Source organism: Oncorhynchus gorbuscha, linkage group LG11 (genome assembly GCF_021184085.1).
Source record: "Oncorhynchus gorbuscha isolate QuinsamMale2020 ecotype Even-year linkage group LG11, OgorEven_v1.0, whole genome shotgun sequence".
NCBI classification, from domain to species: Eukaryota; Metazoa; Chordata; class Actinopteri; order Salmoniformes; family Salmonidae; genus Oncorhynchus; species Oncorhynchus gorbuscha.
The window spans coordinates 45,724,153-45,795,675 of record NC_060183.1 but is presented as its reverse complement, the minus strand read 5'-3'; the positions used below and the strand labels follow the sequence as shown (position 1 = coordinate 45,795,675).

The window sequence follows — 71,523 nt, the reverse complement described above, 5'->3', positions numbered from 1 at the left end:
CCGCAGGGGACCCACCGATCCTATTACATACAACTGTAGCTCCAAAAATAATGCTCAGTATATGGGGAGTATTCAGCCCGATACAGAATCAATAGAGCATCTCTTTTGGTACTGTCCACCGGTGGCTTGTTTTTGGAGTCAGGTCCAGGAATGGTTGTTATGCCATAATATCAGGGTGCGGTTGGACCTCCAAACTGTATTGCTGGGGGATTTGAAGGACCACAGTCAGTCAATAGGTAATATCGTCGTGCTCTTGGGTTAAATGTGTATTTATGGGGCAATTTCGGCAGAAATGTTGCAAAAGGGGAGGTTCAAGTCACTAGTGAGAGCCCTTGGGAAAGATGGATTGATCTGTGGCTGTCTGAAGGGTGGAATTGAGGATTTTTGGAACAATTATATACGCAAATGTACAGTATAAATGTTTGAGTTCCTGCAATCAGGGGTGATGTTTTGTAGTTTGGTTTCATGCTATGAGCGGCTGATCCTGGTAGTTATGGGTGCGCTTGCTTCCATGCTCGCCCGGGTGTCGGGGCGAGGCTTGATTCTTCACGCCCATGGAAAATCCCTTGGGGCTGGGGCCTTGCCGGCGTCTCAGGACAGGTGCGGGCGAGCACACCCTCTGACCAGAGCACCCACTTTGGTAGTGCTAATTTGTATTGTTATAAAGAAAAATGGTGAGGTTCCATTCATATTGCTCTCACATTTCTAGTCCTTTTCAGGTGACAAAGGAAATTAGTTTAGGAAAAGAAACTATAGAGTGGTGAGGAGGAGGAGCTTCGGGTCCGACCCTTTGTGTCCGGAAACAATTTAGCCATTCATTGTAGTCATTGCACTCTTTAGAGTTGCTATTTTCTCATGTCAGTTAACTTGTGACATTCCTAAATTATGCATTACTCAACAAATACAATAGTCAAGGTTAGCTGAACATTTCCGACTGGTCTTGGAACTGTGACAATGGACATCCTGGCCCCGCTTGGTTCGATGAGATATCTACTGATTTCCCAACACAGCCATATATATACACAATATTGTACCTTTAAAAATGTTTTAAACCCTACGCCAATTACGCCGGTGGATCTGAAAACTGAACTTGGATCTGAGTTAAGTTGCAATGATATCCTTCGCCACAGTTGTCTTAAGACAGATGCCTCGAACCAGTCATGACTATTCAACAAAACAATATTTAATTTTCAAGTTTCTTTCCAGCTAATTTCTTTGTTACAGGATGGATAACTAACAACAGAGTTTTGAAGTTAAGGGTGCAGTATTTATGAAGTTTGGCAATGAGGTACCCCATGGACCGGCTCGAACATAAAGCCTCCTCCATTCAGACTGCAAGGGCATAATTTCCCCCGTTAACTAGCTTTAATGACGAGACATTTGTAGTATATATTTTTTTTTAAACCTTAGCCTACTTAACTAGCTAATGCAGCTAGCTAGTTTAGCTTACTCAAACACCTGACACAGAGAGGGCTGCTATGTTAGCTAGCTGGTTATGGCTATCCAACACTGGAAATCTTCCAAGTCCAGGTAAGTTTTTGGTTTTATTAATTTATTGTCACCGGGCAACTGCATACTTCTGACTGTATACTACACTGCATGAATTTAATTGGTTTACTAATAACACATTAGTTCTAGGTTGCTTCGTAAATTCACTCTGGCTATCTACTCTGATTTTAGAGCACTCTTGCCTGAGTGTGCCAGAGCGCAGGTTAATTGATGAATTCACAAACGTGCAACACCCCTTGAATGTGACCGGAGTTAGAAGAAAAATATTTATAATTAAATTGTTGCCAGCAGCAAGGTTGCAGTCTAAACATCGTGAAAACAGCATAGCCACCTCTGCTAGAGCAAGTAAAATGGTCAGAGTGAGGTGTTCTCTCATTTGTATCTGGAAGTAGCTAGCCAGTTAGCTTGGGTGCTTGTCTGCTGTTGTGAGGTCAGAACGCTCTGGATTTATGAACAGACAATCTGACAACGCTTTGAATTTACTAACAGATAACGTGACAACGCTCTGAATGTACAAACGCCCAGAGCTCACTCTGGCACTCATGAGTGAATTTATGAACACACCCCTAGCAGCTATGATGTTAATATGGGGACAATGATGTAAGCTGTGTGTAGCAGTTATGATATGAAGGTTTGGCTTGGAAAGGTTTTTCGCCTGGTCACAAAAAGCTGATGTGCACTAATGTCCACAAGCGAAGAGAAAATATGTGAGGAGAGAGCGTAAATGTGAGAAGGAATACAACAATCAAAGGGATAATGTTTTTTATGTGGCTGCTATGAAAGTGAACTGTGTTTTCAGGGGTGTATTCATTCTGCCGATTTCTGTTGAAAAACGCTTCTTAAATGGGACAAAACATACCAGAATTTGTCCAATAGACACTCTTGTTTGCAACTGCTGGACTAATGATTACACCCTAGATCAGCTGGACGCAGGCAAGAGTGTGCATGGCAGTATTAAATGTGTCAATGTCTGTCAGCTTGATTACTGAAATTTCTCCTGACCTGTGAACCTACATTGTAAACTTGAATTCATAGGCTAGGTTGTAGCAACTTTTTATGATAGGTATAGGGAAAATGTGAGTCATGTAGTAGCCTAGAACTGTCAATGTTACATTGAGCTGGGTGAATGGAATATGAATGACAGTCATCCAATATGCTGTAATATAAGTAAGGTCATGCTCATAAAAAAAACTAATTGTCCTCCCTCATCTTAAAAGGCACTGACTGCCACTGAAGTTAATATACCCTTTTATGTAAGAAAATCATGACCATCATGCTTTTAGGGAAAGAGGATCATTTTCTTCATGTATTAAACTGTGTGTTTGACCAATTCCATTCCCCTTGCTTAGGGGATCCGGGGCCTCCCTGGGATCATTTTTATGGAGGACTGAGAAGCTCAGTTCTGGTGACTTTTTAAAAGGATTTTTTTCTACGCCAACATTTATGAAAATAAAATCATGCTGGACACAATCTAAAATCTAATTTCCACTTTCAGAAATGGGCTCAATAACATATGTAAAAATGATTTTAACATATTGGACCATGCATATGCATGGTCTATATTATCAAATGTGCTATTAGTGTGATCCAACTGATGAAGCATAGTGAGTATAAAATGTACATAGGCTCATAGTCTCTGGAAGTAGGGGTGCTGCAGCACCCTCTGAAAAATCTGAATAAAATAAATAAATAGACATCTTCACAAAAGTGAACTGGGCCTTTACTAATCCTGTATTAGCGGACCAATATAGCCATTTGTAGCACAGGTAAAAAAAAAAATATTTGCTTTCAAAATACATTTTCCAAAACTGCTTTCAAGTGTTTTCCCGCAATTGCATCAAGAATTGTTGTGCATTGACTGCTTCTCAGAATAAGTTCCCCTTCTATGGCTCTCGCAACATGAATGTGCCTCGAGAGTAATATTTATCTCGAATAGAGCATACAACAAGCCGACTAGGTAAATAGGTCAACTATGAGGTTGTCTAATTTTGTTTTAATAACAACATTACATGGCAAAAATAGAAGCATTGGAAAGTTACATCCTGAGTGATAAAGTATAGGCTTACCACCATTTTGGGTTTTTCTGACAATTTAGGATGTTGCACACCCTTGGCTGAATGCATGTGCACCATCCTAAGGTGTCTAAAAATGAGTGATGTTACATTTGCTTATTCAAACCGTGTGTTGCAAACTGCTTTCAAACACCAACCTCAACTGTATCGGTAAGTACGGTGTCCAGTAAATATTTTGTACATATAGTTTCACCTGACCGGTAGATTAGGGAACAATCAGGGACATGAGGAGAAGGAGGCGACTGCAGCCTGCAATTCGGGGCGTTCCTGCATGTAGGAATTCCTGCATCTGCAGGAACCCCTCTTTATAGGTCTCATTGGTCCATCTTTAAGCTGACTCCAGTACATTGGCAGTATGCAGGGAAGCTCCACTACAGTAGGTGGCAGTAATTTATCATAATGTTGGATGCCAACCACTTATAAAAACCCACAAAAGAAGAGGAGACGGGTGACAACAGTAGCTAGCTGTTCTCCTGCAGTTCTGTTAACGGTGAGCGCAGGTGTTCGGCAGGCGGGAGGGAAGGACACTATCCAAACTCGGATAATACTTTTATTTCCCTTTTGACCCACATTCAAAAGTGTAACACAAATATGAAGATGTTGTCCTTGAGAGGGACAGTTCATGCAGGAACCAATGGGTTGCGCAGGGTGGGGGGCATTCCAGCAGATGCAGGTATTTCACATGCAGGAATTGCGGCCTGCAGTTGCGCACTATTGGACATGAGGTTGAATCCCGTTGAAGGCACACTATTTTCAAAATTGTTTTATGTGAAACCACACTTTCTGCACTTTTGTTCAAATAATTGTTTTAGTATAATAATAATAATAATAATAAATAATGCCATAGATTCAGTTTTGGAAAAATAGTAAACGTGGCAAAAAAAGGGAAGCATACTGTAAACTGAACCACAGAGTTTTGATGAAAACAATGGAGAAAAAATATCTGATATTTCACATGCTGCTATTTATTGCTGACCAACACATGTCACAGATAATGAAACTGAGTAATGAACTGTTTTTTGGCACAATTTGGTTAAAGCTCTGAAACCTTCAGAAAGTCTCTGTTTCCCATCACTACCGAAAATGGTGATGGTGGATGTTTTATCAAGAGAGTACACATTTTTCCCTTTTTTTTCAGCGGCTAGCCATTAAAGCTAGTTACGGGGGAAAATGATGCCCTTGCAGCCTGAATGGAGGATGCTTTACGTACGAGCCGGTCCACATGGGACACGAGTGTATTACCGGGAATGCACATAAAATCCCAGACAATCGTGCAGCTCCAGAACCCACTATCGGCTGCCTAGGTTAACATGTGCTCAGCCCCCACCTTCACTCCCTATTCACCCATGACTGCGTGTCCACACACGTCTCCGACTCGATCATCAAGTTTTTTGGTGACTACAGTTACCAACAACAACAAGAAAGCCTACAAGGAGGAGGCGAGGACCCTGGAGAAGTGGTGCTAGGAAAATAACCTCTCCCACAATGTCAACAAAACGAAGGAGCTGATCGTGGACTACAGGAGACCGTGAGAGCAGAGCCCCATCCAAATCGACGGGGTTGCAGAGGAGAGGGTCAAAAGCGTCAAATTCCTCGGCCTGCACATCCCTGACGACCTGAAATGGTCCCTTCACACAGACCGTGTGGTGAAGGAGGCGCAACTGCACCTCTTCAACCTCTGGACCCTCACAAACTTCTACAGATGCACCATTGACAGCATGCTGGCAGGCTGTATCACCTCCTGGTACGACAATTGCACTGTCCGCAGCCGCAGGGCTTTCCAGAGGGTGCTGTGGTCTTCCCAACGCATCACTAGGGGCCTGCTCTTCAGGACATCTACAGCACCCGGTGTCACAGAAAGGCCAAGAAGATCATCAAGGCCCTCAGCCACCCGAGCCAGGGCCTGTTATCTCCGCTACCATCTAAAAGGCAGAGCCAGTATAAGTGCATCAAAGCTGGGACTGAGTGACTGATTTAACAGCTTCTATCTCCAGGCCATCAGCCTGTTAAACAGTCCCCACTAGCTGGCCTCCGCCCAGTACTCTGCCCTGAACCTTAGAGTCGCACTAGGCTAATTCAGGAGACCGATTGGAGTTTTTATGCACTGATAACAGGAGCTGGCAGCAAAAAGATTAAACAATTCAGAGACTGAAACTAATGAATCAGATGACATATTTCGGGAGAGCGACTCGATATTCAATCCCGAAATCAGCTGTAACTGTCAGTCAAACAAAGCAACGTTTGAGTGAACCCTGAATACAGAAAATTAATGGTAAAGTCTCTTTCGGGCACAGTAGACGCCTCCTCAACAACTAAGGCATATTCTATGGTATTATGGTGGTCGGTAAACATATGTTCGAAGTGCATGATGACGCCACCTACGGTGTGGGCTGTGTCAGTTTACTGTGCTGGAGTGTGAATTAATTACACTTTGTGACCATTGCTATGAACGCTAAGCTAACCTTAGTGAAGCATCACTCATTGGCCTATCCCTCCATTCTGGCACAGATCTACTATTCACTGGGATCCTCTCAGAATAATTCACCCTTGATCCATTCTACTTTCTTCACTGCCTCAGCATACGACACATGCACTTCTCTGACCCTGGCAAACGAGGTATAAAAATGATTCTATGATATAATGGTGGCCCGCAAACAAACGTTAGAGGTGCATGCCGCCACCTACTATGCTGGAGTGTGTGGTCAATCATGGTTTACAACATTCCTAAATCCTCCTACCTACCTCAGTACCTCTGAGAAAATAAAGAGCCCTACTAACTTCTAATAGACCCTCCTCCATCCCCAAAATCCTTTCCAAACGCCCCCAATCCTGTCTAACCTTCATGACCCTACACGTCAGTCTTTCCCTCTCTTCAACATACCTACAACACTATATTAACACATGCTCCACCATTTCATCGATCATACAATCCAGACAGAAACCTTTCACGTGGCTTGCCAACCAGATGTAATGACGAGTTCAATCTACAATGTCCTAAGTGCAATCGAGCAAACACCACCTCTTCCATCCTAATCTGATCTTTGATTCTTGGTCCACCAAACTTTCTTTGAAGGGCATATAAATTCTGGCCCTTGGGCTCAGAGTTACATCTCTTCTGCCACACATTATCAAAATGGCTCTGATCTTACATCTGGCCTCACCTCTACCCAGTGGAACATTAAAATCAATCATATCTCATTTCAAAGCGCTTTTGGCTAACTGGTCTACAATTTAATTCCCTTCCCCACCCGAATGTGCTGGGACCCAGCAGAATCTCACTACTACAACCAGTCTCTCAATTATCCAAAATAACATGAATACCTTCAATAGTAAGTCACTCCTATTAGATTTACCAGATGATAAACTATTCAATACAGACGGAGAATCTGAGCATACTATAATTCTAACAAGTTGTACGTCCTCCACCCACTGGAGGGCAACTATTATCACCAACAGTTCAACTGAGTATACTGACAGTTCATCATTCGTCTTCGAAATATCTGCACATCAAATTCAGGAATGTAAACGCCTGCTCCTGTGCACCCAATATCTGGGTCCTTGGTGCATCCTGTTTCTATTGATCATCCTTGAGATGTTTCTACAACTTGATTGGAGTCCACCTGTGGTAAATTAAATTGATTGGACATGATTTGGAAAGGCACACACCTGTCTATATATGGTCCCATAGCTGACGGTACCTGTCAGAAAAAAACAGCCCATGAGGTTGAAGGAATTGTCTGTCTGTAGAGTGCCGAGACAGGATTGTGTCAAGGGACAGATTCACCACTGTTTTACACTTTCACTTTCAACATTTATGATATGACCTTTTGATGTACAATGGCAGGGAAAGGACCCTTTGGAAATACCTGGATTTCTGCATAAAATTGTTCATAAAATTTGATCTGACTTTCATCTAGGTCACAATGATAGACAGTCTGCGTAAACCAATAACACACAAACAATATGTTTTCATGTCTTTATTGAACACACCGTGTAAACATTCACAGTGCAGGGTGGAAAAAGTATGTGAACCCTTGGATTTAATAACTGGTTTCCCCTCCTTTGGCAGAAATAACCTTAACCAAATGTTTTCTGTAGTTGCGAACCTGACTTGCACAACGGGCAGGAGTAATTTTGGACCATTCCTCTTTGCAAAACTGTTTCAGTTCAGAAATATTCTTGGGATGTCTGGTGTGAACTGCTCTCGTGGTCATGCCACAGCATCTCAATCAGGTTGAATTCAGGAATCTGACAGGGCCACTCCAGAAGGCGTATTTTCTTCTGTTGAAGCCATTCGGTTGTTGATTTACGTCTGTGTTTTGGTTCATTGTCCTGTTGCATCACCCCACGTCTGTTGAGCTTCAATTGGCGGACAGATAGCCTGACATTCTCCTGAAAAATGTCTTGATTAAATTTGGGAATTCATTTTTTCGTTGATGATAGCAAGCTGTCCAAGCCCCTAGGCAGCCCCAAACCATGATGCTCCCTCCACCATAGTTTCCAGTTGGGATGAGGTTTTGATGTTGGTGTGCTGTGACTTTTTTCTCCACGGATAGTGTTGTGTGTTCCTTCCAAACAACTCAACTGTATAATCTGTCCACAGAATATTTTGCCAGTAGCACTGTGGAACATCCAGGTGCACTTTTGAAAACTTCAGATGTGCAGCAATGTTTTTTTTGGACAGCAGTGGCATCTTCTGTGGTGTCTTCCCATGAACACCATTCTTGTTTAGTGTTTTAGGTATCATAGACTCGTCAACAGATGTTAGCATGTTCCAGAGATTTCTGTAAGCCTTTAGATGACACTACAGGGTTCTTCTTAAACTCATTGAGCATTTCTCCATTTATAGACAATTTGTCTTACTGTGGACTGATGAACATCAAGGCTTTTGGAGATACTTTTGTAACCCTTTCCAGCTTTATTGCAAGTCAACAGTTCTTAATCTTAGGTCTTCTGAGAACTCTTTTGTTCGAGGCATGGTTCACATCAGGCAATGCGTTTTGTGAATAGCAAACTCAAATTTTGTGAGTGTTTTTATAGTGCAAAGCAGCTCTAACCAACATCTCCAATCTCATCTCATTGATTGGACTCCCGGTTAGTTGACTCCTGACTCCAATTAGGTTTTGGAGAAGTCATTAGCCTAGGATTTCACATACTTTTTCCAACCTACACTGTGAATGTTTACATGATGCATTCATTATAGACAATAAAAAAATGCAAAAATGTGTGTTATTAGTTTAAACACACTGTTTGTCTATTGTTGTGATTTACATGAAGACCAGATTTGATGACCAATTTATGTAGAAATCCAGGTATTTCCAAAGGGTTCAGACAGTTTTTCTTGCAACTGTATATTACTCATTGAACCATAGACCCAAATGTTGGTGCTTAGAAACCCTCCCCATACAGAAACAACTGTATATTATCGGCGACTTCTTTCTTCGAGAAGAACATACAAGACTTCGCCACTGACAACTTAACCCCCTTAGTCAATCGACCATCTTTCAACATCCACTATAGCTTGTTGAATAGATTTGATCACGAGTTTCATTCCACCCTCTTAATAGCGCCACCATGAGCATATAGCGAAGCTCCAATACCCCAATACCTACATTCGAAAACACATCGTTAATCATAATGTTGAACAAAATAGGACAGATGGCACTGGCAATGAGGTATAATAAGAAATACCACTCAATTTAGAGAACAATGCTCCGGCTCCACCCACGAAAAGCACGTTGGCGTACGTAATAAAATAAGCCTGCGAGCGCGTTCAGCAAACGTGCGTGCGTTACGTGCATCAAAGATGGTGTCGTAGGAACTGGGTACTGTTGTGCTACAAGTCATCTGAGTCTCAAATAGCTACATGCATGTGTTTAGTTTCTTGGAGCTGATTAGAGTAAATAAGTATGATCAAACTGATGTTTGCAGGATACAAAGAAAGTGAAAGGTACATGTAGAGAGGGTCGTTAGCAAGGAACTTAGTTTGAGGCAGGTTAGCTAGCTAACAATGTGTAACGTGTTTTGAACTGACCTGTGTGGTGTGTTGCGCTTGCTAGGGACTGGTTTACTTTGAGATTTGACCGATTGGAGGCGAGCTATCGTCAGCTAGACCGCTCTATCTAGCCGGATCAGAGTGCGCGTGACCTTTGCCCCCATTACATAGTTATCTGGCAAAGGTTACTGGAGTTAACCAAAACAAAAGTCGCTAGCTGCCTTGCTTGTGAAAGTTAAACAGAGCGCTGACTATAGATAAGATGATTTGTTTTTAAGCTTCTACAGTAGCTGACTTGCTAAGCTTGCTAGGGCGTGCTTTGTCAATTCAGAACTACGCTAGGTGAGAGTGGTCTAGCAGCATCTGGATTCAACGAGTTTAGTGTGTATGCATGAATGGACCCAAGTCAAACAGCTGGGAGGAAGCTCAAGCTTACATTACCGACATTGGATTCCCACCGAGTTGACCAACGACCACATTAAAGGGGACCAACAACGAATAACTTTTGATTGTCTTTTAAAATATTTTTAAAATACCACTTACAATAATGACTTACCGAGCCTTTATAAACTTTTTGTGCCTTGGGAATCGAGCTGTCACTATTTTAAATAGGAGCTCAGGTCGCCTCCTTCACATTCAGATGGGGATACGAAATATTGCATCACAGGCTGAAAGTGGTTTCAACCCTGCGAAAGTTGCTGTGGTGACTAAGATGACAAGATATGAATTCGAGCAGCAAAGATATCGCTTTTCAGAGCTCTCAGAAGAGGACTTAAAACAGCTGGTAAGGGAATGGGGGAAAAAGTATGGTACTTGCCAGTGGTGTAAAAATTCTTGAAAGTACTACTTGAGTTGTTTTGGTGGGTGTTTGTACTTTACTATTTATATTTTTGACAACTTTTACTTAGCTACATTCCTAAAGGAAATGATCTACGTTTTACCCCATACATTTTCCCTGACACCCTTTACATTTTGAATGCTTAGTAGGACTGGATAATGGTCCGATTCACGCACTTATCAACAGAACATCCCTACTGCTTCTGAAGTGGTGGATTCACTAAACACACACGCCCCTGGCTAGCCGTACATTGATTACTTAATATAAGGAATGTTGTATTATTTATACTTTTGACACTTAGGTATATTTTCCCAATACATTTACTATTGATATTTAAAACAAATGTCTTTTAGACTCTTACTCAAGTATTATTTTTCTGGGTGATGTTTACTGGAGTCATTTTCTGTTAAGGTATCTTTACTTTTTCTCAAGGTTGACAATTGGGTCATTTTTCCACCACTAGTACTTGCTCTCAAACTCACTTATTTTTTAAAATGTGTTCATCCTTGACAGTAAAACACCCCCTGAACAACTAGGCATCGGCACATGCTAGTTTTCCTTTCAGTTCAGACAGAGACTTGGTGATCCCATAGATCTTTGCTGGGGATGGACACATATTTATATTGCAGGATGTCTGATTCCTTTCTCAATGTTGTGACTTGTATAATAATCCTCACCAGAGCCTGATTGAAATGTATTTGCTGTGGTTTAAAATGGTGATAATCTGAGTTTTTGTGCTTGTTACAGCTTGCATTGAAGGGCTCCAGTTACCTTGGGCTGCTGGAGAGACACAACATTCATACCCGCAATGTGGAACACATTGTGGAGAGTCTACAGTAAGATGATGATTCTATTCAAGGATATTGTTGTGATTTACTGTATACAAGCAGTCATGAAGTTGTAATGTGACCATAACCTTTGTGTATTTTCTGTTCCCTCTAGGAAAGAGGGGATGGAGGTGCGTGTGGTGAAGAGAGGGCAATATGATGAAGAAACAGTGCGATGGGCAGATGCTATTATCTCTGCAGGGGGTATGTTTTTCTCCCTTAAGAGTTTGAGAATAGTAGCTGATAATTTCGCATGGTCACTTTCCCACAGTGGTACAATTGAATTGGGATTGTTTTGTAAGTCCGTGCTCAGAGAATACAAAGGGTCAGCTCAACCCATGAATAGGCCTATTTCACCCAGAAACCTTGCTATCATTAGCTCTGACCCCTTCCTGTTCCTTTTGTTAGGGGATGGAACTATGCTACTTGTCGCCAGTAAGGTTTTCAATAAAGACCAACCCGTTCTTGGGGTTAACACAGACCCTGAAAGGTAACAACTCACAACAGAAGGGGTTAATGAAAATAAAGTGGTGGTTTGGGGAATTCCCTGTGGTGAATTTCAACATTTTGTTAAATGGAATGAGAGGGGAGGGGGGGGGAATTGCTTTATCTAGTTTGAGGGGGAAAAGTGCTCCTATTAAAGCGGTCTTTTTTGCTTGAAGGTCAGAGGGACACCTGTGCCTGCCTGTGCGTTACACACATGCCTTCCCCGAGGCACTACAAAAACTCCGCCGTGGTCAGTTCAGGTGGGTGTTTCCCCTTCACCTCCCTGTCTAGAATACTGCTGTTAGGAAAGCTATGTTTACTCGTGAAGAATACTCTGATCTTTTTGCCACACTTCCCCAGTTCTTTTCAGCATTCTTGGTCTTACTACACTGCCCTCTGGTGTTGCTGAACTGTAAGACATGAGTTTCTGATTCCAGGAACAGTAATGCCTAATAATATCATTGCAATCCCCCCCCCCCTCCATTTCTTTCTCCATATGTTCCTCTCCCTGCCTACAACACACTACTACTTAACTCCACTGATTAATTTCCTTCCCATTCCCTCTCAACCCCTCCCCCTATACGTCCTTCAGGTGGCAGTGGCGGCAGAGGATCCGTCTACACCTGGAGGGCACAGGGATCAATCCCACCCCAGTGGACCTACATGAACAGCAGCTCAGTCTGGAGCAACACAACCAGGCCCACCGCATCACCCTCATGGAGGCCCAGAGCAGTACGGCCCCTCGGCCTCCTATGTGTACCTGGCTCAGTCTCTTTGTCTGTCTGTCTGGGTCCTTGGGGAATAATCAAAGACTTATTGAATGGAGGGGGCACTGTCTTGAATGATTAACATGTCTTCTGGTCTGTCGTTTTTGTTCTGGTATTAATTCACACTATTATTTTAATCTGATTTGTAAAAAAGCTATTTTCTACCAGTTCCTCTTCATTCAGCTGTTTTTTTTTTATACAGGCAAGGCTTGCAGCTTATCCAAGCCCTACCTACTCCCTGTCAGAGGACTGAATGAGATCTTCATTGGGGAATCTCTCTCCTCCAGGTACCCTTGTCATCAAACCAAACTATGGCATCTTGACCCCCCCCCCCTCCAAACATGAATGCCTGTTTTTGCTGCTTATCTCTGCATGTTTCCCCCCTTCATTAACCCTCCTCTGCACTACTTGGTAGGCCACCATTGTAAATAAGAATTTGACTTTCCTAGTTAAATATAAAATAAAAATACTACCACCCCCACCCATTTCTCCATGCACTCATTGGTGGATCTCTATCCGTCACTCACAGGGTGAAGTATAAATCCTTCAAACCTCATCTCACCCTCTCGCTCCATAGGGCTTCCTACTATGAGATCTCTGTGGACGATGGACCGTGGGAGAAGCAGAAGAGCTCTGGCCTTAGCATCTGCACTGGGACTGGATCTAAAGCCTGGTACACTAAGCTCCAACACTTTCTTTTTACCTATGTTGGTGTTTGCCAATTAGTGGTCCTGGAAGTCCACTGAATGCTATTTCTTGTGTTTGGTAGTTTAAAAAATATCTCATTCAGGAAAAATGATGATTTAACTGACAGCACAGCTTTTAGTAGAATGTTTGTTTCATGAGACTCGTTCTGGTGTGTTTTCACAGGTCTTACAATATTAACAAACTGGTTGAACAGGCTGTGGGAGAGGTCTTAAGAATAGGTATGTGGACTCCAACCTTTCTTTATGAACACCAATAATCATGGGGATTTGTGTCTTCGTAAATCTGTGTGTAAATGGAATTACAGCTGGAGATTTGAGACCATCAATGATTTGGGGAGAGCCTGTTTACTACACTGATAATGTCATGACAGTGATTGAGTCCTTTGTCTTCCCAGGAAAGGCACACATGGGTCTTGATATTCCACTGAGTCAGGAATTGATTGAAAAGGGTGAGTTCCAAAAGATGTTCAGCTGAATATGTGGATGGCTGAATGCTCAAGGAAAATGTGTATACATGAATTGCACAATGTCTTTCTTTTGTCAGTGACTGATGAATACAACAAGTCTCTGGTGTTTGGTCCGGAGGAAGGCAGAATGATCTTCAGCATCAGAGAGCCAATCGTCAACAGAGTGTTCTCCAGCAGTCGCCAAAGAGGCTTTGCCAACAGGTCAGTTTATCTACAGTGCCTTAGTATTCACACCCCTTGACTTTTCCACATTTTGTTGTTACAGCCTGAATTTAAAATAGAGATTTTGTGTCACTGGCCTACACTGTTTTTACTTTTTAATAATGAATTAAAAATGAAAAGTTGAACTGTTGAGTCAGTAAGTATTCAACACCTTTTGTTATGGGAAGCCTAAATAAGTTTCTTAACAAGTCACATAATAAGTTGCATGGACACTGTGTGCAGTAATAGTGTTTCGAATGACCACCTAATCTTTGTACCCCACACATACCATTTATCTTTAAGTTATTAATTACACTTTGGATGCAGTATCAATACACCCAGTCACTACAAAGACACACGTTTTTCCTAACTCAATTGTAGGAGAGGAAGGAAACCACTCGGTGATTTCAACATGCGGCCAATGGTGACTTTAAAACAGAGTTTAATGGCTGTGATGGGACAAAACTGAGAATGGATAACAATGTTATTACTCCACAATACTAACCTAAATGACAGAGTGAAAAGAAGGAAGCCTGTACCGAATACAAATATTCCAAAACATGCATCCTGTTTGCAAAATGGCACTTAAGTAAAACTTCAAAAAAATGTGGCAAAGAAATTAACTTTGTCTGAAATACAGACTGGGAGACAAAGTTGCCTTTTTAGCAGGACAATAACCTAAAGCACAAGGCCAAATATACAGTCGTGGCCAACAGTTTTGAGAATGACACAAATACAGTGCCTTGCGAAAGTATTCGGCCCCCTTAAGTTAATACTTTGTAGCGCCACCTTTTGCTGCGATTACAGCTGTAAGTCGCTTGGGGTATGTATCTATCAGTTTTGCACATCGAGAGACTGAAATTTTTTCCCATTCCTCCTTGCAAAACAACAGCTCGAGCTCAGTGAGGTTGGATGGAGAGCATTTGTGAACAGCAGTTTTCAGTTCATTCCACAGATTCTCGATTGGATTCAGGTCTGGACTTTGACTTGGCCATTCTAACACCTGGATATGTTTATTTTTGAACCATTCCATTGTAAAATTTGCTTTATGTTTTGGATCATTGTCTTGTTGGAAGACAAATCTCCGTCCCAGTCTCAGGTCTTTTGCAGACTCCATCAGGTTTTCTTCCAGAATGGTCCTGTATTTGGCTCCATCCATCTTCCCATCAATTTTAACCATCTTCCCTGTCCCTGCTGAAGAAAAGCAGGCCCAAACCATGATGCTGCCACCACCATGTTTGACAGTGGGAATGGTGTGTTCAGGGTGATGAGCTGTGTTGCTTTTACGCCAAACATAACGTTTTGCATTGTTGCCAAAAAGATCCATTTTGGTTTCATCTGACCAGAGCACCTTCTTCCACATGTTTGTGTCTCCCAGGTGGCTTGTGGCAAACTTTAAACACTTTTTATGGATATCTTTATGGAAGAGTGGCAAGAAGAAAGCCATTTCTTAAAGGCCAGATTTGTGCAATATACAACTGATTGTTGTCCTATGTACAGAGTCTCCCACCTGAGCTGTAGATCTCTGCAGTTCATCCAGAGTGATCATGGGCCTCTTGGCTGCATCTCTGATCAGTCTTCTCCTTGTATGAGCTGAAAGTTTAGAGGGACGGCCAGGTCTTGGTAGATTTGCAGTGGTCTGATACTCCTTCCATTTCAATATTCTCGCTTGCACAGTGCTCCTTGGGATGTTTAAAGCTTGGGAAATCTTTTTGTATCCAAATCCGGCTTTAAAATTCTTCACAACAGTATCTCGGACCTGCCTGGCGTGTTCCTTGTTCTTCATGATGCTCTCTGCGTTTTTAATGGACCTCTGAGACTATCACAGTGCAGGTGCATTTATACGGAGACTTGATTACACACAGGTGGATTGTATTTATCATTAGTCATTTAGGTCAACATTGGATCATTCAGAGATCCTCACTGAACATCTGGAGAGAGTTTGCTGCACGGAAAGTAAAGGGGCTGAATAATTTTGCACGCCCAATTTTTCAGTTTTTGATTTGTTAAAAAAGTTTGAAATATCCAATAAATGTCATTCCACTTCATGATTGTGTCCCACTTGTTGATTCTTCACAAAAAAATACAGTTTTATATCTTTATGTTTGAAGCCTGAAATATGGCAAAAGGTCGCAAAGTTCAAGGGGGCCGAATACTTTCGCAAGGCACTGTATTAATTTTCACAAAGTCTGCTGCCTCAGTTTGTATGATGGCAATTTGCATATACTCCAGAAAGTTATGAAGTGTGATCAGATGAATTGCAATTAATTGCAAAGTCTCTCTTTGCCATGCAAATGAACTGAAATCCCCCCCCCCCATAAAAATTCCACTGCATTTCATCCCTGCCACAAAAGGACCAGCTGACATCATGTCAGTGATTCTCTCGTTAACACGGGTGTGAGTGTTGACGAGGACAAGGCTGGAGATTGAGCTTGAATAACAGACTGAAAGCCTCAAAAGGAGGGTGGTGCTTGGAATCATTGTTCTTCCTCTGTCAACCATGGTTACCTGCAAGGAAACACGTGCCGTCATCATTGCTTTGCACAAAAAGGTCTTCATAGGCAAGGATATTGCTGCCAGTAAGATTGCACCTAAATCAACCATTTATCGGATCATCAAGAACTTCAAGGAGAGCGGTTCAATTGTTTTGAAGAAGGCTTCAGGGCGCACAAGAAAGTCCAGCAAGCACCAGGACCGTCTCCTAAAGTTGATTCAGCTGCGGGATCGGGGCACCAGTACAGAGCTTGATCAGGAATGGGAGCAGGCAGGTGTGAGTGCATCTGCACGCACAGTGAGGTGAAGAATTTTGGAGGATGACCTGGTGTCAAGGGCAGCGAAGAAGACTATTTTCTCCAGGAAAAACATCAGGGACAGACTGATATTCTGCAAAGGTACAGGGATTGGACTGCTGAGGATTGGGGTATGGTCATTTTCACTGATTGTTTGGGGCATCCGGAAAAAAACTTGTCCGGAGAAGACATAGTGAGCGCTACCATCAGTCATGTGTCATGCCAACAGTAAAGCATCCTGAGACCATTCATGTGTGGGGTTGCTTCTCAGCCAAGGGAGTGGGCTCACTCACAATTTTGCCTAAGAACACAGTCATGAATAAAGAATGGTACCAACACATCCTCCGAGAGCAACTTCTCCTAACCATCCAGGAACAGTTTGGTAACAAACAATGCCTTTTCCAGCATGATGGAGCACCTTGCCATAAGGAAAAAGTGATCACTAAGTCGCTCTGGGGAAAAAAACATCGATATTTTGGGTCCATGGCCAGGAAACCCCAGATCTTAATCCCATTGACAACTTGTGGTCAATCCTCAAGAGGTGGGTGGACAAACAAAACCCCACAAATTCTGACAAACTTCAAGCATTGATTATGCAAGAATGGACTGCCATCAGTCAGGATGTGGCCCAGAAGTTAATTGACAGCATGCCAGGGCAGATTGCAGAGGTCTTGAAAAAGAAGGTTCAACACTGCAAATATTGACTCTTTGCATCAACTTCATGTAATTGTCAATAAAAGCCTTTGGCACTTATGAAATGCTTGTAATTATACTTCAGTATTCCATAGTAACATCTGACAAAAATATCTATACACAAACAGCCAACTTTGGAAATTAATATTTGTCATTCTCAACTTTTTGCCACGACTGTACACTGGAGTTTCTTACCCAGATGACATTGAATGTTCCTGAATGGCGTAGTTACAGTTTTTACTTCTAAATCGGCTTGAATCTATGGCAAGACTTGAATGGCTGTAGTAATGATCAACAAGCAACTTGACAGAGCTTTAAGAATTAAAAATATAATAATGTGCAAATGACGTACAATCCAGATGTGGAACACTGACTTTACTCAGACTCCCAGCTGTAATCGCTGCCAAAGGTGATTCTAACATGTATTGACTGGAGGGGGTAAATACTTCTAGTATGTACAGTGGGGCAAAAAAAGTATTTATTCAGCCACCAATTGCAAGTTCTCTCACTTAAAAAGATGAGAGGCCTGTAATTTTCATCATATGTACACTTCAACTATGACAGACAAAATGAGGGGGAAGAAATCCAGAAAATCACATTGTAGGATTTTTTATGAATTTATTTGCAAATTACGGTGGAAAATAAGTATTTGGTCACCTACAAACAAGCAAAATTTCTGGCTCTCACAGACCTGTAACTTCTTCTTTAAGAGGCTCCCCTGTCCTCCACTTGTTACTTGTATTAATGGCACCTGTTTGAACTTGTTATCAGTATAAAAGACACCTGTCCACAACCTCAAACAGTCACACTCCAAACTCCACTATGGCCAAGACCAAAGAGTTTTCAAAGGACGCCAGAAACAAAATTGTAGACCTGCACCAGGCTGGGAAGACTGAATCTGCAATAGGTAAGCAGCTTGGTTTGAAGAAATCAACTGTGGGAGCAATAATTAGGAAATGGAAGACATACAAGACCACTGATAATCTCCCTCGATCTGGGGCTCCACGCAAGATCTCAACCCCGTGGGGTCAAAAGGATCACAAGAACGGTGAGAGAAAAATCCCAGAACCACACGCTGGGACCTAGTGAATGACCTGCAGAGAGCTGGGACCAAAGTAACAAAGCCTACCATCAGTAACGCACTACGTCGCCAGGGACTCAAATCCTGCAGTGCCAGACGTGTCCCCCTGCTTAAGCCAGTACATGTCCAGGCCTGTCTGAAGTTTGCAAGATAGCATTTGGATGATCCAGAAGAAGATTGGGAGAATGTCAGATGAAACCAAAATATAACTTTTTGGTAACTCAACTTGTCGTGTTTGCAGGACAAAGAATGCTGAGTTGCATCCAAAGAACACCATACCTACTGTGAAGCATGGGGGTGGAAACATCATGCTTTGGGGCTGTTTTTCTGCAAAGGGACCAGGACGACTGATCCGTGAAGGAAAGAATGAATGGGGCCATGTATCGTGAGATTTTGAGTGAAAACCTCCTTCCATCAGCAAGGGCATTGAAGATGAAACTAGGCTGGGTCTTTCAGCATGACAATGATCCCAAACACACCGCCCGGGCAACAAAGGAGTGGCTTCGTAAGAAGCATTTCAAGGTCCTGGAGTGGCCTAGCCAGTCTCCAGATCTCAACCCCATAGAAAATCTTTGGAGGGAGTTGAAAGTCCGTGTTGCCCAGCAAAACATCACTGCTCTAGAGGAAATCTGCATGGAGGAATGGGCCAAAATATCAGCAACAGTGTGTGACCCTTGTGAAGACTTACAGAAACATTTGACCTCTGTCATTGCCAACAAAGAGTATAAAACAAAGTATTCAGATAAAATTCTGTTATTGACCAAATACTTATTTTCCACCGTAATTTGCAAATAAATTCATTAAAAATCCTACAATGTGATTTTTCTGGATTTTTTTTCTCATTTTGTCTGTCATAGTTGAAGTGTACCTATGATGAAAATTACAGACCTCGTCTTTTTAAGTGGGAGAACTTGCACAATTGGTGGCTGACAATACTTTTTTGCCCCACTGTAAATTAGATTTCTGTATTTCATTTTTCGTTTTGCTCTACAGGGTGTGTGTGCGCTCGCGGTGCTGGGACGCGTGCATGGTGGTGGACGGAGGAACTTCTTTTGAGTTCAACGACGGTGCCATAGCAACAATCACCATGAACGAGGAGGACCAGCTCCGGACTGTTCTCCTTGAAAACTGACCGGCCAAACTATCCTTACTGAGCTCACAGTGGACTCTCAACAGCAGTGATCTATGACGGAAGCAGGGAGGACAGGCTAGTCTCATGCATTATTAGGACCTGTGAACTTGATGAGACTATCACATCCTCCCCTTGTAGCTTTTTGGAGTTTGGCAGAAGGATATTTAGGTAATATTCACAAATGTGTTCTTTACTCTTGCATTGGTGTTGGTTGTATTAGTTACATTTGGGGTTTATTTAGCTTTTTTTGTCTCAATTTGATTTATCCAATATCTTTACAAGCTTATCGGGCCATCGGAAATGAGTGTAATTATGCAGTATTTGCAACTTTTTTCACAATACAATTACTTTCAGCAGCCTTGCTCCATTATGGATTGTTAGTTTCACAAGTTTTGAGTTTGCATAAGAGACCATATAGGCAGCTGTGAGTTTCTGACTTTGCCTTGGGCATTTATCGTTGCCAAACACTACCCAAATCAATCCTCTCCACCCATTGCTATATAATTCAAAACTGAGAGACAGTGAGGCCACGTGACACACCATTTCTTACGGAATGTTGTGTTATAATAACTGGATGTGCTGCCATCATTATTTTATATTTATATTTTGGCTGTTTTTCAGACCATGCCAATTACTATTGGGAAAAATGTTGCTGTGTTGGTGGACAAATTCTGATAAAAAATAAAAAAATATTCTATTTGGCTGATTTTTTTTTAAATATATTTTTCTAGGTCTTTTGAGCTGCTTGGCTTCAAACACTGATTGTGTTGGGGAGTGGGGGTAGAACATTAAAAATCAAATGCACTAACATCAAAACCCGAAAGCATTGTATTGCTCAACAGGTCAGTGCCTCGAGGGTCTTCACCTCAACTTTGACAAAACAGTGCCTTGACCAGAAACTGCAAAATACTCATATTTGCTTCCAGTGTTCATCAAGGAATCATTTTGGAAAATGCCCAGGAGTTAAGAGGGATGGTTTTAGTTATGAATCACACATGGTGTAAGATTAATATGCAGAAGGGAGCGATGTCTACATCCTTATTGTGTTGTGAATTCTGCCATGTGAACTGTATGTGGGCTACTTTCTGTGGCTCTACATCTGAAATGACTGTCTATGCACCTTATGGTGCCAGGTCATGACACTACACTAAACAAAAACATTTACGCAACAAGTGAAGTGCTGCTCCCATGTTTCATGAGCTGAAATAAAACATCCAGAAATGTTATATATGTACAAAAAGCTTTTCTCTCAAATGTTGTGCACAAATTTGATTACATCCCAGTTAGTGAGCATTTTATCCTTTGTCAAGACAATCCAGGCAGTTGACAGATGTGGAATAGCAAGAGGCTGATTAAATATTACACAGTTGCACCTTGTACTGGGGACAATAAGAGCACTCTAAAATGTGCAGTTTTGTCACAACACAATGCCACAGATGTCTCAAGTTGAGGGAATGTGCAATTGGCATGCTGACTACAGGAATATCCACCAAAGAATTGAATGTTAATTTCTCTACCATAAACTGCCTTCAATGTAGTTTTAGACAATTTGGCAGTACAGCTAACCAGCCTCACAATCGCAGACCATGTTTAACCACGCCAGCCCAGGACCTCCACATCCAGCTTCTTCACCTGCGGGATCGTCCGAGGGTGGGCAGGGATGCTGAAGAGTATTTCTGTCAGTTCTATAGCTTGTTTGTGGGGAAAAAAATAATTCTTATTGGTTGGGCCTGGCTCCCAAGTGTGTGGCCCCAGGCCCACCCATAGCTGCACCCCTACCCAGGCATGTAAAATCCATAGATTAGGGCCTAATAAATTTATTTCAATTGACTGATTACCTTACATGATCTGTAACTCAGTAAAATCTTTGAAAAGGTTGCTTTTATATTTTTGTTCAGTATACAACACAGGAGGCATTTGTCTGATTATTAAATTGTGTGAAATCAAAACATCACATAACTCTTTAAATAAAACATTTATTTAGACATTGACAGTGCATCTTATTTGCCAATGCATTAATTAAAAAGAAACATCCACATTTTCTTAAATTTCTCAACCAAATGTGAGCACAAACAGGAACCAGACCAAACATGGCTCAGATCCACACATAGCTAGTCCCCCCCATCCCCGTGGCAGAGACTAGCATTTTCTTCTACATTATATGCCTGTAATGTAGTGCACCTTCTCATATTCAGTACCTAATTTAGAGACAAGATTACATTTGTGTTTCTCCAAAAATGCCAAAAGATTTAGACTTTTGTATACATTATAACCAATTTGTAAGTCGCTCTGGATAAGAGCGTCTGCTAAATGACTTAAATGTAATGTAAATGTAATAACCACCTCAGCTTTTATTCTGTCAAACAGGTTAAATGTTCACATACTGCTTTACTCATCTCATATGTATATACTGTGTTCTATTCTGTATTTTAGTCAATGCCACTCTGACATTGAGCAATCTAATATTTACACATTTCTTAATTGTATTATTTTACTTTTAGATTTGTATGTATTGTTAGATACTACTGTACTGTTGGTGCTAGGAACATAAGCATTTTCACTACACCCACCGTAACAGCAGCTAAATATATGTGACCAATAACATTTGATTTGGAAGTAGACGTTGATGTAAACTGTAACTTCATTGATTTTTCCCTTTAAAATAAACAGACCAAGCAAAAGGCATCATTATTTAAAATGGGGCCTTCAAATGCAGGTTTGTATTTTATAAACACTTTAAAAAGAGAATTCTAGCCATTGCATCACGAGGTAGAGATTTCACCAGCTACAATGGTGGTGCACCTATGCAATAATCCAACTCGGACCAAAATCTTCCTCGTCTTTCTGGCAAACACTGCTTACAGTTGATAGACAGTAACTGGAACGGATGTTCCATTATCCTGTTGGTAAAACATTACAGAATTAACAAACATTATCAATCTATAATGTTTTTAGTCTTGCACAGTTTACTGTCTTCGGAATGTTCGGAAGTCAATAAATTGGCCAGATTATGGAGACATTATCAGCAGCCTATAAATCAGAATTTATGATTATCTCAAGTAAAAAATAAAAAGTTATTTCCCTGAAAGCTACAAGCTCTGTCTTCAACATTATCAGGTTTCAAATATTTCTAAAACAGGAACACTATAAAATCTTATGAATTCAGTTGCATGGTATTCAAGTAGCATTACTGTGGAGAAATGCAATTTACCAGCAATTAAAAACGTTCACTAATGTGTATCCGAAGGACATGTCCTATGACAATAACTTAGAACCAATGCCCACCATTATAAAACAAAAATAAGTGCTGACAAAAGCACAACACGACATCTTCATCAGAACAATTGGTGTCAGTGTACAACAAATTGCAAAAGGCACTATGGAATATTCATAGACACAATGTCTGACACGGACACACTAAAAATAGCTAATATTCCTCCTATATCAGGACCACATCAGACAGAAATGAGTTATGACATGTTAGTGACAGCGTTAGGAAGGCGTTATGGCTAGGGTCTGAACTAGAGGTCGGCCGATTAATTAGGGCCGATTTCAAGTTTTCATAACAATCGGAAATGTTTTTTTTGGGGCACAGATTTGATTTTTTTATACCTTTATTTAAATAGGCAAGTCAGTTAAGAACACATTCTTATTTTCAATGATGGCCTAGGAACGGTGGGTTAACTGCCTTGTTCAGGGGCAGAACGACATATTTTCACCTTGTCAGTTCGGGGGATCCAATCTTGCAACCTTACAGTTAACTAGTCCAATGCAATAACGACCTGCCTCTCTCTCGTTGCACTCCACAAGGAGACCTTTTACGCGAAAGCAGTAAACTAAGGTAAGTTGCTAGCTAGCATTAAACTTATCTTTAAAAAAATCTATCAATCATAATCACTAGTTAACTACACATGGTTGATGATATTACTAGATATTATCTAGCGTGTACTGCGTTGCATATAATCTGACTGAGCATACAAGTATCTAAGTATCTGACTGAGCTGTGGTAGGCAGAAGCAGGCGCGTAAACATTAAATCAAACAGCACTTTAGTGTGTTTTGCCAGCAGCTCTTCGTTGTGCGTCAAGCATTGCGCTGTTTATGACTTCAAGCCTATCAACTCCCGAGATGAGGCTGGTGTAACCGAAGTGAAATGGCTAGCTAGCTAGCCTTCCAGTAGTTGTTCCCCTTGCTCTGCTTGGGTAACGCTGCTTCGATGGTGGCTGTTGTCGTTGTGTTGCTGGTTCGAGCCCAGGGAGGAGTGAGGAGAGGGACGGAAGCTATACTGTTACACTGGCAATACTAAAGTGCCTATAAGAACATCCAATAGTCAAAAGGTTAATGAAATACAAATGGTATAGAGGGAAATAGTCCTATAATTCCTAGAATAATTACAACCTAAAACTTCTTACCTGGGAATATTAAAGACTAATGTTAAAAGGAACCACCAGCTTTCATATGTTCTCATGTTCAAAGCAAGGAACTGAAACGTTAGCTTTCTTATATAGCACATGTTGCACTTTTACTTTCTTCTCCAACACTTTGTTTTTGCATTATTTAAACCAAATTGAACATGTTTCATTATTTACTTGAGGCTAAATAGATGTTATTGAAGTTAAAATAAGTGTTCATTCAGTATTGTTGTAATTGTCATCATTACAAATACATTGAAAAATAAAAAAAATAAAAAAATCGGCCGATTAATCGGTATCGGCTTTTTTAGTCCTCCAATAATCTGTATCGGCGGTGAAAAATAATATTCGGTCGACCTCTAGTCTGAACACCAAGCGACAGGTCATGCCCCACATGGTGCAGTTCCTCCAAGTGGCCTCGGTGGGAAGGGCCACGCATGAGAAAGGCCGGGTGTTGATTTGGAGACGGAGCAAACCTCTACTCAGGATTGGCAGGTAGGTGTCCTGGACCAGTCCGTATACCTCCAACGTCTGCAGCTCTGGGAACTTCTCATAATCACTGAAATAAACAACAGGCTTAGTTAGTGCAACAAAATAAGAGAGAAATTAGCAGCTGAGGAAAGCAACAAGACTACTAAAGCATTCATATTATCACTTGAGAGCTTGTCTGTGACTTACGCTAAGGCAGCAGGGTGAACCTGGTAGCAGCGGCTCAAAGCTAAGTGTCTAAGAGACTGCAGCTGCTGAAGGATGGGGAAACTGGAGCTCGTCATCAGAACACTGTCACTAACACAAACAAGATCTCATGAGATTATGGTATGAAGAAACAGTATTTGTACAGTATCCATGTCAAATAATGTAATGGCCAAAGAAATCATGTGGATCCACATTTCAGTCCAGCTCAGGACATGCTGTATGAACGCACCTTAAATCCAGATTTACGAGGTTAGGACATCTCTCTACCAAGTCTTTCACATCTGAAAAGAGGCCATTGGTAAATTAAACTCATCAGGGATAATCAAAAACAGTCAATACAAATATGGGCAGAGGGAAAATGGTCAATGCCACAGGTTTTCCCCACCTTCCATAGTAAGGTTCTGTCTGTAGCCACTGAGGTTGAGCTGGGTTATATTGGAGGGGATGTTACTGACAACAGCCTTCACATGATCAGTGCTGAAGTCACACCACGACAAGATCAGCTCTTCAAGCCTTGGTATAGGAACGGAAAAAGGGAAAGCAACAAAGTTCTGTATTAGTTTACCAATGTACAGATCATGGTTTAAACAGCGAGTTAAATAGATTATACTATCATTCAGAAATACTTAAGACATTTGAACACATTCAAAAAAATCAAATAAAACAATTAGAAATTGAGAGACTTAAGTTTACCGTAAGCAGGATTTGAGAATCTGACTAAGCGAGTCGGGGGAGAATTCAGAGAAACCACACAGATTGAGCCGTACCAGCTCAGTATTCTGAGATAGGGACCTGATTGGTAGAGGAAGACTGTTTAGAGTCATTCTGAATGCTGTCTAAACAATACATCATTATATCAGATCATCATTGTAAACAGAGCATTTGTCTTCTTTATTCACTGAACAATGTTGTCAGAGAGCTCCAACGGGAGATGATATCATCTAGAACAGTGCAGCGAGAGATCCATGTGATGGACATGCAGGTGTCTGAAATAACAGACAAAATTACAAAAGACAAATAGGATTGTCTGTGTTCACCTATAACAGATACCTCTGTATCCCCATTATATGTATGAGGACTCACTGTGTGTGGGTGAAACATGGTTCTCCAATGCAGGTATGGGGGCAGCGCAGTCCCAGTACTCAAACCGTAAGCATCTGCCCAAGAGCTTGATCTAGCTGGGCTTTCCCTATCAGATCCACACTATGCCACAGAGACTCATCAAACCTGCCAGGCACAAAAACATACAGAGACTTAATGACAGACTCCGATACATTTTGCTCATCTATTTGCCTGTGTTAGAAAAACAGTGTGATATCTAAGATGTTCAAGCAGAAATATCGCAATGTACTATGTAAGTAGTTTAAAAAGATAGTTGAATGGTCAAAGACTCACGCCAAGCGATGCCAGCGCTTGCAGACCCGGGACATCCTGAGGTGGTCCTGCAGAGGGAGGCAGGACAGGATTCCCAACAGCAACTCATCTGTGAGACTGTCCCAGGACAAGCCTGCCATTAAAAACAATGTCAGACATTCAATAACTTGCCCAAATAGTGACTTCCCTGAAACAGAACAATTATTAAGAATTCCAGATAATTAGCGATGTATTTCTAAGCTTGTTGTGTTCCTCCCAACACATGGCTATAATACACCTGAAAACTCCCTCCTTGTCCTTGGTCGCCTGGCAAGCACAAACTGGTTATCCTCGTTCTCTTTGCCCTTGTAGACCACCCGCTGCTTGTGAGGTGGTGAACACTGCTGAATGAGCTCATGAGGAGTGGTCTCCATGTCCAGACATTCACCAAAGTACTGTCTCTTTTTCCATTTGCTCTTCAGTGAGAGGGACAGCATGGATCCCTCCAAACTCTCATTCAGACAGGGAAACTCCTGCAAAGACCTGATACAAAAATAATGGGACAATGATTAAAAACAGAAATCTTTGTGGGGTGAGTATAATTTGTGGAACGTTCCAACAGGAATCGGTCCAAACACTTTGTAAAGTACAAGGTTGCCAAAAAACAACACATACAAAGTAGCATGATCAATTCACCTAGCTAACTAGCTGCCGAATAGGCATCAACTCCACATAGCTTATTCTTAATGTTTGTCAATAGGCTAAGAGTGAGGACAGACATTTTTCAGAATAAACGTGGTGAGTGAAAAACTTTATGAAATAGCCCACTCCCTACCCAGTATCTTTTTTTGACGACAGCTCAGAATTGAACACCATAGTACCCTCCAAGGTCATGATTAAGCTGGAGGCCCTGGGTCTTAACGCCACCCTGTGCAATTGGGTCCTGGACTTTCTGACGTGCCGCCCACAGGTGGGGAATGTAGGAAACGTCATCTCATCTTCGCTGATCCTCAACACTGGGGCCTCACAAGGGTGCTTGCTCAGCCCTCTCCTGTACTCCTTGTTTACCCATGACTGTGTGGCCAAGCACGCCTCCAACTCAATCATCAAGTTTGCAGATGACACAACAGTAGTGGGCTTGATTACCAACAATGACGAGAAAGCCTACAGGGAGGTGGTGAGGGCACTCGGGGTGTGGTGTCAGGAAAACAAACTCTCACTCAACGTCAACAAAACAAAGGAGATGATTATGGACTTCAGGAAACAGCAGAGAGAGCACCCACCTATCCACATCGAGTGGACAGTACTGGAGAAGGAGGAAAGTTGTAAGTTCCTCTGCGTACACACCACAGACAAACTGAAATGGTCCACCCACACAGAGGGTGTGGTGAAGGTGGTGCAACAGTGGCTTGTCACCTAAAACCCTGACAAACTTTTAGAGATGCACAATCGAGAGCATCCTGTCGAGCTGTATCACTGCCTGGTACGGCAACTGCACCGCCCTCAACAGCAAGGCACTCCAAAGGGTGGTGCGGTCTGCACAACGCATCACCGGGGGCAAACTACCTGCCCTCCAAGACACCTACAGCACGTCACAGGAAGGCCAAAACGATCATCAAGGACTCATCACTGGCCACTTTAATAAATGGATCACTAGTCAAGTCACTTTAAACAATGACACTAACAATGTTAACATATCTTACATTATTCAACTCATATGTATATACTGTACCTTATACCATCTATTGCACCTTGCTTATGATGCTCAGCCATATATTTATATGTACATATTCCATCCCTTTAGATGTGTGTATTAGGTAGTTGCTGGGGAATTGTTAGATATTACTGCACTGTCGGAACTAGAAGCTCAAGCATTTCGCTACACTCGCATTAACATCTGCTAACCAAAGGTGCACAACTTTGTATACGTTGTTTGTTGGCAACCGTGTTATTTACTTAGTTTTTGTTACAGATTCCTGTTGGAACGTTCCACAAATTGTACCCACCCATCTTTGTGAGCATGTTGTATTACCCGGGATGTGACATAATGTAGCCAGTTAGCAAAGTGTAACGTTAGTTCACGTTATCTCGCTACAATGTCAATGAATGCCCGCTATAATGTTTGCGGGCGTTCCATTTTAGTAGCTAATCTCATTTACATTTACATTACATTTAAGTCGTTTAGCAGACGCTCTTATCCAGAGCGACTTACAAATTGGTGCATTCACCTTATGACATCCAGTAGAACAGTCACTTTACAATAGTGCATCTAAATCTTAAAGGGGGGTGAGAAGGATTACTTATCCTATCCTAGGTATTCCTTAAAGAGGTGGGGTTTCAGGTGTCTCCGGAAGGTGGTGATTGACTCCGCTGTCCTGGCGTCGTGAGGGAGTTTGTTCCACCATTGGGGGGCCAGAGCAGCGAACAGTTTTGACTGGGCTGAGCGGGAACTGTACTTCCTCAGTGGTAGGGAGGCGAGCAGGCCAGAGGTGGATGAACGCAGTGCCCTTGTTTGGGTGTAGGGCCTGATCAGAGCCTGGAGGTACTGAGGTGCCGTTCCCCTCACAGCTCCGTAGGCAAGCACCATGGTCTTGTAGCGGATGCGAGCTTCAACTGGAAGCCAGTGGAGAGAGCGGAGGAGCGGGGTGACGTGAGAGAACTTGGGAAGGTTGAACACCAGACGGGCTGCGGCGTTCTGGATGAGTTGTAGGGGTTTAATGGCACAGGCAGGGAGCCCAGCCAACAGCGAGTTGCAGTAATCCAGACGGGAGATGACAAGTGCCTGGATTAGGACCTGCGCCGCTTCCTGTGTGAGGCAGGGTCGTACTCTGCGGATGTTGTAGAGCAAAATCTCCAACTGTACTTGTGCCCTTATCATGAACAATAATGACTATTTTCATTTGAGTCTTGCATTGCACGACGAATCGTTAACAAATTCCCAGGGTCTGTTGGGCAAGTGGCAAGCTGGAACGATTCGCACTGCATTCTACAATGCGCACACCCATACCAAGCAATCAATTTATTTTTTAAATATATGGTTGTGAATTCTATAACATACCTTTGGTGTGACATCTCCCCAAATAATTGCTGAAATAGGCAACCCAAAAGTCGTTAGTATAAATTAATAGAAAAGGTAAACGTAACACGCCAACTTTACTTCTCTGAACCCAAGCAGGCCTGGTTAAACTTCCCGCGTGATAGACAGTCCGTGTCTGCCCTCCAGCAGCTCTGCAGCGTTCTGTGGTTGGCTCGAAACCAAAATATCGTCGTTACCACAAGCCACAAAGTGGCTATTATAATTTCCATAGCGCTTTTCATAGAATCTCGAGGTGGTTCAACAGCAAAAACAAACATGACAGGTAAAACAATAGAGAACAAGTCTTTGAAAGCTGCATCCTCTGAAGATGGAGAGGCAAGGGTCAGTTCATGGCTTAAGCCACTGAGGTACTACTGAAGGCTTGAGCGTCGGGAACTGGTCAGAGGATGTATACTTAGCTAGCCAAGCTAAAAAATAGCATATTTTAAAATGTTTAATTTCACCTATATTTAACCAGATATGCCAGTTGAGAACAGGTTCTCATTTACAACGGCGACCTGGCCAAGATAAAGCAAAGCAGTTACACCTAAACAAACGTAGTCAATAATACAATATAAAGATGTATGTACAGTGTGTGCAAATTTAGAAGATTAGGGAGGTAAGGAAATAAATAGGCCATAGAGGCGAAATAATTACAATTTAGCATACTGGAGTGATAGATGTGCAGATGATGATGTGCAAGTAGAGATACTGGGATGCAAAAGAGCAAAAAGATAAATAACGATATGGGTATGACGTAGTCGTGTGTGCTATTTACAGATTGGCTGTGTATAGGTACAGTGATGGGTAAACTGCTCTGACAGCTGATGCTTAAAATTAGAGAGGGAGATATAAGTCTCCAGCTTCAGTGATTTTTGGAATTTGTTCCAATTCTAGATTTATTTTTGGATTGGAGATGCTTAATCTAAGTCTGGAAGGAGAGTTTACAGTCTAACCAGACACCTAGGTATTTGTAGTTGTCCACATATTCTAAGTTAGAACCATCCAGAGTAGTGATCCTAGTCGGGCGGGCAGATGCGGGCAGCAATCGGTTGAAGATCAGGCATTTAGTTTTACTAGCATTTAAAAGCAGTTGGAGGCCACGGAAGGAGTGTTGTATGGCACTGAAGAAGGTTTAACAACACAGTGTCCAAAGAAGGGTCAGATGTATACAGAACGGTGTCGTCTGCATAGAGGTGGATCAGAGAATCACCAGCAGCAAGAGCGACATCATTGATGTATAGAGAGAAAAGAGTCGGCCCGAGAATATAACCCTGTGGCTCCCCCATAGAGGCTGCCAGAGGTCCGGACAACAGGCCCTCCGATTTGACACACTGAACTCTATCTGAGAAGTAGTTAGTGAACCAGGCGAGGTAGTCATTAGATAAACCAAGGCTATTGAGTCTGCCGATGAGAAGGCGGTGATTGACAGAGTTGAAAGCCTTGGCCAGGTCGATGAAGACGGCTGCACAGTACTGTCTTTTATCGATGGCGGTTATGATATTGTTTAGGACTTTGAGCGTGGCTGAGGTGCACCCATGACCAGCTCAGAAACCAGATTGCATAGTGGAGAAGGTACGGTGGGATTCGAAATGGTCGGTGATCTGTTTGTTAACTTGGCTTTCGAAGATTTTAGAAACACTGGGCAGGATGGATATGCAGTTGAAGTCGGAAGTTTACATAGACTTAGGTTGGAGTCATTAAAACTAGTTTTTCAACCACTCCACAAATTTCTTGTTGACAAACTATAGTTTTGGCAAGTCGTTTAGGACATCTACTGTGTGCATGACACAAGTAATTTTTCCAACAATTGTTTACAGACAGATTATTTCACTTATTCACTGTATCACAGTTCCAGTGGGTCAGAAGTTTACATACACTAAATTGACTGTGCCTTTAAACAATTTGGAATATTCCAAAAAATGATGTCATGGCTTTAGAAGCTTCTGATAGGCTAATTGACATCATTTGAGTCAATTGGAGGTGTACCTGTGGATGTATTTCAAGGCCTACCTTCAAACTCAGTGCCTCTTTGCATGACATCATGGGAAAATCAAAAGAAATCAGCAAATACCTCCGGGAAGAAAAATGTAGACCTCCACAAGTCTGGACGCCTGAAGGTACCACGTTCATCTGTACAAACAATAGTACGCAAGTATAAACACCATGAGACCACACAGCCATCATACCGCTCAGGAAGGAGACGCGTTCTGTCTCCTAGAGATGAACGTACTTTGGTGCAAATCAGTCCCAGAACAGCAAAGGACCTTGTGAAGATGCTGGAGGAAACAGGTACAAAAGTATCTATATCCACAGTAAAACGTGTCCTATATTGACATTACCTGAAAGGCCGCTCAGCAAGGAATAACCAACTGCTCCAAAACCGACATAAAAAAGCCAGACTACAACTTGCAACTGCACATGAAGATGAAGATCGTACTTTTTGGAGAAATGTCCGCTGGTCTGATAAAAATGTAACTGTTTGGCCATAATGACCATTGTTATGTTTGGAGGAAAAAGAGGGACGCTTGCAGGCCGAATAACACCATCTCAACCGTGAAGTACGGGGGTAGCACCATCATGTTGTGGGGGTGCTATGTTGCAGGAGGGACTGGTGCACTTCACAAAATTGGTGGCATCATGAGGAAGGAAGATATTGTGGATATATTGAAGCAACATCTCAACACATCAGTCAGGAAGTTAAAGCTTGGTTGCAAATTGGTCTTCCAAATGTACAATGACCCCAAGCATACTTCCAAAGTTCTGGCAAAATGGCTTAAGGACAACAAAGTCAAGGTATTGGAGTGGCCATCACAAAGCCCTGACCTCAATCCTATAGAACATTTGTGGGCAGAACTGAAAAAGCATGTGCGAGCAAGGAGGCCTACGAACCCGACTCAGTCACACCAGCTTTGTTAGGAGGAATGGGACAAAACATTTGACCCAAGTTAAACAATTTAAAGGCAATGCTACCAAATACTAATTGAGTGTATGTAAACATCTGACCCACTGGGAATGTGATGAAAGAAATAAGAGCTGAAATAAATAATTATCTACTATTGGCCGTCATTGAAAATAAGAATGTGTTCTTAACTGACTTGCCTGGTTAGACTTGCCTGGTTAAATAAAGGTAAAATAAAAATAATTCTGACATTTCACATTCTTAAAATAAAGTGGTGATCCTAACTGACCTTATATATCAGGAATTGTGAAAAACTGAGTTTAAATGTATTTTGCTAAGGTGTATGTAAACTTCCGACTTCAACTGTCTGGAGTGTCTCCCCATTTGAAGAGGGGGATGACCGCAGCAGCTTTCCAATCTTTGGGGATCTCAGACGATACAAAAGAAAGGTTGAACAGGCTAGTAATAGGAGTTGCAACAATTTCAGCTGATAATTTTAGAAAGAGTGTCCAGATTGTCTAGCCCAGCTAATTTGTGAGGATCCAGAATTTGCAGCTCTTTCAGAACATCAGCTGTCTGGATTTGGTTGAAGGAGAAGTGGGGCGAGGCTTGGGCAAGTTGCTGCAGGGGTTGCAGAGCTGTTGGCCGGTGGTAGGGGTGACCAGGTGGAAAGCATGACCAGCCGTAGAAAAATGCTTATTGAAATGATTGATTATCGGAGATTTATCGGTGGTGACAGTGTTTCCTAGTCTCAGTGCAGTGGGCAGTTGGGAGGAGGTGATCTATTTTTCCATGGACTTTACAATGTCCCAAAACGTTTTGTAATTAGTGCTACAGGATGCACATTTCTGTTTGAAAAAGTTAGCCTTAGCTTTCAGACTGGCAGGTATTGACCGAGCTGAAGCTGGCTGGTGTCCGAGTTAACGGTGAAGACTGTTAGCTGGCTAGCTTCTGATGGGGGTTCCGATTCTAAAGTATAAAAATAGCAGAACCGTGCCACATTCGGTGAGGCAGGAAATTATATTCAGTTCGTAGATGGAAAGTGAGATTAAAATATATTCGGAAAAAATGAGGAAAACGACTATTTACACGGGACAAGACAAACATATGTCCGACTGCTACACCATCTTGGAATAAACTGCTAAATTACTAAACTGACAAGCGTTAACCTGTCAGTCAGTCTGCAAATACGTGGCTCAAAAACACCAGATATATGCAATAAAAGTCAACGTTATCAATAAACGTAAATGCTTTTTGGTCTTAATTTAAGGGTTAGGTTTACAATCACATTTCAATTAAGAAAACAATTGTAGAAATAGGCGGAGTTTAGGACTTTGTGGCTGTAGTAACTAGTGACGACCAGCGCACCATCGCCTCACACTGGTCGTGGCTAGAAGGGATACGGTTTCTATCAAAGAGACGTCACAGTCTCGCTCTAGTTATCTCGCCAGCTAGCTAGTTATTGTATGCTAGCTGGCCCAAACGGCGTTCCATTTCCCACACATGTTCGTCCACTCCAAAATAATTCCAGCATCCAGTGCACTTGATGAATGGAAAGAGACATCCGTTACAAAACACCAAAAGATGTAATGACATTCGGCGACTGTCATTGGGTCTACACTATTGTAGCCTGAATTAATTGATTGCGTCTTGCTTGACAAAATGACATTTTTTGTAGAAAGAAAAGTTGGGACAACTGAAAAGACGCTGAGATACAGGACTGTTCCGGGATGACAAGTGCGGCCACATGGATAAAAAAAAACAAGGCACAGAGGTGGGGGTGTTCGTTTAATTTGGAATAAGCTTAATTAACGTCTACATTTTTGTGAGATTTTAAAAAAAATGACTTGATCAAAAGAAATCTGAATGGTTTTGAACACTCCTGAGTAGGGTTGCCAGGTCAAGCTGGAATATCTAGCCCAATGACTACTCAACCCCCCCCCCCCCAAAGGGCTAGAAAACTAGCCCACTTTTGTGTTTCACAGCAAGAGAGGAGTTGCCATAGTTATACAATAAACCCATTTTCCATAATGCTTTCGAGCCAACTAAGAAATAACATAGTCACTAGTAACGACGTTAGAAGCTAAATTAGTGTTTACTCAAAATAATAATTATTGCAAGCTATGACAGGACATAAAGGAATTGGAATATGTGGCAAGAGAAAATATAATTTGCCCATTTTATTATTATTATTATGCTATTATAAACGGGTTACCAACATAATTAGAACAGTAAAAAGTAATGATTGTCATGCCCCCGGTATATGGTCTGATTGGCTGAATTCAGGGCTAGAACCAGGTTTATAATTGTAAATAAATAAATAAATCCCCTAAACTAGGTGGTTCGATCCCTGAATGCTGATTGGCTTACAGCCGTGGTACATCAGAACGTATAACACGGGTATGACAAAATATGTATTTTTACTGCTCTAAATACGTTGGTAACCAGTTTAAAATAGCAATAAGGCACATCAGGGGTTTGTGGTATTTGGCCAATATACCACGGCGTAGGGCTGTATCCAGGCACCGCGCATTGCGTCTTGCAAAGAACAGTTCTTACCCGTGGTATATTGGCCATGTACCAGACCCCCTCTGGCCTTATTGCTTAAATAAATCAGACAGAAGAGTTTGAGTGATGAAAGTTGGACAGAGGATCTTGAAATCTATTATCTGGCAATTGTGTTGTTATTATGTGCCAAATGTTAAGTCTAATGTCCTGCGTTTATGATTGTAATTCAATTTTGCTATGGTTTGTTTGGATAAAGGCAGGTAGCCTATAGCCCCTGGTATGCCTACATCTAATTTCAGATAGTCTACAGTAGCCTAGAAAATATTTAGGCAAGATGTAAACTGAACGATTTAGCAGCTTGCTTAGTTCAAATTAACAGACTAATTTATTCAACATGAATAGTGAAGAGATTAAGAGGTAAAATGTGCTTGTGTTTTTCAATAGCCTGTCGGAATAGGCTACTGATGATGGGTTCATAATATCAATCACTGAATTAAATATGAATAATATGTATATGACCTGAATATGCTTGTCAGCAACAGCCAGTGTTTATTTTTTAGAATTTGTTTTACCTGTAGCCTAATCTTACTGTTACCGTCGATCTAACACGTGATCGATCGGCAATCTAACAACTGATCGATCGGCAACTGCGATAGAGCTTTGTTAATTTCTAATTTAATTCATTTATGATGTCTATTAATGCATAATAACACAATGCTACAACTACAATACACGGAATTATAGGAATAGGATATTTATTAAATTGGTTTGCCAGCTCCGGGTAGGCTACACAAGTGGCACACATTTAGTTGTAATGACTCCAGTGATATTGTCATTTCAACATATTTATTGTATCAAATTGTAGCCTACAATGGCATATACATTAATTTGCTCCATGATGGCTAACAGAGGCAAATGTACCATTCTTCACATTTAGCCTAATGTCCGTTTCGTTGAGGACTTCCCCCATAAAAAAATACTAGGTGAGGGATATCCTTAACTTCCATTTCAAATTTCCACTCGGGCTTCCCCGACACCCAAGGACGCCCAAAGTCGTTTTCCACTGCTTTGCCCCCATCATTCATTTATGTGCATCAGTTCTAGCGTATTAATATGTTTTATGCAAAAGTGTGTGAAAACCGCGAACATGGCAATACTGCTCCCAAGTCCCAATTTTGGCAGACAAGTTTCATACTCTCGCGGAATCTTGACATCACTGACATTAAGCTGGATCCCTTCTGGTGTTAACCCCTCACACTGTGAAAGTAGGGACGTACTCGTAAAATTCTCCAAATGTATACGTGGTTATTCAGCTTTAGGTAGGAGACACATTTCCAGCTACCAAGAGATCTGAGCGAATTATGGGCCTGACAGAAACTAAAGCAAATATTGCCGAATGTCGGTTGTCATAAATGGCACTGTCCTCGAATCACGAGAATGTTGAATTTACAATGATTTGCAATAGATGGTGCAGAAATACCTTTTATTTCCGTATTTATTAAATACTACAGCCCCATATACTGTGGTTGGGCTAGATAAGAGGCAATGAGTGTGGAATTTCTCGCGATAATCCTTGTTGATTCCGGTCCGGTCGGTGTTGAATGATTCTGTAAAGATGGCGGTCAGCATCCGAGGCCGTCCGAGTCGAAGCATTCGGATGCGAGGTGAGACAATATATATATTTCAGTCTGGACCAGAGATTAGCAACCCTCCAGAACACAAAGCGGAACTTTCATTGTACCTGTTAGTTGCTGGCTCCTTGCTAACCGTTAATGCTTGGTGTGTATGGTTTGCTTTGACAGGTCGGAATGACAGTGGGGAGGAAAATGTACCACTCGATCTCTCCAGAGGTGGGTGAATCAGATTGGAGCTTGGAGTCACCATACCAGCATTGAATCGAAGCTAGCTAATTTATTAGTAGGATGCTGCTAGCTTGCTACTAAATGGCCGAACATGGTAACTCCCTTTATTTACATTTAATTAGTTAGCTACATTGCTAACTGTGTTGACAACCTGGCTAAGTAGCATAGCTAGCAGCAATTCAAAACATGATCATCACGACATTGTTGTTTTGATGCATGTTATGGTTTGGATATTAGCAAGTGTCATTCAATGTTTCTAGCTGACTGCATATGGCTTGTATGCAATTCAATGCTAATTCAATGCTATTGATTTTCTACTAGAGAAATGTGTCCAAGTCCCTTCCTTGATTTATTTGCAGAATAGGCCCATGCCTTATTGAAGCTAAACTCCAACACACTCCTACTTTACATACATAATCCAAATGTTAAGGGCCTGTATTGCATTGTTTATGTTTTTCATCATGGTAGAGTTTGTAAACAAATTATTTAGTTATTGTTTGAAATTATGTAGCTACTGCATAAAAAGTGACGTAGGCAGACTTACCTCGAGTTTAGGATAGTAGCTCGCCTGTTAAACTGATGGATGTAACAGTAAGCCCCTAAAGGCATTTTCAAAAGTTAGTTGAATCATATTTCACCTTCAAAATGCCACAACCTGATCACCAGTATGATGATATGGTAATACTGAGTGCTTTTTTTGGTCACTGAAGTGCAATGGGTTTTCACAGCAGAGCAGTTCCACTACAATTCAGCTAAATATACATGTTGGCATCTTAACTGTTCTCATTACAGGAACACTCTGTCCAAGTGATATCCCCAGATTTCCTCGTGGACACTCTGAACCCGAAGTCACTTGACAGAAGCATAGAATAGCACATTCGGTCCATTGCCGAATAGTAATGTTTTACTGATTTATCGCATAAGATTTTATATTGCACACTCGGGTGAAGAAATCCCAAATGCCCTGATCCCAAATGTGTTTCTATTTCCAGTTTAGTGTTCCGGTCCCACTCATTAATGAGGCTTAGTCATGCTGGTCTCTCCTGAACACAGTGTGTTCTGTTACTGTAACGCATTGGAACAGAGTTGTAAACCAGTGAGAGAACCTTTCAGTTCATTGTACCTGTTGATGTTTCCTTTCAGATCCTTCAGACAACCTTCGGGAAATCCTTCAGAATGTTGCCAAGCAACAAGGAGTCTCCAACATGCGCAAACTCGGTCACCTGAACAACTTCATAAAGGTTTGTGGTGCAGCATCTCAGCAGACATTAAGTGTATGTAACGTCTGATTTGTTATGTTTGAATGTGTTCTCACGAGTATGTTTGTCTCCGTCTGTCACAGCTTCTCTGCAATGCAGGCCACTCAGAGGAGAAGCTTGGGTTTACACATGAAGAGATCGTCATCTGGTGATTCTTTCAAGAAATTAATCTTCAGTAGTGCTACGTATACAGTACCAGCTGTTTTTTTGTTGTTGTTACTTTTACCCCTTTTTCTCCCCAATTTCGTGGTATCCAATTGGTAGTTACTGTCTTGTCTCATCGCTGCAACTCCCGTACGGACTCGGGAGCGGCGAAGGTCGAGAGCCGTGCATCCTCCGAAACACAACCCAGCCAAGTCGCACTGCTTTTTGACACAATGCCCACTTAACCCGGAAGGCAGCCGCACCAATGTGTCGGAGGAAACACTGTGCACCTGGCGACTGTGTCAGCGTGCATTGCGCCCGCCCGCCGCAGGAGTCGCTAGTGCGCGATGGGACAAGAGCACCCCTGCCGGCCCAACAGTCCCTAACCAGGACGACACTGGGCCAGTTGTGCACCCCCCCATGGGTCTCCTGGTCGTGAACGGCTGCAACAGAGCCTGGACTCAAACCAGGATCTCTAGTGGCACAGTTAGCACTGTGATGCAGTGCCTTAGACCACTCAGGAGGCCCCCTACCAGCTGATTTATTTTCTTTCTTTCTTTGACCTATATTTAACTAGGCAAGCCAGTTAAGACAAATTCTTATTTTCAATGACAGCCTATGTTGTTTTCAGTTCCACTATACAATAAATTTTCCATTATAATGAAGTCAAGTGCTGATTTGTTTATTTCTTATTCTTCTCTCCCCCTCACACTTCCCATCCTGCCCCTTTTCTAGTCTCAGGTTAGCGCTGTTAAATGAGGCTAAGGAGGTGCGAGCTGCAGGGCTGAGGGCTCTACGCTACCTGATCAGAGACAGCGCTATTCTCCAGAAGGTCCTCCGTCTTCAGGTGGACTACCTGATCGCCAGGTGAGTGCTACATCTGAGCAGTGTGTGTGTGACTTATCCTAGTGTTGAGCCCACTTAACCTTTCAACCACTGAGTGACTGAGTATGTCCTTCTCCAGGTGCATAGACATCCAGCAAAGCAATGAGGTGGAAAGAACACAGGCTCTCAGGCTGGTGCGAAAGGTGAGACACCCCAACCTCTCCCAAACTAAATTAATTTTATGCATATTTTATCATTCAGTAAGATTTTGAATTACGACCAGTTATTTGAGTGATAATGCCAGAGAAGCTGGTGTTTGGAGGATATATTGTCTGTCTGGGCTGATGAGACAGTGGATTGCGCAGTCAGATGGAACAGAGTAAATGGGCATTTCAACGTCATAGCTTTAGCCGGTGGTAACTTGTGGAATAGACACCGGCTGGAATGCGGTTTTAACCAATCAGCGTCCAGGATTAGAGCCACAATCTTTATACCATAACATTGTTGAACTTGAATACTAATTTCTTGGCTTGAAGGGCATTCCAAAGCATGCATTATTTCCCTTTAACACACAGTATATTTGCACGGTACAATTCATTTTTACATGTTTGTTTGAGCTGACTAATCAAGCAAATCTGTTTGTTTGGTTACCACGGCAACTACTGTAGCTATCTAGTAAACTTTCTATCTACTTCAGTGGATGTTGAACACATTTCTTGAACGGTAAATAAACACATTTATAGTGGCATGTGTGAAATTTTAGCCATGGTATGAAAGGGATAATCAACTCAGGGCTCTATACATTTTCTGGAAAAATAATTCCACTCCGCTACCACGTTGTGGAACACACCTTTCATGTCATTCATTTTTTTCCATAGAACGTATAGCCCCTTGTTGATGATCCCTTACTTATTTAGTCAACATCTTTCTATCGTTCCACTGGATGTCATAAGGTGAATGCACCAATTTGTAAGTCGCTCTGGATAAGAGCGTCTGCTTAATGACTTTAATGTAATGTATCACATGAGTACTACTAAGTGAGACTCTGAACTGTCCCCTCTCTGCTGCCCCCTACAGATGATCACAGTGAATGCACTGCTCTTCCCCTCGTCTGTCACCAACTCCCTCATTGCCGTGGGCAAAGATGGGCTACAGGAGCGAGACCGCATGGTGCGCGTCTGTATCGCCATCATCTGTGAACTTGGTGAGTGAGGCACCACACGTGCCCACACATGTATCTATTTGTGATCTTTTGGTTAAACCCTGTGTGTTTCCTTTGTTCTGCAGCTGTGAAAAACCCCGTGGTGGTGGCTCAGAGGAGTGGTCTCAGCACCATTCTGAAGAACGTGATCGACTGTCAGCTGAGCCGCATCAACGAGGCACTCATCACTACCATCCTACACCTCCTCAACCACCCACACACACGCCAGTATGTGCGCTCAGATGTGGAGCTCGAGGTACTGACAATACACGCTCGAGCAGCATTCATTAATAGGAATTTGATTCATTTTATTATTTTCCTCATTGAATGTGATTTTAGTTTTTCTCGTTCTGTTTTTCTTCCAGCAAATCCTGGCCCCGTACACAGACTTTCACTACAGACACAATGCAGACACATCAGAGGGGCAACTCAAGTAAGTATGGATTTTACATACAGTACCAGTCAAAAGTTTGGACACACCTACTCATTCAAGGGTTTTTATTTATTTTATTATTTTATACATTGTATAATAGTAGTGAAGACATGAAAAATATGAAATTATTAGTAGCCACCCTTTGCCATGATGACAGCTTTGTACACTCTTGGCATTCTCTCAACCAGCTTCATGAGGAATGCTTTTCCAACAGTCTTGAAGGAGTTCCCACATATGCTGAGCACTTGTTGGTTGATTTTCCTTCACTCTGCAGTCCAACTCATCCCAAACCATCTCAATTGGGTTGAGGTCAGGTGATTGTGGAGGCCAGGTCATCTGATACAGCACTCTCCTTCTTGGTCAAATAGCCCACAGCCTGGAGGTGTGTGTTGGGTCATTGTCCTATTGAAAAACAAATGATAGGCCCACTAAGCACAAACCAGATGGGATGGCGTATAGCTACAGAATGCTGTGGTATCCATGCTGGTTAAGTGTGCCTTGGATTCTAAATAAATCACAGACAGTGTCACCAGCAAAGCACCCTGACACCATCACACCTCTTCCTCCATGCTTCACGGTGGGGCCACACATGCGGAGATCATCTGTTCACCTACTTTGCGTCTCACAAAGACACGGAGGTTGGAACCAAAAATGGCAAATTTGGACTCATCAGACCAAAGGACATATTTCCACTAATGTCTAATGTCAATTGCTGGTGTTTCTTGGCCCAAGCAAGTCTCTTATTATTGGTGTGCTTTACTAGTGGTTTCTTTGCAGCAATTCGACCATCTAGGCCTGATTCACACAGTCTCTTCTGAACAGTTGATGTTGAGATGTGTCTGTTACTTGAACTCTGTGAAGCATTTGTTTGGGCTGCAATATCTGAGGCTGGTAACTAATGAACTTATCCTCTTTTTATTTATTTTATTTAACCTAGTCAGTTAAGAACAAATTATTGTTTACAATGACGACCTACCAAAATGCAAAACAGCCTACCGAAATATCAACTGGTTCAGTTTGTCTCAATTGTTGTAATTTCTGAGGCTGGTAACTAATGAACTTATCCTCTTTTTATTTATTTTATTTAACCTAGTCAGTTAAGAACAAATTATTGTTCATACAAATATTTACACATGTTAAGTTTGCTGAAAATAAACGCAGTTGACAGTTTTTTAATTTTTAATTTTACCTTTATTTTACTAGGCAAGTCAGTTAAGAACAAATTCTTATTTTCAATGACAGCCTAGGAAGAGTGGGTTAACTGCCTGTTCAGGGGCAGAACGACAGATTTATACCTTGTCAGCTCGGGGATTTGAACTTGCAACCTTCCGGTTACTAGTCCAACGCTCTAACCACTAGGCTACCCTGCTGCCCAGTGAGAGGACGTTTATTTTTTTGCTGAGTTTGTGTGTCCAAACTTTTCACTGGTGTTGTTTTTACTGTATCAATTACTTTGGGGATGTTAATCATGCATTTTGATGTCCACACCAGGGAAGACAGGGAAGCTCGTTTCCTGGCCAGTAAGATGTCCATAGTTGCTTCCTTTCGCTCCTGGTCAGGTAAACATTAATCCTTCATATTCAATAATCTGTGAGTTTGAGTGTCTATATACCCTGATAGCTTTGATAAATGTTATTAGTGATGTGGTATGAACGTGTTCTTACCTGACCCTATGCTCTCTTTCTGTCTCAATCTCACCCCAGGCATCATTAACCTGTGCAAGACAGGCAACTCTGGAATCCAGTCTCTTATTGGCCTGCTCTGTATACCAAATGTGGAAGTAAGGGTAAGCATAGCATCAAATGGACATTATCAGCATGTGACAACTGAGGTCAAAAGGAATACAGTGTCCTCAAGTTTACCTCGAGATTGCTCTATGGTTGGGCTCAAAAACACAGATAACAATGTCACTCAGTTTAATGTAGGAATAATGTAGAGCACTCCCCTAAAACATATTATTTTCCCACTCCTCATCAAAATGTTATACATTTTTAATTAGGGGATAATGGAGTCACTATTAGACTGTGAAGTAAACATGGCTCCTCTCAATCTCCCACAGAAAGGCTTGTTAGAGGTGATGTATGATATATTCCGGCTCCCCATGCCTGTTGCGACCGCAGACTTTATTGAAGCACTTATCAGTGTGGGTGGGTACAATGTCACTGTTCACGTAAATAACCCCTAACCGCCTTATCATGCATCTCATGTGCCATATATTATTGAGTCACAAGGTGTCCTTGTCTTTATACTGCCCCTTTAGACCCCAGTAGGTTCCAAGACAGTTGGAGATTATCAGACGGCTTTGTGGCTTCTGAAGCCAAATGTATCCTTCCACATCGAGCTCGGTCAAGGTGAAAAATATATTTTAAAAATCCTGAATTTCAACTCTCCTTTACACATGATTATGGGACACATTCTCTGCATAAACTCAGTGTTCTCTGTCTGCCCCCTCAGGCCTGACCTAATGGATAACTACCTGGCTTTGGTACTGTCTGCCTTCATCAAGAGTGGACTTCTTGAGGTGTGGTCATCAATGTCAGAGGATCAATAAGTTTGTGTATATTCAACCAAATAGTGCTGTTGGATATCTGTCACTACCTAAAGATCCCACACGCAAGCCACTGTTGCCTGTCGTGTAAAGCCTGTGTACCGCTCAACAGGGTCTGATTGAGGTTATCACAAGCACCGATGACAACAACGCTGTGCGAGCCATCATTCTACTGGGAGAACTGCTTCACATGGTAACTCAAGTCATTGTCCTCTAAGACGTTAACATTATGTGGGGTCAATGAACTGGACCAGAGGATATGCTCTAGCAGTTTTTGACGTTAGTTTTTAATTATTATTTTTTTGGTGTCAGTTTGTAATTTGTTTTTCATGGTTCTTGTAACTGTTTTATTTTTGTTCCCCCAGGCCAACACCATCCTCCCACACTCCCACAGCCACCACCTGCACTGCCTGCCCACACTCATCAACAAGGCTGCCTCTTTTGACATCGCCCAGGAGAAGAGACTGTGAGTTCACTATAGACAGGGACCGTTGTGAGGAATTTACTCTGTAGCAGACAGGAGCAAAGGCTGTGTGACTATAGTTACATGAAACTTCCTACACTAATCTTCATTAAACAATGAATATGCTACAGGAGAGTCCCATAAAATACTTAGGATTTTGTGTTATTGACAATGGCACGACATCTATTGTCTTTTTTCAGACGGGCGAGTGCAGCGGTCAACTACCTGAAGCGCTTCCACGAGAAGAAGAAGAAAGGACCCAAACCCAACAGCCTGTACCTGGACCACATCATCCGCAAATCAAAGGCTTCACACTACTGTAGAGACCAGCACTTTAGACCACAGAGAGATATCTTTGTCATTAAGGTACATATCAAACCATGTCCCTGTGTTGCAACAAAAGCATCTGGGATTTGCTGTGGTGGTATTTGAAATGCTGTCCTTGTTTGCATTGCAGGACACTGAGGATGCTCTCATGATGAACCTGAGAGACAGCCACATCCTGAACCACAAAGAGAACCTGGACTGGAACTGGGTTCTCATCGCAACAATACTGAAGGTGAGTGGAGCAGGACTGCAATAAATCCAAACTTATTACAGTCTCTTTTTCAGTACTGACTTTTTTTTCATGTTGCCTTTACCCATCTGCAGTGGCCCAACGTTAACCTGCGGAGCAATAAAGATGAACAAATACACAAGTAAGTAACATTACAACCACTTTTATCACCAAACAAAAGGTAACATGAAGGGAATGTGCTTGTGGTGTTTGACTCTTTTGTTGCCTTTCCTCTCTGTCTGACGCTGGGCTTCTCTCTCTGTCTGTCTGACTGACTGACGCTGGACTTCTCTGTCTGTCTGACGCTGGGCTTCTCTCTCTGTCTGACTGACGCTGGGCTTCTCTCTCTGTCTGCTGACTGACGCTGGGCTTCTCTCTCTGTCTGACTGACGCTGGGCTTCTCTCTCTGTCTGACTGACGCTGGGCTTCTCTCTCTGTCTGACTGACGCTGGGCTTCTCTCTCTGTCTGACTGCTGGGCTTCTCTCTCTGTCTGTCTGACGCTGGGCTGACTCTGTCTGACTGTCTGACGCTGGGCTTCTCTCTGTCTGACTGTCTGACGCTGGGCTTCTCTCTCTGTCTGACTGTCTGACGCTGGGCTTCTCTCTCTCTGTCTGACTGTCTGACGCTGGGCTTCTCTCTCTGTCTGACGCTGGGCTTCTCTCTCTCTGTCTGACTGCTGGGCTTCTCTCTCTGTCTGACGCTGGGCTTCTCTGTCTGACGCTGGGCTTCTCTCTCTGTCTGACTGACTGCTCTTCTCTCTCTGTCTGACTGACGCTGGGCTTCTCTCTCTGTCTGACTGACGCTGGGCTTCTCTCTCTGTCTGACTGACTGACGCTGGGCTTCTCTCTCTGTCTGACTGACTGACGCTGGGCTTCTCTCTCTGTCTGACTGACTGACGCTGGGCTTCTCTGACTGACTGACGCTGGGCTTCTCTCTCTGTCTGTCTGACGCTGGGCTTCTCTCTCTGTCTGACTGTCTGGGCTTCTCTCTCTGTCTGTCTGACGCTGGGCTTCTCTCTCTCTCTGTCTGACTGACTGACGCTGGGCTTCTCTCTCTGTCTGTCTGACTGACGCTGGGCTTCTCTCTCTGTCTGACTGTCTGACGCTTGGCTCTCTCTCTGTCTGACGCTGGGCTTCTCTCTGTCTGACTGGGCTTCTCTCTGTCTGTCTGACGCTGGGCTTCTCTCTCTGTCTGACTGTCTGACGTCTGACGCTGGACTTCTCTCTCTGTCTGACTGTCTGACGCTGGGCTTCTCTCTCTGTCTGACTGTCTGACGCTGGGCTTCTCTCTCTGTCTGACTGCTGGACTTCTCTCTCTGTCTGTCTGACGCTGGACTTCTCTCTGTCTGACGCTGGGCTTCTCTCTCTCTGTCTGTCTGTCTGACGCTGGACTCTCTGTCTGACTGTCTGACGCTGGGCTTCTCTCTCTGTCTGACTGACTGACGCTGGGCTTCTCTCTCTGTCTGACTGACTGACGCTGGGCTTCTCTCTCTGTCTGACTGACTGACGCTGGGCTTCTCTCTCTGTCTGACTGACTGACGCTGGGCTTCTCTCTCTCTGTCTGACTGACGCTGGGCTTCTCTCTCTGTCTGTCTGACGCTGGGCTTCTCTCTCTGTCTGACTGTCTGACGCTGGGCTTCTCTCTCTGTCTGACGCTGGGCTTCTCTCTCTGTCTGACGCTGGGCCTCTCTCTCTGTCTGACTGTCTGACGCTGGGCTTCTCTCTCTGTCTGACTGTCTGACGCTGGGCTTCTCTCTCTGTCTGACTGTCTGACGCTGGGCTTCTCTCTCTGTCTGACGCTGGGCTTCTCTCTCTGTCTGACGCTGGGCTTCTCTCTCTGTCTGACGCTGGGCCTCTCTCTCTGTCTGACTGTCTGACGCTGGGCTTCTCTCTCTGTCTGACTGACTGACGCTGGGCTTCTCTCTCTGTCTGACTGACTGACGCTGGGCTTCTCTCTCTGTCTGACTGACTGACGCTGGGCTTCTCTCTCTGTCTGACTGACTGACGCTGGGCTTCTCTCTCTGTCTGACTGACGCTGGGCTTCTCTCTCTGTCTGTCTGACGCTGGACTTCTCTCTCTGTCTGTCTGACGCTGGACTTCTCTCTCTGTCTGTCTGACGCTGGACTTCTCTCTCTGTCTGTCTGACGCTGGACTTCTCTCTCTGTCTGTCTGACGCTGGACTTCTCTCTCTGTCTGTCTGACGCTGGACTTCTCTCTCTGTCTGTCTGACGCTGGACTTCTCTCTCTGTCTGTCTGACGCTGGGCCTCTCTCTCTGTCTGACTGTCTGACGCTGGGCTTCTCTCTCTGTCTGACTGACTGACGCTGGACTTCTCTCTCTGTCTGACTGACTGACGCTGGGCTTCTCTCTCTGTCTGACTGACGCTGGGCTTCTCTCTCTGTCTGTCTGACGCTGGACTTCTCTCTCTGTCTGTCTGACGCTGGACTTCTCTCTCTGTCTGTCTGACGCTGGACTTCTCTCTCTGTCTGTCTGACGCTGGACTTCTCTCTCTGTCTGTCTGACGCTGGACTTCTCTCTCTGTCTGTCTGACGCTGGACTTCTCTCTCTGTCTGTCTGACGCTGGACTTCTCTCTCTGTCTGTCTGACGCTGGACTTCTCTGACTGACTGTCTGTCTGACTGACTGGACTTCTCTCTCTGTCTGACTGACTGACGCTGGACTTCTCTCTCTGTCTGTCTGACGCTGGACTTCTCTCTCTGTCTGTCTGACGCTGGACTTCTCTCTCTGTCTGTCTGACGCTGGACTTCTCTCTCTGTCTGACTGACGCTGGACTTCTCTCTCTGTCTGACTGACGCTGGACTTCTCTCTCTGTCTGACTGACGCTGGACTTCTCTCTCTGTCTGACTGACGCTGGACTTCTCTCTCTGTCTGACTGACGCTGGACTTCTCTCTCTGTCTGTCTGACTGACGCTGGACTTCTCTCTCTGTCTGTTTGACTGACGCTGGGCTTCTCTCTCTGTCTGTCTGACTGACGCTGGGCTTCTCTCTCTGTCTGACTGACTGACGCTGGGCTTCTCTGTCTGTCTGACTGACGCTGGGCTTCTCTCTCTGTCTGACTGACTGACGCTGGGCTTCTCTCTCTGTCTGACTGACTGACGCTGGGCTTCTCTCTCTGTCTGACTGACTGACGCTGGGCTTCTCTGTCTGTCTGACTGACGCTGGGCTTCTCTCTCTGTCTGACTGACGCTGGGCTTCTCTCTCTGTCTGACTGACGCTGGGCTTCTCTCTCTGTCTGACTGACGCTGGGCTTCTCTCTCTGTCTGACTGACGCTGGGCTTCTCTCTCTGTCTGACTGACTGACGCTGGGCTTCTCTCTCTGTCTGACTGACTGACGCTGGGCTTCTCTCTCTGTCTGACTGACTGACGCTGGGCTTCTCTCTCTGTCTGACTGACTGACGCTGGGCTTCTCTCTCTGTCTGACTGACTGACGCTGGGCTTCTCTCTCTGTCTGACTGACTGACGCTGGGCTTCTCTCTCTGTCTGACTGACTGACGCTGGGCTTCTCTCTCTGTCTGACTGACTGACGCTGGGCTTCTCTCTCTGTCTGACTGACTGACGCTGGGCTTCTCTCTCTGTCTGACTGACTGACGCTGGGCTTCTCTCTCTGTCTGACTGACTGACGCTGGGCTTCTCTCTCTGTCTGACTGACTGATGCTGGGCTTCTCTCTGTCTGACTGACTGACGCTGGGCTGACTGACTGACGCTGGGCTTCTCTCTCTGTCTGACTGACGCTGGGCTTCTCTCTCTGTCTGACTGACGCTGGGCTTCTCTCTCTGTCTGACTGACTGACGCTGGGCTTCTCTCTCTGTCTGACTGACTGACGCTGGGCTTCTCTCTCTGTCTGACTGACTGACGCTGGGCTTCTCTCTCTGTCTGACTGACTGACGACTGGGCTTCTCTGTCTGACTGACTGACGCTGGGCTTCTCTCTCTGTCTGACTGACTGACGCTGGGCTTCTCTCTCTGTCTGACTGTCTGACGCTGGGCTTCTCTCTCTGTCTGACTAACTGACGCTGGGCTTCTCTCTCTGTCTGACTGACTGACGCTGGGCTTCTCTCTCTGTCTGACTGACTGACGCTGGACTTCTCTCTCTGTCTGTCTGTCTGACGCTGGGCTTCTCTCTCTGTCTGTCTGACGCTGGGCTTCTCTCTCTGTCTGTCTGACGCTGGGCTTCTCTCTCTGTCTGTCTGACTGTCTGATGCTGGGCTTCTCTCTGTCTGACTGTCTGACGCTGGGCTTCTCTCTCTGTCTGACTGACTGACGCTGGGCTTCTCTCTCTGTCTGTCTGACTGACGCTGGGCTTCTCTCTCTGTCTGTCTGACTGACGCTGGGCTTCTCTCTCTGTCTGTCTGACTGACGCTGGGCTTCTCTCTCTGTCTGTCTGACTGACGCTGGACTTCTCTGTCTGTCTGATGCTGGGCTTCTCTCTCTCTGTCTAACGCTGGGCTTCTCTCTTTCTCTGTCTGACTGACTGATGCTGGGCTTCTCTCTCTGTCTGTCTGACTGACGCTGGGCTTCTCTGTCTGTCTGTCTGACTGATGCTGGGCTTCTCTCTCTGTCTGTCTGACTGACGCTGGGCTTCTCTTTCTGTCTGTCTGTCTGACTGACTGATGCTGGGCTTCTCTCTCTCTCTGACTGACTGACGTTGGGCTTCTCTCTCTGCAGGTTTGTGCGCAGGCTGCTGTTCTTCTATAAGCCCAGCAGTAAGCTCTATGCCAGCCTGGAGCTGGACCACAGCAAAGCCAGGCAGCTCACTGTGGTGGGATGCCAATTCATTGAGTTCCTCCTGGAGTCTGACGAGGTGAGAGGGTTTACTATGAGGTAAAACTCTGATAGACTACTGATATTTACAAACAGCAGTAGAGAATTTCACTATGCAGGCCTATTAGCCTATTAATGAACAATAAAAATAAAATAAAACGTTTTAAACAACTTCTGATTGTAAACTCTTTTGATAATCAAATAATGACATGACCTTACTTTGACCTCTCTCACCATGTCCAACATTACCTGAACATTACGTTTCTGTGTGTCAGGATGGGCAGGTGTACCTGGAGGACCTGGTGAAGGACATAGTCCAATGGCTCTCCTCTTCCTCGGGGCTGAAGCCTGACCGCAGTCTCCAGAGCAATGGGCTGCTCACCACCCTCAGCCAGCACTACTTCCTGTTCCTGGGCACTCTTTCCTCACACCCGCACGGCGTCAAGATGCTGGAGAAGTGCAGTGTCTTCCAGTGGTCAGTCACTCAATGTCCATTAGTGTGTTATCTGGGTGTTTTCTTCCGGGTGTTTTTTTTTCTCTCTTGGGAGATCCCTAGTACCTTCAACAGGCCCATCTTTAGAGGTGCCTGGTGTCGTTGTAAGCTACTGCAGAGCATTTCCTTTGTCCTCTTTCACTCTCACTTCATCTTCACTCAAGTCACTGTGTTGTTGTGCGTACGGTACTTGAGCAGTGCATTGACCCTGTGCTCTCCGACTAGCCTGTTGAACATCTGTACACTGAAGAATCAGGACCACCTGCTGAAGCTCACTGTGTCCACACTGGACTACAGCCGTGACGGGCTGTCCAGGGTCATCCTGTCCAAGATCCTCACCGCTGCCACTGACGTAAGAACACCACCTCCTGCACTGAGAACGCACAGATGTAATTCACACAATAATTGATCAATCTTGGTTTCATAGAGAGGGCGGAGGAGCTTGCACAAGTTTTTGGAAAGAAACTACCTGTATTTCATTTGTTTATTGTGATGTGCAATTTGGTTTGTTGTGCTTTAAACGGAGCGTATGTGTTAGGGTTTCAGAATGACAGTAACTCCATAACAACATCGCAAGACTTTCGGGAACACCCGTGAACCAGACCAAACGGACCAGGCCGGGGTTTGGGGTTTGAGAAGTCAATGAGAGTAGTGAACAATTCTTCCTTAGTTGTTCATTAAACCTCAATCTAAAAGGCAGAATGTAGATTCGAGCCAAAGTTTGTAGTAGTTCACGAGTAACCTCGTTGAAAGTGGCAAACCGACACGTTAGAATCTTCGTCAAAAACAATTTAACATCAAAGGAGTGCCGTTGATTTTGACGGTCTGCACATGCACAGTACGGAGTGAGGTGACCGTTGCACCCGACGGCGTGTTTCTACTCGTGAGCCTAGCTAGCCAACGTCGCCATGACATGTGCTACAAGTGTGATAGGGGGTGATTTCTATTGGATAAAACTGCTTCTTCAATCTTCATACTGTCTTTGTCTCTAGCCTGTCCTCTTCTACCGTCTGTTTGTGTACCACAGAACTGCAGGCTGTATGCCACTAAACACCTGCGGGTGCTGCTGCGTGCCAACGTGGAGTTCTTCAGTAATTGGGGCATCGAGCTCCTGGTCACCCAGCTCCACGACCGCAACAAGACCATCTCCATGGAGGCCCTGGACATACTGGATGAGGCCTGCGAGGACAAGGTGAGGAATGAGGCGTCTGAGTTTTTGTTGCGGTGTCTTGCTATGTCATCCCTGGTCACTGCTGTACCTTACGGTCTGTAATTTAGTTTTAATCCAGTAGTTTTTGACTCCAGTAGTGTATTAGCTGAGATGTATTTTCTTTTCCTCCAGGCAAACCTCCATGCTCTGATCCAGATGAAGCCAGCTCTCACACACCTGGGGGACAAGGGTGTCCTGCTGCTGCTACGGTAAGCTGCTGGGAGAAAACTCCGCTCTTATTTGTAGTCTGTATTAGGTCCTTTTGTCTCTAACCTCTGTCATTTTTTTCTCCAGGTTCTTGTCCATTCCAAAGGGCTTCTCCTACCTCAATGAGAGGGGCTACGTCACCAAGCAGCTAGAGAAATGGCAGAAGGTACATTCATACTCAAGCAAACAATGTAATAAATTATGAGTGTCATCTTTTGGCTGTCGCATGAGCGCATAAAAAAACTGGTCGAGTTTTTATGTCATCGTATGTTTTGTAGGAGTATAACCTGAAATATGTGGACATGATAGAGGAGCAGCTGAACGAGGCTCTCACCACGTACCGTAAACCTGTCGACGGAGACAACTATGTACGTCGAAGCAACCAAAGGTTACAGAGGCCAAATGTTTATCTTCCTGTGCATCTGTATAGCCAGCTTGTCCATGACAAGACAGGCTGCCATCTACTGGAAGTCCAGGTAACTGCAGCTAGTTGAACCACCCACTATTACACTGGTCAAGTATCAATTAGGCCTACAGGCATAATGCATTTACCATTTTCGTTTCTTACTTTCTCTTTAGAATGTGGTTCCTGACCTAAGCTACACTGTTCGCTCCCCAATGCTGGACAAGTGGGAGGGCATTAAACAGCTTAAGGCAGCACTTTGGGCCTTGGTCAGTATAATTAAGAATGACTAACTACCACATCTATTCTAATTCGAGGATTTTCCCAATTATGTGCCAATTATTGACATGATTCACCCATGAAATCGTTTTCCTAATAACATGAGAGTTAATGTTGTTTGTTTCCAGGGTAACATAGGGTCGTCAAACTGGGGGTTGAACCTCCTGCAAGAGGAAGGGGTGATCCCTGACATAGTGGTTCTGGCTCTGCACTGTGAGGTTCTCTCCGTCAGAGGGTAAGACGTATTCATGTTTGAAACTCTCATATTGAAGGTGCTTCTAGTGAAGCAACATGCTTGTGCTGTCCCATAAGATTACTATATCTCTGTCCAGGACCTTTCTGTAATGTCTGACTCTGTGTAGGACGTGTCTGTACGTGTTGGGGCTGATCTCGAAGACTCGTCAGGGTTGTGACATGCTGAAGCAGCACGGCTGGGACGCTGTGAGACATAGCCGCCGGACGTTATGGCCCGTTGTCCCTGATGACATGGAGCCCCACCCCAACCCCCCCAGCCTGCTGTCCTCAGTCCCCTCCAGCCTCAGCCTCGCCTCTGACTCCACCAGCTCCATGCACAACAGTGAGAGTGACTCCACACAACCCAGTAAGTCTCTAGTCGTCATTGTGCAACTAGTTATAATTTATTTTTAACTGGTACAGTATCTCCAAATGTTTACACCAAACTACCAAGTACATTTGATTTATAATATATATCCTTATTATTTTAATAAATACTTTCTTAACCAACAATGCAGTTAAGAAAAAAGTGTTAACGTCTTGGAAGCGTTTCACAGTAAGGCCTACCCCTGTTATATTTGGTGCATGTGACAAAAACAATTTGTTTTGATTAACCGTGAAAGGTCACTTCCAGGTATGTACATCATGGACGATGAGAGGCTGGAGAACTGTGACCTGTCGGACGATCCTCCTATGTACATGAGACCCAAGTACAAAGACCGCAGCCCCTTCAATCTCCTGGCCTCCAGCCGCTTCCGTAACCGCCTCCTCCACTCCCTGTCGCTATCTGGGAAGAAGCTCCGCAGCAACAGCGACCCCAAAGGCATTCCCAGGGGCCGCGGAGGAGGGGTAGAGGGGGAACAGGGGCGCAAACGCACCGTCACCGAGCCCAGCTACACCTTTGGATCTTCAGACATCTTTCCAATCTATAACGACGGCCACCTGCCCAAAAGCCCTTCTGTCAACCTAGAAACTTCCTTTGTGGGCAGCAAGGCATCTGAGAACCGGGGCAGCACCCCCAGCTTTGGGGAGGGGGAGGGGAGGTTGCCAGGCCGGTCAGTGGGGGTAGGAAGGTCAGGGGTGGGTGAGAACCAGAGCGAACAGGCTAGCCGGGAGCGCCTGGCTGGGTATGGCCCGTCCGGAGGAGGCGGGGGGACTCAGTTTAAATCGCGCAGTCAGAGCTTCAACACGGACACGACCACCAGCGGCATCAGCTCTATGAGCTCCAGCCCCTCCAGGGAGACCCTGCCCTCCACCATCGACACGGACGGTGTCAGCATCAACAGTGTGATCAGCGCCCAAACCATCCAGACCCTGACCTCCCTCACCCCCCAGCCCCACACCGCCCACCTCTCCTCCCTGTCTAAATCCAGCTCTGCCTCCCTGGTGCCCCCCGGCTCCTCCCACACCCTTCCTCGCCGCGCCCAGTCCCTCAAGTCGCCCTCGTTGACCACCCTGAGCGGCCTAACGGACTGCAGCCTCATGTACTCCAACTCCAGGGACGCGCTGGGCTACGCCACGCTGAAGTACGCAAGTTGTCGTGACACGTACGCCAGTCAGCGTGATGCGCTGGGCTACGCTACGCTGAAGAGGCTTCAGCAGCAGAGGATCCACTCATCCCTGTCCCACAGCGAGGCTCTGGCTTCCCCAGCCAAAGACATGCTCTTCACCGATACCATCAACATGAAGACTGGCAGCCTGGACTCCAGACTCACCCCAAGGAGGTAACAGACACGCACATACACATAAATCAGGGATGCAAACTAGTCACCTTTTGGCGAAATTTGCTGTTTTGAATCCAAAATAAGTGACCTAAGTGATTCATGTAGATCCGATGAGAAAAGTTTGGATGGAGGGAGGTTTGGATCACTACTGGCTGTAAGAGAATGAGTAATGCGCGCTTGGAGCAATACTGGCTGCTGTATCTAAGGCTCAACCAGTCGTTTACATAACAACAGAATGCAGCGCAGTATGTGACTGAAGAAAGAAGAGACAACCAACTTACTAGTTACAGCATCAGCTCACACTCTCTGGAAAGGCAGCTTGCCAGTTACAGCAGCGATAACAAAGAGGTAATGTTAGGTGAGGAGCCTGACCACGGAGACGGGGGTGAGAAGGTGCTGAAGTGTACTGAGCTGAGCTGAGCTGTAGCCGAAAAACTACTGGCATTTCGAAAGTTTGAAGTGAAGGAGAAAGTGTGATGAAACAAGTGTTACCATTGTTAGGTATCTTCTTAGCTGGATCGAATTCTCAGTAGCTAGCCAGAGAAATGTTGAGCAACATTAGCCAACTTATCTGATCAAGTAATTGAGTTTATGGTGTGAAAATTAGCTTGCCAATAAAGTCCGCCAGCTAATGTTACAACGTTATGAGCTAACATTAGTAACCTAACCAATTCACTATAATATTAATTGGTATACGACTCCTTACCGTTCCTTAAGTTATAACGCGTTAGTTGCTTACTGGATCCTGGCAATCTGTGTGAAATGCTAACGAACTAACCACCATCTGTTAAAACTAGCGGCACCCCTCGACAACATTCCGCAAATTCAATGATTATTATTTTTCATACATTAACAAGTGCAAATACACCAAATGAAAGATAAACTTCTTGTTAATCTACCCATCGTTTACGATTTCAAAAAGGCTTTACAGCGAAAGCACAACATATGATTATGTTAGGTCAGAGCCAAGTCACAAAAACACACACAGCCATTTTGCCAGCCAAAGAGAGGAGTCACAAAAAGCAGAAATATAGATCAAATTAATCACTAACCTTTGATGATCTTCAACAGATGACACTCATAGGACACAATACATGTATGTTTTGTTCGAAAAAGTGCATATTTATATCCAAAAATCGCAGTTTACATTGGCGTGTTACGTTAAGTAATGTTTTGCTTCCAAAACATCCGGTGATTTTGCAGAGAGCCACATCAATTTAGAGAAATACTCATAATAAACATTGATAAAAGATACAAGTGTTATTCACAGAATTAAAGATATACTTATCTTTTTACTGGGATGGAGTAGCAAGCAGTTTACTCTGGGCACACTTTTCATCCAAACGTGAAAATGCTGCCCCCTATCCCAAACAGGTTTTAACAAATGTTTCCCCTCTACGGTATGTGGTTAATTTTCCGAATGAGAGAATTAGGTGAAAACAAGCAACTCCTCATTTAACAATTGGATTCAGGAATTAAGTGTAGCTGGAGCTGGAACTGGCTTAAGCTGGATGCCACTATAGAGGTGAAAGGAACACCACACACTTTCCCTCTTTTACACTTTTGCTTGCACATTGTAGAACAGATGTTAACAGACAGAAAGTGTACAATGTGATAATGTGCACTGTAGCCCAAATATATTGTTTTTGTTGTGTTGAACTTGACAGTTACACGTGTGAGTGAGGGGGAAATAAACTTTTTTTTACTCAGTGAACATTATTTTGCACACATGTAGCCTTGTGTCCTTGATTGATGTCTATAGTGGCCTGTTTGTTTCATTCTATTTCTACTTTAAGATGTATTTTTTTCCAATATAAGTGCAATATTTACAGTTTAAGTCTGAAGTTTACATGCACCTTAGCCAAATACATTTAAACTCAGTTTTTCATAATTTCTGACATTTAATCCTAGTAAAAATTCCTAGTCTTAGGTCAGTTAGGATCACCACTTTATTTTAAGAATGTGAAATATCAGAATAATAGTAAAGTGATTTATTTAAGCGTTTATTTCTTTCATCACATTCCCAGTGGGTCAGAAGTTTACATACACTCAATTAGTATTTGGTAGCATTGCCTTTTAAATTGTTTAACTTGGGTCAAACGTTTTGGGTAGCCTTCCACAAGCTTCCCACAATAACTTGGGTGAATTTTGACCCATTCCTCCTGAGAGAGCTGGTGTAACTGAGTCAGGTTTGTAGGCCTCCTTGCTCGCACACGCTTTTTCAGTTCTGCCCACAAATTGTCTATAGGATTGAGGTCAGAGCTTTATGATGGCCATTCCAATACTTTGACTTTGTTGTCCTTAAGCCATTTTGCCACAACTTTGGAAGTATGTTTGGGGTCATTGTCCATTTGGACCCATTTGCGACCAAGCTTTAACTTCCTGACTGATGTCTTGAGATGTTGTTTCAATATAGCCACATAATTTTACTTCCTCATGAAGCCATCTATTTTGTGAAGTGCACCAGTCCCTCCTGCAGCAAAGCACCCCCACAACATGATGGTGCCAACAAGACATTTGTGGTGGTTGAAAAAACGTGTTATAATGACTCCAACCAAAGTGTATGCCAACTTCTGCGTTCACAAGCGTTCTATTATAAAGGCTGTCATGGCTAACTGCAATATTACTGTATTGTTTTTTTTTTCTCAAGACTTAAGTGTCATTTGCAGTAAAGTCTAGGCAACAAATAACATTGGATTGCTTTCTTTACATTTTTTGCCTTTGAGTTAGGTTCATATTAACCACTTTTATTTTACACACAGAGACTGATCATGTAGATTATATTCTTTGTTGTTTAATTAGTTAACCTGCATTTCCTTCTAGAAGGGATTCTTTTGCATGATTCAGTGTTTTTTAAGTGTCACCTTTTTGGGCTCTCAGTAGTTTGCATCCCTGATACATACACCTACACACATTCAAACATATGCCTCCAATCACTCAGTCCCCCCTCGACTTGTCCACACACACACTCCTCTAGGAACTATTTTCCTAGAATCTCCCACGACTAATACTATTTCTCGGAAATACTCCCGTCTCCCTCATGAAAAGATCAACAGTTTGACCTCTGCTCTGGCTTGAATGGATGTTCCAATTACTTCGGGAATTTGATGAAATGTACCAGGAACTTTGTTGAAACCAAAACATTGAGTAATTCCACTTGTAACTATTACAACATTTTTTTTCTCTGAAATACTCCCGTCTCCCTCATGACAAGATCAACAGTTTGACCTCTGCTCTGCCTTGAATGAATGTTCCAATTACTTCTGGAATTTGCTGAAATGTACCAGGAACTTTGTTGAAACCGAAACAATGAGTAATTCCACTTGTAACTATTACAACATTTTTTTGTCGTCCACTTCCTCAGTAGACTTATCCTTACCAGGATCATGTTCTTAAACAACAGTATCTGAATCATGTTAAACAACTGTATCTGATGACAGATCTTCGGTAAAGTCGTGTCTCTTCAGCCTTCAGCAGCCCTCCCTCAATGGGAGTAACATGCTGTGTGTGTGCTGTTTCTGATGGTCCCTTTTTCAGTAGGTGCTCAGTAAAAAGGTTTGGCTGTTTGGGTCACGGTGGGCCAGCTGGGTCCAGTCGCAGGCCTGTCAGAGCCCTCTTTCCACGGTGCGTGGACAGACATCTTAACAGGCGCTAGCTCACCCTCCCCCTCCCTCCCTCTCCCCCTCCTCTATTGGATGTTCCTTATTTGACACCATAGAGGAGGAGCTAAGCTGCAACACCCCCGTCCCCCACATCCACCCTTGGCATCAACGTTATTTTGCCCCTTCTATGGTAGCAAAATTCCAGTAACTTCTCCAAAATTCACAGCTTTTCCAGAAATCCTGTTAATTTTGAGTTTGGGTTTATTTTATTTTTACAGGGACATTATTCAACGTTTCAGTAAAGGTGCAGGTTTTAGCCAGCCGGCTAATTTTCAACCACAGTCCCTGGGCAAGTTATTAAAAACAATTACAATATAGACAATAGCAACATAGGACAAGCAAGACATAGCATACAGACAGAGCAACATAGACAAGCAAGACATAGCAACAGACATAGCAACATAGACAAGCAAGAACAACACAGCAACATAGAACAAAAAGCAGCAAGACAAAATTCATTAAAGCAACAAAGTGTTTCCACACCTCACAAGCTACAGACAACAGACAACATGGAAAGCGGCAACATTTTGGGGAAGTTACAGAAATGTTGTAAACCTAGGCCCTTCTGAGCCCTGCTGTGGTCATTTGAGTCGACGTGACTCCACTGTTCCTACATCCTAAATGTTCATCTATATTATGGTGTGGGAAGTCTAGCCCTCCTTTTTTCCTGACCCGTGTCCCTGACTGAGGCAACCAACTGCTGATTGCATGTAGAAAGTCGAGTCAAACCTACCTCATGTTTGCATTGTTCTATAAGTATAGTCTTGTCTCTTTTACTCAGTATTGATCTCTCTTTCTCCCCACCCCATCACACTACCTGCCCTGCCTCCTAACTCACTGTATCTCTCGCCATCTCTAGGTTCCTGAAGGCTCTGAGTTTTGCCTCTCTGGATAAGGAGGATCTGCTGAGCCCCATCAGCCAGACCACTCTGCAGCGGTCCTCCTCAGTGAGATCCATGGTGTCCAGTGCCACCTATGGCAGCTCTGATGACTTCATCGGCCTGGCGCTGCCCGTGGACATCAACAACATGTTCCAGGTAGTGACCATCGTTTTACCCCTCACTCTGAACCCAGACGCACTGAGCCCTCTGGCCCACTCCACTCCCCATCTCATCTGCCCACTGACCTATCAATTTAACTTGTGCTCTAAATATTTTACCAAAGAAATTGAGGTTGTTTATATATTTAAGGATAAAGCTGTGAGTGTTGCTAACTGTAGCATTATTTTTTTTAGATAAAAGAAACACCATATTTCCTGAAGAGAACCAGCCCGCCCTCTGAGGACAGATCTGCCAAATTCTTCTCTGGAGACTCTGATGGTAAGAAATACCCCAGGGTCAACACAATCCTTCAGTAAGGATTTGTATAGCACAGAGCTTAAGGGGGGGTGGATCATGGCTCTGCTTGAGATAAGAGGCCCGCTCAGGACCAACAGGCTTGAATAAAAAGAGGTAAATGTATGATCGTGTGTGTGTGTGTGTGTGTGTGCTCCTACCCCCAGGTCCCAGCCCTCACTCCCGGCATGCTGTGCTCCGCTCCCAGCTGAGCATCACAGAGCTGATGGGGGTGAGCCGTGCAGAGCAGCAGCAGCTACTGGGCTCAGAGGAGACTGGTCTACAGGAACACAACTCACGTTCAGTGTGTATATAGAACACATATGTCAGACAATCCGGCCCGCGAGATGAATGATCTTGATTTATTATTAGAACGTCAATTGTCTTACTGACACATTTGAATGTAGAGAAAGGCTGTGATGAGTTCCTGAGGCCCATTGTTTTGTTTTTTGGGGGGCAGGGGGACTAACAGATGCATATCTGTATTCCCAGTCTTGTGAAACCATAGATGCCTCTACTGCACTGGGTTGACTGTGCTTGGCTTCAGCGCATCCAACAGCCACCCAGGTCAGCTGCAGATACATTATATTTATACTGAACAAAAATGTCAACACAACATGTAAAGTGTTGGTCCCATGTTTCATGAGCTGAAATAAGTTCCCATAAATGTTCCATACAAGCTTATCTCTCTCAAATCTTGTGCACAAATTTGTTTACATACCTGTTAGTGAGCATTTCTCCTTTGCCAAGATAATCGATCCGCCTGACAGGTGTGGCATATCAAGAAGCTGATTAAACAGCATGAACATTACACAGGTGCCCTTTAGGCTGGGAACATTAAAAGGCTACTCTAAAATGTGCAGTTTTGTCACACCACACAATGCCGCAGATACACTTGGCATGCACAATGAACACAATTGCATTTTATCGATGACAATTTGAATGTAGAGAAAGGCTGTGATGAGTTCCTGAGGCCCATTGTTTTGTTTTTTGGGGGGCAGGGGGACTAACAGATGCATATCTGTATTCCCAGTCTTGTGAAAACCATAGATTAGGGTTTATTGAAATACACTTATTTGACTTATTTCCTCATATGAACTGTAACTCAGAAAAGATCATTGAAGTTGTTGTATGTTGCGTTTTATATTTTTGTTCAGTGTGTATATAGAACATTGTGCTGTTTTATCAATTATTTTTACATTACATTATATTAGCAGTCTGCGACCAATAAACAACTTAATTGAATTCTCCTTTCTCCCTCAGACTTGACGGAGGACCACCCTTTCTCAGAGTGGTGCAGTCCGCCTGTGCAGAATCACCTGGAGGTCATGGCCCAAAGCAAAGTGTCAGGGCTGTCTGGGTGCAGTGATGTTATGTCCCAGGGCTCCCCAGGAAGAACCCGCAGCACTGAACTGGTTTTGGGTAAGTGTTTTAAAAATATATATTTTCTCTCATACAATGCTTTTCTCACAAGTGAAAGGTTATTTTGTTTGTTCAAGAGGAATGGACTAAACCTCCTGGCTATCTGTGGTCTCTCTCCCCCCTCAGGAGTGAAGTCCATCCCAGAGGATGCACCGGCCGGCAGGGTTCTCCTCAGGAAGGAGGTCCTGCGTCTGGTGGTCAACCTCAGCTCCTCTGTCGGGACCAAAGGCCACGAGACTAACCTGCTAACGTAAGACACACACACACATTCCTTTCACAACACACACTCAAACCCGAGGTTGATATCCCTGTTTCTTTTGTCTTGACAGGATCAAGGAGAAGTTCCCCTATGCGTTCGATGACATTTGTCTCTACTCTGAGGTGTCCTACCTGCTGGCCCACTGCATGTTTCGTCTGTCGGCACGCCGCTTCATCCAGGAGCTCTTCCAGGACGTGCCATTTATCCCGGTAAACGCACACATTCATAACAATACATGTTGACTGGCTTCTATTGACCTCTGTCTCTTCCTCAGATGTACAAAGAGGCAGAGAGCATCCTCTCCATGCCGCCAAAGAACGGATCGACTGACCCTCCTGCTGAGCCTTGAGTCATCCTGTGTTTCTTCCCTTCCCTCTTGCAGCCAGTCAAACCCTGAGTCACACCCCCCCAGTCAAAACCTGAGTCACCACTACTGATCTACTAGTCACACACCCCCCCCCCAGTCAAACATAGTCACCACTACTGCTCTTCCAGTCACATACCCCCCCCTTAACTTTCAGTCAAACCCCACCCCCGACTTGAGTCAACACTAACCACTGAAACACCCCCACATCCTCCCTTAATTATCCATACCAGAGTGTGTCCTCCTAGGATTGGGACACAAATGGAGAGAAGAGAAACTAGAGGGAAGAAATATGTTCTTCCTATTGACTTTAAGATCTGATGGATGGATAACACAGGATGAACAAACACATGTTTTATCTGACCAAATGAGCAAGCTGTGTTTAAATTTTAAAAAATAAAGTGTAAAAAAATAATAATTTAAAGTTCATATTTGGAAATTCATCACCAACAGAACTTGGACCACAATCAAATCCAAAATGGCATAATACAAACATGTAGAACGGTCCATCATTTCTGAGGGCTTCTTCAGTTTTTCTAAGTATATGACTGCAGCCCAACCACTTATATGAAATAACTTAACATGTTGTTTTTAGCTCAGCTTCTCCAAAAGTGGATCCACTGACTTTGACTAAAACACTGAAGAGGACGGGTTCCTCTGCATGACACTAAAACCTCTCCGCATCTGGAGAGATCTGGAGACCATGACATTGTGAATATCCATATGTCTATTTATTGTACCAGAACAAAGAACAGTGAAGGAGAATAGTGCTGAAAAGGCTTTTGGTATCGCTCTATTGAATGACTGCAGATACAGGTAGGCTAGATGATCAGTCACTGATGCAGTTTGGTTGTTGTATGTTTTGTTGACATGTGCTGCAGAGGAAACATTCCTCCTTGCCCCTTGCTGGATGTTGTTGTTGTTTGTCTATGTTTTTAAGCATTCATGCCAAGAACTGAATAACTACATATAGGAGTGAAATCTACCAAATTATTGCCATTGAACATCGGTCTGTGTGTTTCAGCACAGAGGAGTTATTTACGCTCAGTTATTGAACTGATGTTTGAAACCAAGGCTGCATGCATTATTGTTTATTACCTAGCTAAACCCTAAAAGTAAAAGCACAGGGTTAGGACATTAGATTTGGTTCTCATCAAGGTGAAAGAAGACACATGTATGTGACTATACGGTAGTGTTGATGTAGTCATGTTATCACATGCTAGACTGCTCCTTTTTCTGCCGTGGAATTCCCTAGAACATGGTCCAGGACAACAGTCACTACTTGATGGCCAGGGATGAAATTCTGCTTCAGTATTGGGCAGAAGTAATTTGCCATTCCAGTCAGTTGCCATTCCTTGGGAGATGCTGTCTGCTTGTCCTCATTCCGGTAAAACTGGAGAATAATGAAACTGGAGCAAACATCTTAAAGTGGAGAGCAGGGCCTGCCTGAACATGTGCAATAACAACACTCGTTTCATTTGAAAACCCTTCCAATGACAGCCACTTCCATTATCCAGAAATCTATCTACATGTTTGTGAAATTCTGATGGTTTAAAACATTTCAATATGGGATTGTACTGGTGTTTTTTGCTATGCAAGATGAGTAATGGGGCTTTTTTTCAGCTTTTTTAAACATTTTGTTTAGGCAGCTGAAATGACATTGCCTTATTTTTCGGAATGCTCTGACATATATGAGACAATACTTTTTTACTTGTAATATAAATTAAAAGTAAATAATTCTGGCCCTAATTATAGCTGAATTAATTGATGAATAGGTTGTGAAAATGATAAGCAACCAATGTTAAGGCCACAATCTACCTATGCCTGTTGTAGAGAGAAGAGCCTGTCAAAAGCACCTGCTTGGTTTTAGAGTGCTGAGGTTGAGCTTGGGTGGTTTGGGAATTAGATGTTGTGTTGTTTAGTAACTGTTTTAAAGTAATGGTGGTTACCATTGTGTTAATTTCCAACCTGCCTTGAACATTCACTTTGACTGACGATGCTACTTCTATTGCTGCACTGTTTGTGCTGATTCATTCAACAACAACATGCACTTATGACTGACTCAATGGAAATGTTTAGTCCTACTGTTTATGATGGCCTTGGTTAGTTAAGTGATGAAGTGGTTAGAGAAATGGACATGGTGAAAAGAGGTTTTGGGTGCAGTTCAATTGCACTGAGCAATCAACATTCCTCTGTATAAATGCATTGTGTTGAAAACATAAGTCCTCTGCAAGTGGAGAATTCTATAGTTGCAGTACAATGTGCATGTTTGATCACTATTCTAAATTAAAAAGAAATGGGGACATTTTAATTTAGCAGATTCCTCTATTCCTTCGTAGATCTTCCTTTTGTATTCAACTAACTGCAAATTCTAAATAAATCAAATGTTACATTTCATAGCAGGTTTTAACATTATACTGATGTTTCAGATAGATGTTGAATAAGGTCAGTTATTTGGGAACATAGTTGTACAAGTTCTGTTATGGACCAAAAAGCCAAACTGACTTAACTAGTTGGAATTGTTCTCTAGCAATTAGAACAAGAAGTAACAACCTCAAATATTTAACTGCCATGTGCATTGAGACATTTGAAAAAATGTGCCCCTTGTTCTTTAAAGCTCTTTTTCTGAGCTTCTCTAAAGCACTGTATGGAGATCTGAAAACAAATCCTTTTATATACCTGTACTGTTTAGGAACAAAGAGACAAAGATACATGTTTTCTCTTGAGGAAAGATATAACACTTAAGAAGCTGTATGACTTTTTTTGACCAATTTGTGGTTTCTATGTTTTTGGCATTATATGGGCCATTAGAATAAATCTTAAGGGATGCATATTGATAATAAAAACAGACATCAACTGCTCACTTATGTCACTATTTTTGTGTATATGTGTCTATGATGGATTGTCCAAAAACAGTATTCAATCCAAAACCATAAACTAGTTTTCCATCCAATTGGTGAGATTTTCATGCAAATATTCAAAGATTGCATCATTAACAAGAAGCAATAAAACTGCCCTTCTTTAGACTAGTTGAGTATCTGGAGCATCAGCATTTGTGGGTTCGATTACAAACTCAAAATGGACAGAAACAAAGCCTTTCTTCTGAAACTCGTCAGCCTATTCTTGGTTTGTGAAATGAAGGCTATTCCATGCGAGAAATTTCCAAGAAACTGAAGATCTCGTACAATGCTGTGTAATACTCCCTTCACAGAACAACGCAAACTGGCTCTAACCTGAATAGAAAGAGTGGGAGGCCCCCAGTGCACAACTGTGCAAAGGGGACAGGTGCATTAGAGTACCAAGTTTAAGAAACAGACTCCTCACAAGTCCTCAACTGGCAGCTTCATTAAATAGTACCCGCAAAACACCAGTCTCAACGTCAACAGTGAAGATTCGACTCCGGGATGCTGGCATTCTAGTCAGAGTTCCTCTGTCTAGTGTCTATTCTTTTGCCCATCTTAATCTTAAACTTCAAACAGGATGCTCACACCACAAGGCATACAGTAATATCAGTGACATAGCTATTTGTGTTTTGCTGTTAAGCTTATAAAATGTCAAAATTCTGTAATTGTGTCACGCTTTACCAACCGTAGCTAGCTAAAATAGGACGGTGGTGAAAATAGGACAAAGTGGGACATTCTTCTAGGCTTTTCCAATGAAGGAAGGATATCCAGTTTACATTAGGGACCACCTGTATGTATGATAGGCAGGACTCTGGTTCTTGTAGTACTGTTATCCTGTTAATTTTGGACAAAAATGGCACCTAGCAGAACTATAGTAAGGTGAATTCAGGAAAAAAAGAGGGACACTGCATTTCCGTCTTCTGTAACCTCTCGACAACTATCCAACATAGTACAACACATGATACATTTCTGAAATCCTCAAGAGCTTTCATAATCACACAAAATATAATTGGGTTAAAATGAAAACTACAATACCTTGAGAAATTATTTACACCCCTCAACTTACCATTTTGTTGTGTTACAGGCTGAATTAAACACACAACACCCCACAATGTCAGAGGAATTATGTTTCTCGAACTTGTAAAAATTAATAATGTAAAGCTGAAATGTATTGAGTCAATAAGTATTCAACCCATTTATGGCATGCCTAAATAAGTTCAGGAGTAAAATGTGCATAACAAGTTACAAGTTGCATGGACTGTGTGCAATAGTTTCTCACAATTGTTTAATGACTGCCTCATCTCTGTACCCCACACATACAATTGTTGGTGAGGTCCCTCGGGGAGATTTTACAATGCCTAGCACATAAGGGCACCTATTGGTAGTAAAAAACAGACCTTCAATATCTCTTTGAGCATGGGTTAGTTATTAATTACACTTTGGATGGTGTATCAAAGCACCCAATCACTACAAAGAGATACAGGCGTCCTTCCTAACTTAGTTGCCGGAGAGGAAGGAAACCGCTGAGGGATTTCACCATGTGGCCAATGGTGACTTTAAAAACAGTTTGAGTTTAATGGCTGTGAGAAGAGAAAACTGAGGATGGCACAACATTGTAGTTACTCCACAATACTAACCTAATAAATAACATGCATCCTGTTTGCAACAAGGCACTATAGTAGACTTTTGTTTGACTTCAATGCAGCTTTTGACATGATCTATCATGCAGGTACAGGACAGCAGGCAGGCAGGCTCAGGTTTGTAATCAGGTCAGAGTCAGGCAGATACATGACGGCAGGCAGGCTCGGGATCATGAACCGGGAAAAACTCGGAAACAGAACTTAACAGGAACACGGGAAGGCACGCTGGTAAGACAAGACGAACTGGCAACAGACAAAAAACAGGTATAATGGGGATAATGGGGCCAGATGTGCAACACCTGGAGGGGGCGGAGACAAGCACAAAGACAGGTGAAACAGATCAGGGTGTGACAGTATCATAGTTCTCTGATGGAAAAACATATGCGGCATTGCACCCCCCTGCTCTATTTAATGGAAGCCTCTCCAACAATCCAGGTAGAATCAGGAATTCTAGGCCCCTTTTTCAAACTTTGCTAATGACATGCCTTGGCTTTGAGTAAAGCCAGTGTGTGCGTGCGTGCGTGCGTGCGTGCGTGCGTGCGTGCGTGTGTGTGTGTGTATGTATGTATGTATGTATGTATGTATGTATGTATGTATGTATGTATGTATGTATGTATGTATGTATGTATGTATGTATGTATGTATGTGGATGATTTAACACTATACACATCAACTACTACAGCGAATTAAATCCCTGCAACACTTAAAAGTATTTAGGAAAAACTGCAGCTCTAAAACTGAAAGCATTAACCCTAAACCTCAACTAAATATTGTACAATGCACACACAGTCATCCCTAATGCCTCTGGCCTGGCAGACTCACTAAACATAAATGTATCTTTTGGAAATAATCTGAGTGTTGGAATGGGCCCCTGGATATCCATAAATTTTTAAAACAAGACAATGGTGCTGTCTGTTTGCTTAATCTATTTCATTTTAAGTGATTTACATTTGATACTTAAGTATATTTAAAACCAAATACTTTCACTCAAGTAGTATTTTACTGGCTGACTTTCACATAAATAAATCTATACTTTTACTCAAGACAATTGGGTACTTTTCCCCACAACAGTGTTTTGACTGATTTCATGTCAATGATAATATTGCTCAAATTCACTAGCTAACCAACTGTAATGATCTATTTGAGAGAAAAGTGGTCAATGTATTTGTTTTCTATAAACATTGAAGAAATATTGCTTACATGTTGTCAAAATCCTAAGCAGTGGTGTGTATTTACAGATGCCAAGGGAAGCCAGGCGTCCCCAATTATTGGACCAATAAAAAAAGATCAAATTTAATCTGTGTTCAGAATTTTCCATCAATTCGCAAGTGGCTGAACCTCACTGGAGAAATCATTGAGCGAGGAATCAGTGCCCCTCTGTCTCAGTATGTGTAGCCCATGTATCTGACGTTTCTTCAACCAAAAGAGTATAACATTTTACCGCCATAGCGTATGATTGATGTCAGCAAGAATTTGGCCTCCCTTCATAATTTGTTTTTGCCAATCAGCGATGTGCTGAGCTCAACTGTGGGTTGTCCTGGTGCAGCAAAATGTCATTTTCTGAAATAAATGTCTGTTTCTGATCAGCTTATGTTGATGTCCTGCAGTAGCTAGCTTGCTAAATCCACCTCTTTCCTAAACCATGGATGGAGATTTGGCCTTAATTCTCTGTACAGGCCTGTGATGACGTCAATTCTGATCTGAACCAAAAATGCATATGTTGTGCCACTGACCTGAGATGATTAAAGTTCCATATGTAACCTAGTAGGCTCACATTAACTAGTTCATTGTAGCCCATGCGAGGAACTTAGGCTACCTCGCTAAAATGCTTGCAACTAGCCTATTACAACAGAAACTTAAAGTGTACTGTATGACAGAGCCACAGACTGTTCTGCAAACATGAGAGAAGGATAGCATTGGCTTTCAACTAGTCTACAAGTAGGGAGAGTCAGTTTTACGCAGAAGTCAGTACCATGGACAGTCACATGATATGTAGCAACATCGATGGAACTAAATTGTTATTGGTATCTAAGTTTGTTTTTAATGTATTGTTGATTTGATGCTGTTTAAATGTTTACGTTGAAATGGTGCTGGAATAGTGGAGTGTCATGTTTTGTCATTGGTTATCATGTCTTGTGTCTGTGCTTTCCTTCTATTCGTTTCCCTCTGCTGGTCTTATTAGGTTCTTTCCCTCTTTCTATCCCTCTCTCCCCCTCCCTCTCTCCCTCTCTCGCTCTCTCTCTCTATCGTTCCGTTCCTGCTCCCAGCTGTTCCTCATTCTCCTAACTACCTCATTTACTCTTTTCACACCTGTCCCCTATTTTGCCCTCTGATTAGAGTCCCTATTTCTCCCTCTGTTTTCCGCTTCTGTCCTTGTCGGATCCTTGTATGATGTTCGCTGTTCTGTGTCCTTGTTCCGCCCTGTCGTGTTTTACCTTCTTCAGATGCTGCGTGTGAGCAGGTGTTATTGTCAGCTACGGCCGATGCCTTCCCGAAGCGACCTGCAGTCTGTGGTCGCGTCTCCAGTCATTCCTCTCTACTGACGAGTGGATTTCAGTTTTCCTGTGTTTGCTTTCACCTAGATAATATCCAGGATTATCGCTTTTGTCTAATACTGGAATAAAGACTCTGTTTTCGTTAAGTCGCTTTTGGGTCCTCATTCACCCGCATAACAGAAGGATCCGACCAAGAATGGACCCAGCGACTACGGATTCTCGCAACACTGCCGTCGAGATCCAGGGAACAATGCTCGGCAGACACGAGCAGGAATTGTCTGCTGCTCGTCATGCCGTTGAGACCCTGGCCGCTCAGGTTTCCGACCTCTCAGGACAGTTTCAGAGTCTTCGTCTCGTGCCACCAGCTACTTCCTGGTCTTCAGAGTCTCCGGAACCTATGGTTAATAACCCACCATGTTACTCTGGGCAGCCCACTGAGTGCCGCTCCTTTCTCACCCAGTGTGATATTGTGTTCTCTCTCCAACCCAACACATACTCAAGAGAGAGAGCTCGGATTGCTTACGTCATTTCACTCCTTACTGGTCGGGCTCGGGAGTGGGGCACAGCTATCTGGGAGGCAAGAGCTGAGTGTTCTAACAATTATCTGAACTTTAAAGAGGAGATGATACGGGTTTTTGATCGTTCAGTTTTTGGTAAGGAGGCTTCTAGGGCCCTGGCTTCTCTATGTCAAGGTGATCGATCCATAACGGATTACTCTATAGAGTTTCGCACTCTTGCTGCCTCCAGTGACTGGAACGAGCCGGCGTTGCTCGCTCGTTTTCTGGAGGGACTCCACGCTGAGGTTAAAGATGAGATTCTCTCCCGGGAGGTTCCTTCCAGCGTGGACTCTTTGATTGCACTCGCCATCCGCATAGAACGACGGGTAGATCTTCGTCACCGAGCTCGTGGAAGAGAGCTCGCGTTAACGGTGTTCCCCCTCTCCGCATCTCAACCATCTCCTCCCTCCGGCTCAGAGACTGAGCCCATGCAGCTGGGAGGTATTCGCATCTCGACTAAGGAGAGGGAACGGAGGATCACCAACCGCCTTTGCCTCTATTGCGGTTCTGCTGGACATTTTGTCATTTCATGTCCAGTAAAAGCCAGAGCTCATCAGTAAGCGGAGGGCTACTGGTGAGCGCTACTACTCAGGTCTCTCCATCAAGATCCTGTACTACCTTGTCGGTCCATCTACGCTGGACCGGTTCGGCTGCTTCCTGCAGTGCCTTGATAGACTCTGGGGCTGAGGGTTGTTTTATGGACGAAGCATGGGCTCGGAAACATGACATTCCTCTCAGGCAGTTAGGGAAGCCCACGCCCATGTTCGCCTTAGATGGTAGTCTTCTCCCCAGTATCAGATGTGAGACACTACCTTTAACCCTCACAGTATCTGGTAAGCACAGTGAGACCATTTCCTTTTTGATTTTTCGTTCACCTTTTACACCTGTTGTTTTGGGTCATCCCTGGCTAGTATCCTTCTATTAATTGGTCTAGTAATTCTATCCTATCCTGGAACGTTTCTTGTCATGTGAAGTGTTTAATGTCTGCTATCCCTCCTGTTTCTTCTGTCCCCTCTTCTCAGGAGGAACCTGGTGATTTGACAGGAGTGCCGGAGGAATATCATGATCTGCGCACGGTCTTCAGTCGGTCCAGAGCCAACTCCCTCCTCACCGGTCGTATGATTGTTGTATTGATCTCCTTCCGGGGACCACTCCCCCTCGGGGTAGACTATGCTCTCTGTCGGCTCCCGAACGTAAGGCTCTCGAGGATTATTTGTCTGTTTCTCTCGACGCCGGTACCGTGGTGCCTTCTTCCTCTCCCGCCGGAGCGGGGTTTTTTTTTGTTAAGAAGGACGGTACTCTGCGCCCCTGCGTGGATTATCGAGGGCTGAATGACATAACGGTTAAGAATCGTTATCCGCTTCCCCTTATGTCGTCAGCCTTCGAAATTCTGCAGGGAGCCAGGTTCTTTACTAAGTTGGACCTTCGTAACGCTTACCATCTCGTGCGCATTAGAGAGGGGGACGAGTGGAAAACGGCGTTTAACACTCCGTTAGGGCATTTTGAATACCGGGTTCTGCCGTTCGGTCTCGCTAATGCTCCAGCTGTCTTTCAGGCATTAGTTAATGATGTACTGAGAGACATGCTAAACATCTTTGTTTTCGTCTACCTTGACGATATCCTGATTTTTTCACCGTCACTCGAGATTCATGTTCAGCACGTTCGACGTGTACTCCAACGCCTTTTAGAGAATTGTCTCTACGTGAAGGCTGAGAAGTGCGCCTTTCATGTCTCCTCTGTCACATTTCTCGGTTCTGTTATTTCCGCTGAAGGCATTCAGATGGATCCCGCTAAGGTCCAGGCTGTCAGTGATTGGCCCGTTCCAAAGTCACGTGTCGAGTTGCAGCGCTTTCTAGGTTTCGCTAATTTCTATCGGCGTTTCATTCGTAATTTCGGTCAAGTTGCTGCCCCTCTCACAGCTCTTACTTCTGTCAAGACGTGCTTTAAGTGGTCCGGTTCCGCCCAGGGAGCTTTTGATCTCCTCAAGAAGCGTTTTACATCCGCTCCTATCCTTGTTACTCCTGACGTCACTAAACAATTCATTGTCGAGGTTGACGCTTCAGAGGTGGGCGTGGGAGCCATTCTATCCCAGCGCTTCCATTCTGACGATAAGGTCCATCCTTGCGCTTATTTTTCTCATCGCCTGTCGCCATCGGAACGCAACTATGATGTGGGTAACCGCGAACTGCTCGCCATCCGCTTAGCCCTAGGCGAATGGCGACAGTGGTTGGAGGGGGCGACCGTTCCTTTTGTCGTTTGGACTGACCATAAGAACCTTGAGTACATCCGTTCTGCCAAACGACTTAATGCACGTCAAGCTCGTTGGGCGTTGTTTTTCGCTCGTTTCGAGTTTGTGATTTCTTATCGCCCGGGTAATAAGAACACCAAGCCTGATGCCTTATCCCGTCTCTTTAGTTCTTCTGTGGCTTCTACCGACCCCGAGGGGATTCTCCCTGAAGGGCGTGTTGTCGGGTTGACTGTCTGGGGAATTGAGAGACAGGTAAAGCAAGCACTCACTCACACTGCGTCACCGCGCGCTTGTCCTAGTAACCTTCTTTTCGTTCCTGTCTCTACTCGTCTGGCTGTTCTTCAGTGGGCTCACTCTGCCAAGTTAGCTGGCCACCCCGGCGTTCGGGGCACGCTTGCTTCTATTCGCCAGCGGTTTTGGTGGCCTACTCAGGAGCGTGACACGCGCCGTTTTGTGGCTGCTTGTTCAGACTGCGCGCAGACTAAGTCAGGTAACTCTCCTCCTGCCGGTCGTCTCAGACCGCTTCCCATTCCTTCTCGACCATGGTCTCACATCGCCTTAGACTTTATTACCGGTCTGCCTTCGTCTGCGGGGAAGACTGTGATTCTTACGGTTGTCGATAGGTTCTCTAAGGCGGCACATTTCATTCCCCTCGCTAAGCTTCCTTCAGCTAAGGAGACGGCACAAATCATCATTGAGAATGTGTTCAGAATTCATGGCCTCCCGTTAGACGCCGTTTCAGACAGAGGTCCGCAATTCACGTCACAGTTTTGGAGGGAGTTCTGTCGTTTGATTGGTGCTTCCGTCAGTCTCTCTTCCGGTTTTCATCCCCAGTCTAACGGTCAAGCAGAAAGGGCCAATCAGACGATTGGTCGCATATTACGCAGCCTTTCTTTTAGAAACCCTGCGTCTTGGGCAGAACAGCTCCCTGGGCAGAATACGCTCACAACTCGCTTCCTTCGTCTGCTACCGGGCTATCTCCGTTTCAGAGTAGTCTTGGGTACCAGCCTCCTCTGTTCTCGTCCCAGCTCGCCGAGTCCAGCGTTCCCTCCGCTCAGGCTTTTGTCCAACGTTGTGAGCGCACCTGGAGGAGGGTCAGGTCTGCACTTTGCCGTTACAGGGCGCAGACTGTGAGAGCCGCCAATAAACGTAGGATTAAGAGTCCTAGGTATTGTCGCGGTCAGAGAGTGTGGCTTTCCACTCGTAACCTTCCCCTTACGACAGCTTCTCGCAAGTTGACTCCGCGGTTCATTGGTCCGTTCCGTGTCTCTCAGGTCGTCAATCCTGTCACTGTGCGACTGCTTCTTCCGCGACATCTTCGTCGCGTCCACCCTGTCTTCCATGTCTCCTGTGTCAAGCCTTTTCTTCGCGCCCCCGTTCGTCTTCCCTCCCCCCCCAGTCCTTGTCGAGGGCGCACCTATTTACAAGGTACGGAAGATCATGGACATGCGTTCTCGGGGACGTGGTCACCAGTACTTAGTGGATTGGGAGGGTTACGGTCCTGAGGAG

General features: G+C 43.7%; 2 protein-coding genes and 1 pseudogene across 5 annotated transcripts; 2 read left to right on the top strand and 1 right to left on the bottom strand.

Annotated features, from left to right (window-relative positions):
* The first annotated feature begins 9,349 nt into the window (after positions 1–9,349).
* nadk2 (NAD kinase 2, mitochondrial) lies at positions 9,350–20,276 on the top strand. Of its 4 annotated transcripts, none has more exons than XM_046369807.1 (12): positions 9,350–10,360; positions 11,162–11,250; positions 11,357–11,445; positions 11,650–11,731; positions 11,904–11,987; positions 12,320–12,483; positions 12,697–12,781; positions 13,024–13,167; positions 13,365–13,420; positions 13,597–13,650; positions 13,746–13,869; positions 19,426–20,276. In XM_046369807.1, the coding sequence occupies exons 1-12, from the start codon at positions 10,124–10,126 to the stop codon at positions 19,562–19,564; spliced, it is 1,347 nt and encodes a 448-aa protein (XP_046225763.1). In that variant the 5' UTR covers positions 9,350–10,123; the 3' UTR covers positions 19,565–20,276. The 4 variants fall into 4 exon arrangements, with proteins under 4 accessions (XP_046225763.1, XP_046225766.1, XP_046225764.1 ...); XM_046369810.1 differs by having other exon boundaries at positions 9,351–10,360; positions 12,320–12,459; positions 13,072–13,167; XM_046369808.1 differs by having other exon boundaries at positions 9,351–10,360; positions 12,320–12,459.
* A 1,248-nt stretch (positions 20,277–21,524) lies between these two features.
* Positions 21,525–29,402, bottom strand: LOC124048754 (annotated as a pseudogene).
* Positions 29,403–35,764: 6,362 nt separating this feature from the next.
* LOC124047671 (rapamycin-insensitive companion of mTOR-like) lies at positions 35,765–63,034 on the top strand. The gene is made up of 38 exons (XM_046367981.1): positions 35,765–36,174; positions 36,313–36,360; positions 37,516–37,613; positions 37,715–37,779; positions 38,511–38,642; positions 38,740–38,803; positions 39,678–39,804; positions 39,888–40,057; positions 40,167–40,234; positions 41,726–41,793; positions 41,938–42,020; positions 42,294–42,381; positions 42,495–42,585; positions 42,689–42,755; positions 42,895–42,975; positions 43,148–43,248; positions 43,446–43,611; positions 43,703–43,804; positions 43,897–43,943; positions 48,485–48,620; positions 48,856–49,055; positions 49,299–49,425; positions 50,101–50,265; positions 50,416–50,492; positions 50,578–50,656; positions 50,769–50,966; positions 51,070–51,162; positions 51,301–51,407; positions 51,535–51,773; positions 52,041–53,130; positions 57,652–57,829; positions 58,027–58,111; positions 58,294–58,432; positions 58,635–58,693; positions 59,390–59,548; positions 59,675–59,798; positions 59,878–60,016; positions 60,082–63,034. Exons 1-38 carry the CDS (start codon positions 36,126–36,128, stop codon positions 60,154–60,156), a joined length of 5,184 nt encoding a protein of 1,727 aa, XP_046223937.1. The 5' UTR covers positions 35,765–36,125; the 3' UTR covers positions 60,157–63,034.
* The last annotated feature ends 8,489 nt before the right edge of the window (positions 63,035–71,523 follow it).

What these genes read in the sequence shown, in the direction of transcription:
- nadk2 (XM_046369807.1), top strand. Translation starts at nt 10,124, where the DNA reads ATGACTTACCGAGCCTTTATAAACTTTTTGTGCCTTGGGAATCGAGCT. An exon ending in CTCCGCCGTGGTCAGTTCAG is followed by an intron (nt 11,988 to 12,319) that starts GTGGGTGTTTCC and finishes TACGTCCTTCAG; the next exon opens with GTGGCAGTGGCGGCAGAGGA. An exon ending in CAAAGAGGCTTTGCCAACAG is followed by an intron (nt 13,870 to 19,425) that starts GTCAGTTTATCT and finishes TTTGCTCTACAG; the next exon opens with GGTGTGTGTGCGCTCGCGGT.
- LOC124047671 (XM_046367981.1), top strand. Translation starts at nt 36,126, where the DNA reads ATGGCGGTCAGCATCCGAGGCCGTCCGAGTCGAAGCATTCGGATGCGA. An exon ending in GAGGTTCTCTCCGTCAGAGG is followed by an intron (nt 51,408 to 51,534) that starts GTAAGACGTATT and finishes GACTCTGTGTAG; the next exon opens with GACGTGTCTGTACGTGTTGG. An exon ending in TCCAGACTCACCCCAAGGAG is followed by an intron (nt 53,131 to 57,651) that starts GTAACAGACACG and finishes CGCCATCTCTAG; the next exon opens with GTTCCTGAAGGCTCTGAGTT.